At 46.0% G+C, this 72,089-nt stretch overlaps 2 protein-coding genes across 2 annotated transcripts; both read right to left on the reverse strand.

Moving 5' to 3' along the window:
- Positions 1-14,455: 14,455 nt before the first annotated feature.
- On the reverse strand, positions 14,456-16,485 carry LOC123150946 (ethylene-responsive transcription factor RAP2-13). Its single transcript, XM_044570743.1, has one exon. The coding sequence runs from the start codon at positions 15,878-15,880 to the stop codon at positions 14,792-14,794; it is 1,089 nt and encodes a 362-aa protein (XP_044426678.1). The 5' UTR covers positions 15,881-16,485; the 3' UTR covers positions 14,456-14,791.
- A 13,720-nt stretch (positions 16,486-30,205) lies between these two features.
- Positions 30,206-34,481, reverse strand: LOC123151497 (uncharacterized). Its single transcript, XM_044571190.1, has 2 exons — positions 33,830-34,481; positions 30,206-30,452 (listed from the first exon to the last, which is right to left on the reverse strand). Exons 1-2 carry the CDS (start codon positions 34,214-34,216, stop codon positions 30,417-30,419), a joined length of 423 nt encoding a protein of 140 aa, XP_044427125.1. The 5' UTR covers positions 34,217-34,481; the 3' UTR covers positions 30,206-30,416.
- Between the last annotated feature and the right edge of the window lie 37,608 nt (positions 34,482-72,089).

The following is a 72,089-nucleotide window of genomic DNA, read 5'->3' on the forward strand; positions in this document are numbered from 1 at the left end:
CGGGGACGAGCGATGGTCTTTTCCTACCAATCTATCCCCCTAGGAGCATGCGCGTAATACTTTGCTTTGATAACTTGTAGAATTTTGCAATAAGTATATGAGTTCTTTATGACTAATGTTGAGTCCATGGATTATATGCACTTTTCTTCCTTCCACCATTGCTAACCTCTCTAATACCGCGCACCTTTCGCCGGTATCATACACCCACCATATACCTTCCTCAAAACAGCCACCATACCTACCTATTATGACATTTCCATAGCCATTCCGAGATATATTGCCATGCAACTTTCCACTGTTCCGTTTATTATGACACACTCCATCATTGTCATATTTCTTAGCATGATCATGTAGTTGACATCGTATTTGTGGCAAAGCCACCATTCATAATTCTTTCATACATGTCACTCTTGATTCATTACATATCCCGGTATACCACCGGAGGCATTCATACAGAGTCATATTTTGTTCTAAGTATCGAGTTGTAATTGTTGAGTTGTAAGAAAATAAAAGTGTGATGATCATCATTATTAGAGCATTGTCCCAGTGAGGAAAGGATGATGGAGACTATGATTCCCCCACAAGTAGAGATGAGACTCCGGACGAAAAAAAGGGAAAAGAGGCCATAAAAAAAGAAAAGGCCCAAATAAAAAAATGAGAGAAAAAGAGAGAAGGGACAATGTTACTATCCTTTACCACACTTGTGCTTCAAAGTAGCACCATGATATTCATGATAGAGAGTCTCTCATTTTGTCACTTTCATATACTAGTGGGAATTTTTCATTATAGAACTTGGCTTGTATATTCCAATGATGGGCTTCCTCAATATGCCCTAGGTCTTCATGAGCAAGCAAGTTGGCTGCACACCCACTTAGTTTCTTTTGTTGAGCTTTCATATACTTATAGCTCTAGTGCATCCGTTGCATGGCAATCCCTACTCACTCACATTGATATCTATTGATGGGCATCTCCATAGCCCCTTGATACACCTAGTTGATGTGAGACTATCTTCTCCCTTTCGTCTTCTCCACAACCACCATTACATTCCACCATATAGTGCTATATCCATGGCTCACGCTCATATATTGCATGAAGATTGAAAAAGTTTGAGAATGTCAAAAGTATGAAACAATTGCTTGGCTTGTCATCGGGGTTGTGCATGATTTAAATATTTTGTGTGGTGAATATAGAGCATAGCCACACTATATGATTTTGTAGGGATAACTTTCTTTGGCCATGTTATTTTGAGAAGACATGATTGCTTTGTTAGTATGCTTGAAGTATTATTATTTTTATGTCAATATTAAACTTTTATCTTGAATCTTTCAGATCTGAATATTCATACCGCAATTAAGAAGAATTACATTAAAATTATGCCAAGTAGCACTTCACATCAAAAATTATCTTTTTTATCATTTACCTACTCGAGGACGAGCAGGAATTAAGCTTGGGGATGCTTGATACGTCTCCAACGTATCTATAATTTTTGATTGCTCCATGCTATAATATCTACTATTTTGGACATTATTGGGCTTTATTACCCACTTTTATATTATTTTTGGGACTAACCTATTAACCGGAGGCCCAACCCAGAATTGTTGTTTTTTTCCTATTTTAGGGTTTTGAAGAAAAGGAATATCAAACGGAGTCCAAACGGAATGAAACCTTCGGGAACGTGATTTTCTCACCGAACATGATTTAGGAGACTTGGACCCTACATCAAGAAACAAAGGAGGAGGCCACGAGGTAGGGGGGCGCGCCTATCCCCCCCCCAGGCGCACCCTCCACCCTCGTGCCCCCCCCCTGTTGCTCCACCAACGTACTTCTTCCTCCTATATATACCTACGTACCCCCAAACGATCAGATACGGAGCCAAAACCCTAATTCCACCACCGCGACTTTCTGTATCCACGAGATCCCATCTTGGGGCCTGTTCTGGAGCTCCGCCGGAGGGGGCATTCATCACGGAGGGCTTCTACATCAACACCATAGCCTCTTCGATGAAGTGTGAGTAGTTTACTTCAGACCTTCGGGTCCATAGTTATTAGCTAGATGGCTTCTTCTCTCTTTTTGGATCTTAATACAATGTTCTCCCCCTCTCTTGTGGAGATCTATTCGATGTAATCTTCTTTTTGTGGTGTGTTTGTTGAGAACGATGAATTGTGGGTTTATGATCAAGATTATCTATGAACAATATTTGAATCTCCTCTGAATTCTTTTATGTATGATTGGTTATCTTTGCAAGTCTCTTCGAATTATCAGTTTGGTTTGGCCTACTAGATTGATATTTCTTGCAATGGGAGAAGTGCTTAGCTTTGGGTTCAATCTTGCGGTGTCCTTTCCCAGTGACAGTAGGGGCAGCAAGGCACGTATTGTATTGTTGCCATCGAGGATAACAAGATGGGGTTTTTATCATATTGCATGAATTTATCCCTCTACATCATGTCATCTTGCTTAAGGCGTTACTCTGTTTTCATGAACTTAATACTCTAGATGCATGCTAGATAGCGGTCGATGAGTGGAGTAATAGTAGTAGATGCAGGCAGGAGTCGGTCTACTTGTCTCGGACGTGATGCCTATATACATGATCATACCTAGATATTCTCATAACTATGCTCAATTCTGTCTTTTGCTCAACAGTAATTCGTTCACCCACCGTAAAATACTTATGCTCTTGAGAGAAGCCACTAGTGAAACATATGGCCCCCGGGTCTATCTTCATCATATTAATCTTCCAATACTTGGTTATTTACTTTGCTTTTATTTTAATTTGCATCTTTATCACAAAAATACCAAAAATATTATCTTATCATATCTATCAGATCTCACTCTCGTAAGTGACCGTGAAGGGATTGACAACCCCTTATCGCGTTGGTTGCGAGGAGTTATTTGTTTTGTGCAGGTACGAGGGACTCGCGCATAGCCTCCTACTGGATTGATACCTTGGTTCTCAAAAACTGAGGGAAATACTTATGCTAATTTGCTGCATCTCCTTTCCTCTTCAAGGAAATCCAACACAGTGCTCAAGAGGTAGCAAGAAAAATTTCTGGCGCCGTTGCCGAGGAGTCTACACAAAAGTCAACATACCAAGTACCCATCACATACCCTTATCTCCCGCATTACATTATTTGCCATTTGCCTCTCGTTTTCCTCTCCCCCACTTCACCCTTGACCTTGAAGCTATGTACCTAGGGTAGGGTCATAGGCCTTACCTAGACACCCTCCCCTAGGACATCATCTTAAAACCAGAAACATTCAAGGGATAGCGTCATCCACTCGACTACAAGTCATTCCACTCGGAAGATTGAAGGTCACTCGACCCCAGCAATTATCACTCGATGGCAGAAGACCTAAAGTCACTCTGCACGGCAACGGTCGGACGTTTACTTCATAGACTTAATAGGCATTTATGTCACTTAATTGCTAGCGTTACCAGTAACACATCCTTCTTAATGTACTTTAAACCCTTTGTAATGTGAGTTGGCTGGGGTCCTGGCGCACTCTATATAAGCCACCCCCCTCCACTAGCGCAAGGGTTCGCACCCCCTGTAAACACATACATACATAATCCACTCGACCGCCTTCGGGCACCAAGACGTAGGGCTATTACTTCCTCCGCGAAGGACCTGAACTCGTAAAACTCGTGTGTACAACTTCTCCATAGCTAGGATCTTGCCTCCTCATACCTACCCCCCATTCTACTGTCAGTCTTAGATCCATGACAGACGGCACCAGCCCGAAGGCTGGTGCAGCACGGTGGTGGAGCCTCCTCTTCCTTATTCTTGATCTTGTCCATTCTTCTATGGAGGTGGTGTTGGAGCAACAATGGAGGTGATGTGATCTGATCTTGGATGAATGATGGGATGATTGTGGTGGCGGTTAGGGTTGTACGTGTATATATAAGGGCTCTCCCAAAGCCTCCTCTGAGATGTAAATTCTCTCCTTTGATCCAAGGGCTCTAGATGAGGAGAACCTTTCCCAATACCTCCCTTGAGAAGGAATAAATGGGACGAAATCCATGAAGAATCATGTTTGACTTGGGCAATTTTGGGCGTTTCTGGGGTGGTATCTGGGGGTGGTGCGACCTAGTGCGGTCTTACCGTGCGCCGTCTTTTGCTCTGGAGTCTTTAGTAAACCGGTCATTATTTCTTCATACAAACCCTGATTACGATGTTCTTGGGCTCATTAGAATCACGTGAAAGACGTCGATGCACCATGGTATTAGATCTTCATTTTAAGGACTTTGGAAAATGTCATTTTTGACACTCCAAATGCCAAAGTCTGGTGTCTAGAAGCCCTCCGTATTACACTCATTCTTGGTCTTTTCATCGTGCTTGACCCCTAGTTACTCCAAACACCTATAGACACAAGAAAACAAAGAGAAACAATAAAAACTTAATAAAACCAAGCTATGCATAATGGGCATGCACTTTGTTCAGTTGGGCATAATATAAGAAGATAATGTGGGGAAATACACAGGAGCATCTAGGTGCTCCACCCCCGTACGAAAATTAAATTCAAAAAATACTAGGAAAATTCAAAAAGATTTGAAATTTAGGGATCTCAAAGTTGGGTGCCCAATCTACTCCTGTATGAAGTTTCGTAGCAAAATACCAGGAAATGTATCTTCGTGTGTGTGCGGGCGCATATCTTCTGATACCATTAAATTTGTATATTTATGTGTCAATCATGTTGATAAAACAGGATTCTCATGCCTATTGTATAAATGCAATCCCTCCATCGGGAATAAATTGACACTCAAATGGATGCATCTACACATATTTAAGTGCTAGATACATATGTTTGATCATCAACTAATTCCGGACGAGAAGTATAAGTTATGGATTGTTCGGAGTTTCGCCAGCTACGCAAAATCCCTGGAGCTACAAAGCCAGGAAACAATAGCTCCACGATTTTCAACAGTAACTTCACCCGCTCCGGGAGTGGACTTGTGGAGCGGAGGTCCTATGAACAGGGCCTTAGTCAATGGTTGTATTAGTTTATTAATGCACATTTTGGACCAGCCTGGAAAGCTTTCCTACAGCAAATAGGGCTGCAAGAAAAGATCAATCACCATGAACCACTCAAGGTGTATTCTACAAGAATAAGTTGAGTATGAGTTAAAAGTGGGATGATACGTCTCCAACGTATCTATAATTTTTGATTGCTCCATGCTATATTATCTACTGTTTTGGACATTATTGGGCTTTATTATCCACTTTTATATTATTTTTTGGGACTAACCTATTAACCGGAGGCCCAGCCCAGAATTGTTGTTTTTTGCCTATTTTAGGGTTTCGAAAAAAAGGAATATCAAACGGAGTCCAAATGGAATGAAACCTTCGGGAACGTGATTTTCTCACCGAACATGATCTAGGAGACTTGGACCCTACGTCAAGCAACCAACAGGGAGGTCACGAGGTAGGCGGCGCGCCTACCCCCCCTGGCGCGCCCTCCACCCTCGTGGGCCCCCTGTTACTCCACCAACGTACTTCTTCCTCCTATATATACCTACATACCCCCAAACGATCAGATACGGAGCCAAAAACCTAATTCCACCACCGCAACTTTCTGTATCCACGAGATCCCATCTTGGGTCCTGTTCTGGAGCTCCGCCGGAGGGGGCATCCATCACGGAGGGCTTCTACATCAACACCATAGCCTCTCCGATGAAGTGTGAGTAGTTTACCTCAGACCTTCGGGTCCATAGTTATTAGCTAGATGGCTTCTTCTCTCTTTTTGGATCTCAATACAATGTTCTCCCCCTCTCTTGTGGAGATCTATTCGATGTAATCTTCCTTTTGCGGTGTGTTTGTTGAGACCGATGAATTATGGGTTTATGATCAAGATTATCTATGAACAATATTTGAATCTTCTTTGAATTTTTTTATGTATGGTTGGTTATCTTTGCAAGTCTCTTCGAATTATCAGTTTGGTTTGGCCTACTAGATTGACCTTTCTTGCAATGGGCTAAGTGCTTAGCTTTGGGTTCAATCTTGCGGTGTCCTTTCCCAGTGACAGTAGGGGCAGCAAGGCACGTATTGTATTGTTGCCATCGAGGATAACAAGATGGGGTTTTTATCATATTGCATGAATTTATCCCTCTACATCATGTCATCTTGCTTAAGGCGTTACTCTGTTTTCATGAACTTAATACTCTAGATGCATGTTGGATAGCGGTCGATGAGTGGAGTAATAGTAGTAGATGTAGGCAGGAGTCGGTCTACTTGTCTCGGATGTGATGCCTATATACATGATCATACCTAGATATTCTCATAACTATGCTCAATTCTGTGAATTGCTCAACAGTAATTCGTTCACCCACCGTAAAATACTTATGCTCTTGAGAGAAGCCACTAGTGAAACCTATGGCCCCCGGGTCTATCTTCATCATATTAATCTTCCAATACTTAGTTATTTTCTTTGCTTTTTTACTTTGCATCTTTATCGCAAAAAATACCAAAAATATTATTCTATCATATCTATCAGATCTCACTCTCGTAAGTGACCCTGAAGGGATTGACAACCCCTTATCGCGTTGGTTGCGAGGAGTTATTTGTTTTGTGCAGGTACGAGGGACTCGCGCGTAACCTCCTACTGGATTGATATCTTGGTTCTCAAAAACTGAGGAAAATACTTACGCTACTTTGCTGCATCATCCTTTCCTCTTCAAGGAAATCCAACGCAGTGCTCAATAGGTAGCATGGGACGAGCCGATTCGGTGCCCAAGCTTAGCTGCACCCGTGATAAATAGAAAATTTAGAAAAAAAATACTAGAAAATTTAAAAAAAATTAATTTTTTGCATGGAAGATAATTTGATGTGTGAGGTGCGCTTCAAAATTCAGATCATTTGGACATCTGAGTAGCTCTCGGCCAAAAAGACAAATTTTGGGTCTATGAAAAAGTTAACTGTCCATGTATTGTTCTAACCCAATTTGTCTTTTTTGCTGAGAGCTACTCATCATCAAATGATCTGAAATTTGGAGCGCACACAGCGCACCAAATTATCTTCCCTGCAAAAAATTGGATTTTCTTTTAGTGTTTTTTGTGATTTTTTCTTCATCGGGTGTAGATGAGTCTCGGCTCAGAAATGAGTATTCGTTAAAAGTGCTCTTTTGATCCCCGAGCTTGCTTTCCCCCTGATGAATAGTAAAATCCAAAAAATAGTAAAAAATTAAAAAATCTTGATAAACATTGATGAATGTTTTAACAACCTGCAAAATTGTGTGATGAAATGATATTCGGGAAGGTCTGGGAAAAAATAACAAACTCGATGCTCTGAAATGCTTACAACAGTAGTCTTTTTGGAGCATCAAAAAAATTTCCTTGACCTCCATGAATGTCATTTCATCACAAAAATTTGCACGCAATTGAAACATTCATCTTATCACTTAAAATTTGTAGATTTATTTGGATTTCACTGTTCATCGGGGAGCATGTGAGCTTGGTATAAAAAAACTCCATGTCCAGGTATGAGAGTCGTATTTCGGCCAAGACCAGCACTTTTTTGGGGGGCGGGGGGATGTAGCTTAATTAACATAGCAAAGCATCTTCCCACCAAGAAAACATAGCAAAACATGTACATGCTGGGTAAAAATGAAAAGGTTCAGACACGGGCGAGACGCCTAGCCAGCCATCGCCTACCCAAAAAAAGGGTTTCTCTCGCTCCCGCCGGCGCCGGCGTCGGTCCGCCCCGTCTACCGTGGCCTTAGGGCCATGTGGACAGAGTGGATCCGGGTCCTTGCTGGTGGGAGGGCTCCGTTTTAGATCTTTTTTCGATATTTGTTAGGGTTTGTGTCCTACTCAGGAAGGCGAGACGGTGACGACTCCTTGAAGATGGAATAAAGGTTTTCCTGACATTATGAGAAGCATGTGATTCAATGAAAAGTGGCTCAACTGGATTGCATGTATTTTCAACTCTGGCAAATCTGCTGTGCTCCTTAATGGAACCCCGGGACAACAATTTCTTTGTAAATGTGGAGTGCGGCAAGGTGATCCTCTCTCGCCTCTTATCTTTGTTCTTGCAGCGGATCTACTGCAAGCTGCCATTAATGATGCCTTTGCGAGGGACCTCATCAAACTACCTTTCCCATTCTCTCAACAAATGGATTATCCGGTGATACAGTATGCTGATGACACGATCTTGATTCTCTCGGCCTGCCCCTGATCAAGCTATGACCATCAGGAATATCCTAACTGATTTTGCAGATTCAATTGGTTTGAAAATTAATTTCCACAAGTCAACAATGGTACCAATCAACTGTGACGCAGAAAAATGTGAAAGCCTTGCAAGAATCTTTGGTTGTACCGTTGGCAAAATGCCTTTTACGTACCTTGGTCTCCCTCTTGGAACTACGGGACCCACTGTTCATGATTTGATGCCTATGGTATGTAGTGTTGAACAACGACTATCGGCCACACTGAATATGATCTCATATGGAGGCAAGCTATCCCTGCTTAACTCGGTGATCATGTCCCTTATAATATTTGCTCTATGCATGCTAAGACTCCCGGCAAAAATCATAGAACTATTGGATAAAATCAGAAGGAAATGCCTATGGATCAAGAAGACAGAGCAAGGAGACAAGTGTAATTCGCTCGCGGCTTCGGATTTGGTCTGTAGAGCTAAGGAATGTGGAGGACTAGGTGTTCTTAACCTAAAAGTTCAAAGTGATGCTCTACTACTCAAATACCTACACAAGTTCTACAACCATCATGATCTCCCATGGGTTCACTTGATTTGGTCCACATACTACAACTCGAAAATACCGCATGCTTCGAACACTTGTGGCTCTTTCTGATGGAGAGACGTCACGAAACTCATGCATGTTTATAGAGGGATTGCTCGAGCACAAGTCTCCAATGGGTCTGATGTTTTGTTCTGGAAGGACCAGTGGACAAGCAACATCCTGGCAGAATCCTTCCCACGTGCATTCTCCTACGCCATAAATGAAGATTTGTCGGTCCAAGGCTTCCTAACTGCAACATCCCTTGATCAGACGTTCCATCTCCCACTATCAAGCCAAGCATTCGATGAAGTGAAAGATCTACAACTGGAATTGGCAAACACTACATTAAATGAATTAGTGGATAGATGGACTTACACATGGGGCTCTACAGAATATTCTGCGCACATATTCTACACTTATTACTTTAGAGACATGCATGCCCAGGACACGTTCAGGTGGATTTGGAAATCAAGGGCCACTATGAAAATTAAAGTTTTCGGTTGGCTTATACTGGTTGACCGATTAAACACTCGCAATATGCTTAAAAGAAGGCACTATAATATCGAAGAGGATCATTGTTGTCTTCTATGTGACTCACCCGACGAAGAAACGCTGGAACATCTATTTTTTTAAGTGCCAATTCAGTTCTCAATGCTGGGCCGCCCTCCACATTTCTTGGGCAATGAGGGCGACAACATTTCAAAGAATATCAGAGGCCAAACTTAGTTGGAACTGACCCCTCTTCATGGAAACTTTTCTGCCGGCAGCTTGGAGTATTTGGAAGGAGAGAAATAACAAGCACTTTAGGAAAATTGTCCCCTCAAAGAAATCCTGGCTGAGAAGATTCAAGAAAGATTTGTCCCTCCTCACTCATAGGGTAAAGGAGAAGCATAAAAACTCTATCTCCTCTATCTTAGCCTCAATAGTCTAGTCCTCTATCTTACCCCACCTCATGGGGATGTAAAAAGACTTTGTACATTGTGACTCATTCTTTAATTTAATTCACAGTAGGAGGTTCTCCTATTGTTCAAGGTTCAAAAAAAAGTCTCCCCGCCTAGTCCCCGTTCTGGTGATGCGTCTAGCATCGTCGATGGGCGTGTGGAGATGTGTCTCTGGTGGATTCGCTCGGATCTGTTCGTCGTCCGTCTTTGTTCGTGTGGAGATGTGTCTTCATCGGCGGCGGTTGCTGTTCTGGTGCGTTGGTTCTACGGGGCCTTAGCATGACGACTTTCCGACTGTCTACTACAATAAGGTTTGCCCGGCTCCGGCGTGGGAGGGGCGATGACAGCAGCGTGCCTTCGGCTCGCTTCAGTGCTTGTAGTCGTCGCTAGGTGGTCTACGGATCTGGATGTAATTTGTATTATTTCTAATGTTCGTTGTACTACCATGATTGAAAATGAATAGATCCGAAGTTTATCCCGCAAAAAAATTTGAAAAGGTTCGGCTACTTTTAAGCCTTATAAGTACCTTCATCACTAGCGTGTTGTTTTAGATTTTGCACGGCCTGACAAGTTTTTTTTTTTGACAACTGCACGGCCTAACAAGTACGGAGTAACAAGCAGATACTACAAAAAGTCTTTCACACGGCTCGAAATCGGCTCCATATTCCAACCGAGCTAATGCCAAACCGAGCCCATTCCTTTGGCAGTGCAAACTGAGCCGAGCCCAGTTCCAATCACCCAGACTCAGGCCCTTGCACACGCCAAGGTCACGAAGTGGCCTTCTCGCTGAATTTTACTGCCAGTATTGTCCAAAACCCGGCGGATCCCAAGGCTGCACTGCACGAATCCGGAGAGCAGCACGACCCACGCATGCCCGGTCTGCAACTTCAGGTGCTCGATCCAGCAAACCTCGTCCACCTCCTCGGCGCTTTCTTCCGTCTTCTTCCTCTGCCGATCCGTCAAAGGTATCGTATGCTCTGCCATCAAATCCTCCCGTATCTCCTTTGATGGATTAAGTAACAAGGTCTTTTGGAACTGCCAGAGTTAAAAACCGGCGCGGGCATCTTTTCCGTCCTGGGTTTGTTTCTCCGAGTCACCAGATTCCCGGGCGATTCGTCGCGTGCCATGCCCATGCGTGCAGCTTCCGGCCTGCTTCCAGTCTATGGCCTCATCTAGTCATCTGGAGTGCGGCTGAATTGTAACGTCGCCGCAGGTTTGTTTAGGGGTGAACGGCGATCCCTGAATTGGTTGGATCCAATCACCGTCGAACAAACCCCTCAAGAAAAAAATCACCGTCGAACAAAATGTGGACGAGTTGTATGAGTATTGAGAATTTTGAAAGGCCTTCAACCATCATCCTAGAGCACTCGGCATAATTGTTTTGTTTTCTGAAACTGATCTCTGCATAAAATTGTTGGTTGTGCGCGTTCATGTAAACGAACCTGGGAGAAATAACTCTTCCACTGTCGAAGAAGACTACTTTGGGAAGAAAAAAATAGTTTTCTCCTAATTCTCCGATAAAGATTGATTTTATAGGCTTAAAATGAAGCATCAAAAGGATACAGATAGATGAACACACATCCGGACTCTCTATAGGTAGGGCGCACGCAATTAGCACTAACACACAAAAACATGGCGATATCTAGCAAAATCATATAACATCAAAGCTATGGATAGGCGAAGAAAAAGAAAAAAAAGATACACCAATACGATCAGTCGGCAAACTACATCAATGACCATATCTGCACCAGTCATCTCATGACACCATATGGACGGGAGAATATCTAGTGTGCCCAACCTTGTGGCGTTTCCTGTGCACCAAACTCGCCTAACATATTTTCAAATGTTTGAAGAATTCTGGAAAAAAAAGTTGGGCTTTCGATTTGACCCATTTTCACACTAATGTCAAATTTGTCATTTTTGTAACTCGAACAATGTTTCAAATTTTGATATGAAATTGTGTAACAACATACATCTATGTTGTGTCAGTGTGCTAATTTTTTTTCTAGATTTTTTCAGACATTCTACGACATCTGGTGCACCGGTAGCACCACAATGTTGGATGCACTACATACATCCCCTAAATGGACAACGAGATTCTTCAATAATAACACCTTTAGGTAAGGAGCGACACTCAAGCACCGTCGTCTATGAATCCAAACACGGCCATAATCTGGTGACGGGCGAGCACTGCAATGTCATGGATGCCAAGGTGTGGTCACGCACGAGCCGTGCCTTCCTGATCAGCTTCGGCAGCTGCCCGAGGTGGTGTCGCCACACGACACTGCACTAGAGAAGGAGGAGGCCTCGCGGAGGGTCGCGGGGGAGCCAGGCGTGTGGAATGGGGTGTTGCGGTACCGGAGAAAAGTGGAGGGAGGCGCGCGGTGTCATTCTTGCCTTACGCAAAACGCCTGAGAGAGAGAGAGAGAGAGAGAGAGAGAGAGAGAGAGAGAGAGAGAGAGAGAGAGAGAGAGAGAGAGAGAGAGAGAGAGAGAGAGATGGCCAACTAGTCCACTTGACCGCATGGCATTTTTGTGCGGGCCACATATGTCATTAAAATGCTTAATTGTATTGCAATCGGTCATCACTGTTTTTGAAACAAAACCAACTTGGTGGTAGGTACTCTATGAGCTAAAAAGGTAGTTCTATGGAACCTTTGCTTGAAAACAAGTAGTTTTATGCTATATATTTGAAGTTCTAGTTTTGGCCTAAGTCAAACTCTTCTACATTTGACCATGTCTATAGAAATCTATGCTAATGTCTACGCCACCAAAAAGTATATTAGTGCAAAGTATAGTTTTGAGGTATAGTATGATGAAACTAATGATGTTGTAGATGTCGATATAATTTACTACTAAGGATTTGCTGAAACTTAAAGTAATTTGACTTGGGATAATACCAACATTTCAAACAATTTGAAATGGTGGAAGTATAATCTTTCACACTTTTATGCAACCTGCTACGTTCTGTTTGGATGCCCGTATTGAAGAGCTCCGTATTGAATTGAACTGGAATTCCAATTCAATGAGAAAACCAAAACGTCACAAACATGAATTCACCTATTTGGTTGTTCATCGAATTGGCTCTTGAAATGTCTCTCTAAGGTCTCAATGCCAAATCCTGTTTGATTTCCAGTTGCCTGCTAAACAGTCAACCATTGCCATCAACGATCAACAGGTTCCTTTGCACTCATCTAATGCGCCCTAGCTGAAGACAAGTAGGATAGGAGTACCATACTGCATACAAAAAAATATGCTATTCCATTCCCAAGCTAAAATTCAGAAATTGCAAGCGCCGACGCTGGTCCGATCAATCCATGCAAGCCACTCCGGCTCACCAAGAAAACGACAGTCAGTTGCGCTTGCGTGCTTGAAGTGAACTGCCAATTCAGACAGAACCGGGCCAGCAACCGAGCGAAGCCGCCTGTCGAACCCGCCCCACTCTCGCATCCCGCCAGCTCGCAAGCCACCCCGAAATGCACAGACATCTCACGAGGAAGCCCGCAGGTGTGCCTGGCCGTTCAGAGCCTACGATCTCCACAGGGCCGTCGCCATCGCCGTTGCTCCAAGCAAACCAAATCAGTGTGAAAAAGCTAGCCCACGGAGAGGAGCAGAATTCTTAGCAGCCAAGGGAGAACAAGAACATATTCACCGGGCATATAGATAGCAGTGGTGCTCCTAGCTACACATGTAGTTAATTCCTCGCCTCTTTCTTTCCTCAAACGTTTCACACACCTCCGAAGGCCACTTGGATAAGCAGATCCGAATTGTTTCATCAAGATCAACAATTTGCCTCTCGTTGTGGACGATCCTGGGGTCCCTTTCGTGGAGGTGGGGACGATGCTTCTGAAAATTTTCAACTTGGAACGGAATATAAACACCTGGAAATAATGAAGCCTCCTTTCGTGGAGGTGTGATTCTCAAGTATTCATGCTTGCAACACCAATTTGAAAAACGTACTTTTTTGTGTGGAAGGTTGGATTGCAAGAGAAGGATGCTACTTTTGACCCAGCGTGCTTTCCCCCTAATTCTTCTTTCGTTACACTATTTCTTTTGCATTTCCAATGCATCAATGCTTAACAAGCTACCTGTAATAAAGTCCTTTGCGGCTAAGGCTGCGAACTGAAATGCATGATCCAAAGAATTCTTAAATCTGGTCAATGGAATAGCTTGGTCGCTGATGAGCTCATGAACAGATGTGCATTGCGTGAGGTCGATCGGGGTGCCGGCCAAGAGCCCATCTCCGGTGAAACACTCACAAGTCTCACGATGCACATGGTACTTGAGTCTCCCTTCCATAACTTACGCCATAACCAAAACCCTTTACAAAAGTTTTGATAAAAAGAAATCTTCAGAAAAGAATGTTAGGCTGGTCACAATGGGCAAGAACATAAGCTAGTAACTTACACACTTCCCTAGACTATGTTACTACCTCCATAGTGGATAGGAACATCTATGTAGTGTCATGCAACGATGCATTTATTAGGTTATAGACTCATTGTTTTTTGGAGTGTGTGATGTTCCGGTAACTTACCTAGTTACCACAAGCACCTCTCTCTTCATTAAATATGTGCCACATAAGCAAAGTTGTATTGGAGTGTGTGATGTTACTCCTAAGTTCCTCCCCATTGTGACCAGCCTTACTGTTCTCTCCATTCTACTTTAAATGTCGTTTTGTGATGTTTATAGTAAGGGTTCTTCAGAAATTTTAAGCATTGATCATTACTATAGAGAGAGAGAAGTTTCTGGAACAAGATAGATGACAACTGAAATATGCTCAAGATAGATCACAATGAGACTGGTAATAAAATTCAAATCCAGTACGTAGTAACGAAGAGTTACACACATTACACTCTCGACTGGCCTTGCTCGGAGAAAAAACAACCGGCGAAGCTACCAGGAGATCACTAATACAATGAAGTACGTACGTAGCTAAGTAATAAGTAAACTTAAGCTTAAACCCTTCTTGACGACTGCTACTACGACGACGATGGCGAACTCCTTAAACCCTAACCGCAGCGGCGGCGGCCGACGTCTAATATTCCATCGAGCCTTGGCCGCTGCAGGATTAATTACACTGCTTAATTAATTCATTCATGGAGCTTCCGTTTGCTCTGGCGATCACGAGAGGATGGAGTCCCAGTCGATCTCCCACGACGGGCACTTGTGGAGGTCCTGGTGGAGGTGGAAGGCGTCCGACTCGTCCCACGGCGCCTCCGAGAAGTCCAGCTTGGCCATCTCGTGGAGCGGCGCCGCGGGCTGCTGGTGCTGCGGCGGCGGAGGGAGCGGCGTCGAGCCGGCGGAGAGCACCGACCCGTCTCCCTCCGTCGACGACGTCGACGTGGAGGCCTTGGGCGAGTCCGGCGGAGCCGACTTGGACGACGGTGCGGCGGCGATGTTCTGGCAGATGGAGTCGAGCTTGGCGTTGACGGAGGCGTGGAGCGGGCCGGCGAGGTGCGCGCCGCCGCGGCGGAGGTTGGGGAAGTTGAGGCGCGCCGCGTCGCCGCGGAGGCGGAAGGCCGCCTTGTCGTAGGCGAGCGCCGCGTCCTCGGCGGTGTCGAAGGTGCCGAGCCACAGCCGCGTCCGGTTCTTGGGGAGGCGGATCTCCGCCACCCACTTGCCCCAGTGCCGCTGCCGCACGCCGCGGTACAGCTTCCCGGCGGCCGACGCCCCGGCCTGCTTCATGGGCTGCGCCCGCGGGCCGAGGAGCGACGCCGAGAACCCCCTCTGCTGCTGCTGCTGCTGCTGGAGGAAGAGCTGCGCCTGGATCTGATGGATCTGTTCTGGGCCCAGGCTGGCCAGCCCCACCGCGTCGCCCGCCGACGGGTACGCGGCCGCCGGCGAGGCGCTGTACTGCGAGGTCGGCGGCAGAGGCGGGAGCTGCGAGAAGGACGACGAGGTGGTGGCGGGGGCGGCGGGAGCAAACGGAGCTTGAAGCGTGGTGTAACTGTAAGAGGAGGATGCAGGGAAGTAGCAGGATTCTTGGGGCAGCGGAGAGGAATTGTAATACGAAAATGGCGACGAGGTGGAGGCGGAGGTAGAGGTGGCGTAGAATGAAAATGGCGAGGTGGAGGTGGAGGTGGAGGAGGTGGGCGAGGAAGCGCTCCTGATAAAAGGTTCGAGCGCTCTCATGAGCTCCTGGTCCGAGGAGGAGGACGACGAGGAGGAGCTGAACTGGTTCGCGGCGCCATACAGATCTATGGCCGCCATTGCCAACCAGAACAAGATAAAAAAACCGAACTAAAATCAAAGAGATAAAAAAAAAGCCCTGTTTTCTTCAATAAAAGCGAAGAAGAACAGGGGAGAGAGACCAACTGCTGGCGCGAGCAACCTGAAGGGGCTCTGTAAAAACAGCCCCGACGCCGGCTCGCGAGAAAGGCTAGAAAAGAAAGGCTAAAAAGAAGAAGACGGAGCGAGGATCCAGAGGAGTAAAAAGGTTCTCCGGATCTCCGCTCGTCCGATCAAGAAGAACAAGATCAAAAGCTTCGCATGCGAGCGAAGCGGAAGCGGAAGAAGAAGATGATGAAAAAATGGTGTCCAGGAACCCCTTCTCGCCTGATCTAATAGCAACCAAGAGAGGCCCCGGAGGAGGGGAGGTCGGGGAGGGAATCTTACCTGCGGTCGCCGCCGGGGTGGCGTGGGTGCTCCGTCGTGTTTGCTGTGTTTGGGTTTGGGGAAAGATCGCTCAGCCTCGCCGGGGGAGTGGGGTGCCTGGGTCGTGGGTCGTGGGTCGTGGATGGGATGGCCGTGGGTGTGCGTGCTTGGTGATGGTGTGGTGTGGTGTGGGGGCGGGTGGCGGGTCTCTCCTGGGGAGCAATGGCTTCCGGCGGGGGCTTTATATAGCGCCGGAGCGCGGGGAGGAGGATGGAGGAGGGTGTGAATGGATGAATGAACCGTGGACGACGACGACGAGACCTCGCGCCTTGAAAGGGTGGGGTTGTGGCTGACGTGCGGGGCCCGGGAAGGAGTGGTGCCACGCGTGTCAACCGTGGCGATGCATGGTTGACCTGGCCTTGTTGTGAGTTCATTCATTCATGCCCATCGCATGAGCCGCCGTTTGCTGGTGGAATCAATGCTTTGAGGTTGATATGATGAATCAACTTCTTTCCTTTTTGAATTTGAAAAAGGAGGATTACCACTGAGGTAGAAATGTTTTGAAGAATAAAATTTACGAAATATTTTCTGCCTTTATGAGTTTTTTTTTTGCTTTCTTTTCCGTTTTCTAGATTAGGGTTCCTCCCTTTCTTTCTCTTTGAGGGCAAGATATTATCTTAGACGTTTTTCTTTTGGCCGTCAAAAAGGGCAATGGAGTTGTCTTGGATGCTACACATAGCCCACTTGTCCCAAAGAAATGGATATGAACAGCTTCTTTCTTTTTGAATTTGAAAAGGGGGGAAATTTGAAAAGAGGAATAGTTTTGAGGTAGATATGTTCTGAAGTATAAAATTTAGTTAGCAGCAATCGTCCCCTCCTTCCTTCTCTAACTGCCCCAGAGCGAAAAAGGAGGCGACCCACGTTCCATCGTTCAGCCGCCGGCAAGACCGGCGGTTCCCTCCCTCTCCGTCGGCCGGTCCGGCGGCGGGAGAGTGAAGGAACCCCGAATCCGGGTCTCGGTGTGTTGAAAGTAGGGATAGTTTGACTGGGCGGCGTCGTCATGTTGGGGGGGATGGTGCCCATTTGGAATAATCGTGCCGGCGCTCATTCCCCTTTTCGGAGAGGCCTTGGGCGGAGCCAGTGAGTCGCTGGAGGTATGTGCTCTCAGGTATTTTGATCTGGTGGGCTTTGGTGCTCGGGGCGTGGTCACCGCGGCGATGGTGGTGACCCGTTGTTCGTGCTTTTGTCCCCCGTCTCTTTCTTCGTCGCGGCGAGATGGGGTCTGCTCTCGCCGTGGAGTGTCTAGGGGCCGTGCTTCGGCGGTGTACGACAGCCGGTGTTGCTGGCCGTGCAGGAGCCCGTGGCGTTCAGATCTATTGGAGACCTTGCCAGAGATGGTTATTTCGTCAGGGCGTTGGTCCTCAAGACCTAAGTTTGGAGACTTTCCGTCTGCTATGGAGATTCGTCGACGATCATGTGTAGCAGCGACGACGGTGGCGTGTCCTCGACTCATTCCGGCAGATGCGACGGTTCAGTGGCCCCTCAGTGACTTTGTTGTAATTCTTTGTTACCTTTGTGGGGTGCTATTTGTATCTTGCTGGGTTTATTTATAGATTGGTGGTCCTGTTCGCAAAAAAAAAAAATCGACACATTCGTGTGCATGACTACTTTGATTTTGCTGTTTCTTAAAAAAGGGCCTTTTCAGTATTAAAATTATTTGCTTCTTTTCCCTTTTCCAAATCTGGGTTCTTCCCTCTCTTTGTCTTTGAGGGCAAGATATTATCTTAGACGGTCTCTTCTTTTTTTTTGCGTGAGAAATGGCAATGGAGTTGTCTTAGATGCCACACATAACCCACTCCTCGCAAAGAAATGGTAAACTACGTGGTGGTGTTCGTGCATGCACTAACTAAATCCAAGTGCATGCACATCTCGAATCGCCCTTTCCATCCAAAAAAAAAGTAAATGGGAAAAGGAGGCGCGCGATTTTCTTGAGAAGCATGCGTTCCTCCATGGCACGCCACTAGTCCAGCACTTCATTCATTCTCCGAGAACAACGCATAAAGTGGAATTTTGGACAGTACCAGCCACCTGTTGAATTCAACTCAGACCAAAAAGCAGCAGCGCACGTCCATCGGCCCAGTTCATGCGCCACCTGCGCGACCAAACGAATCGTAGGGGCCGGGCACACGGTTTGGCCCCGGCCGCGAGCGTCACGTGGCGAAACTACTAGCTGCTCGGTGGTGCCTGGCTAGGTGTGTGTGTGGGTGTGGGTGAAATTTCGCGGCGTCGATCGTCCCGCCGCTGGGACCTCGGTGTAGAAACGGAATCGACTCGGCAAAGACAGGCCAACGCAAGGGTCCAGCGCTACTACGGAACGGATAGCGACGTTGGGGGTCACTGTGGGACGGACAGTGAAATCACGCGGAAACTGGACGGGGAGCGATCGGTGCTCGGAGAGGCGGGCGGAGACCCGATCAAAGGAGCCGGGCTCGCGTCGGCGTCGATCCAACAGTTGGTCAGTCACAAGAGAGCTGGAGGGTCGATGTGATTGATGTTGCTGCCGTCTGACCGAACGTGTGGCGCGGATGCGTGCCACCCGTTCCACGGCGATCGCTCCATCGATCGATCCACGCATGTGTATGCGTACGCGAGAGTATGCAGCGCGCGTGCGGTCGTGGTGCCTAATTTCGCGTCGATTCCACTGGATATTTCTCGCGGGTGGAGCGGCAAGTTGGCGTGCAAGTCGCGAGCCATGAGCAAGCACGATCAAGGTCTCAAAATTAATGGCTCCTTCTGGACCAACCCAAGCTCCGAAATAATCAGTTGTGCCATGCCATGCGCATATGGATGATGTATGGCCCGTGCATGGCCAAGCCGGAGCGCCTCGGCCGCGCCGTGGGGCGTGCTCGTGACGTTGACATGAGAATTGAGAAGAGATGCCTGATCGATCTTGTTTGATACGGCATGGTGGTGCTCCATGTGGGGCTTTAATTCGCCCCATCGTCGATCGGGCCATGCGATCGACATGTCAATGCCGATCCAGCGAGCAACTTGGTACCAATATAGGGACGTGCGTGCGTGCCGGGGAGGTTGGGTGCCGCGGCCGATAGGGCGTCCGGTCGTCCCGCGAGTCTGCCAACGGCCGGTGACGCCCGGGTGACGGCATGTACACGCAGCACACGGGTAACTTCCAAGCGTTTTTGGATCATCAGCACACGGGTAACCTCACCGTCCTCGTCTACGCACTAGTGCAGAACCGGTGCTAAAGAAAAATCACGTGGCACGAGCCAGCTCCGGAGGCCGGGAGCCCTTTAGTACCGGTTGGTAACACCAACCGGTATTAAATATTTGTGGGTTTTTGTTTTATTTTGTATTTTTCAATTAAATTTATGTTATCAATTTAATTTAGGATTGTTTTTACGTTATAATGAGTTGTAGTCGTCGTCATCATCATCATCATCATCGTATATTAATAAATAAATAAACTCTAGCTAGCTAAAAATCATCGTAGTCGTCTAATTACCACTATTTAATCATCATAGTCATTACCGCTAGCTATCTAATCATCACCAACACTGACTAGCTTAAAGAGGAAACATTCACTTTGTAACAGAAGCAAAGATATCATCGAGTTCAACATAATCATCACCAACATCGAAGTTCAGGACACGGACATGAGACACTAATTACGAGCATGAACTAGTGGTACTCCCTCTTAGGTAGAATAGCATAGAACATGTATAGCTCTCCTGATTCATCATACTGGAGCATGCAGATGAATCTGTCTCCTAATTTTGGGTTGCGCTTCTCCTTGTTGTCCCGTAATACTTCTCTACGATCGTTAACAATTTTGCTCCAATCTTTCACTATTAAGCATTCTTCGCTTTCAGAAATCCTGAATGCACTCATGTGCAATGTAGGATATCTTGGCCGTAAGCTAACCATTGACATGTCACCTTTAGTCTCGATCCACTGAGGCACAACTATCATCGGAAGTCCCTGTTGAAGAACATCGTATAGTAATTAATATACTAAGCAATGAAAGTTTAGCTTCAAAAATAATGTATGCAAAAGATGCACTAATTAAGGACAAATAGTTAAAATCTTACCATCTTTCGATTATAGATGTGACCGTAGTTCAATACGATCACCATTAGTCGCACGTTTTGAGTAGTAACATTTCTAAGTTCAGGAAAAAAAATTGTCTTGACAGTATTAAGATCCTCAAGCCATGAAACATAATGACTTATCTCCTCGCAATTTAGTTGAGCCCCGGGGCAGTAGTAGGTCCTGTCTACCAAGCGCCGGACATGTTTACTTGAACCGAAATAAGCTAACAATACAAATTAGTTGTCAACTATTTTTGAATAAACTGTATCAAAGACATAAACATATGCATGCATGGTTGGGAAAAACTCACATAATGGTAGAACTGGAGGCGTCTGCACATCGACCCAGATGTCTATATTACCTTCAATATCATCTTCCGGACGAATATCAAAGGTGACAACTATACCAGGCTCAAATGCATAAGCCTTGCATAGTGCTTGCCAAGTTTTGCATTCAAAATTGGTGTATGTGTCTCCATTATATAATTTGACTTTGAAAGTATACCCATGCTCTGTCTTCAAGTAAACTCTCTTTACCTTCATATCATCTATAGCACTAAAACCTATCTTATCCAAGACAAAAAATTCTTGCATGGCAGGGGATGCGCTAGTAGAATAGTGAAAATTTAAAATTATAAGTTGAAGCAAATAAAGCATAAGTTTTGCATTTAAATAATAATTGACAAAGTGACTTACTGTATCAACTTTGAATGTCTCATCCAGTTTGATGCTGAAGCGCTTACCCATGAAGCAAATGAAGCATAAGTAAAAAAATATGTGTGTGTATGTGTGTGTGTAGTGTGTACGTATATATATGTGTGTATGTGTGCGGCCCCGTACGCCGCCGCCCCGTACGTACGAGCAGGGGCGGCGGCGTACGTACGGGCGGGGGCGCCGCCGTACGAGCCGGGTGCGACGACGACGGACGATGGCGCGGCGGGTATATGCGAGAGCGAGAGACGTACGGGACCGCGGCGGGACGACGACGAACGGCGGCACGCGGCGTTCGGGGCGGCGGCGCGAGACGGCGACGACGACGGGCGGCGGCGGGGACAGCGACGACGACGACGGACGACGGGCGACGGGCGGCGAGGACGGGTTCGAGCGGCGCGCGAGAGGTTGGAGACGAAAGAAGTGGGGAGATCTAACTGAATTTTCGTAAGTGTTGTATATATAGGAGAGGCCTTTAGTACCGGTTGGAGCCACCAACCGGTACTAAAGGCCAACTTTGGCCAGGCCAAGAGGCGGGAAGAGCAGGCCTTTAGTATCGGTTGGTGGCTCCAACCGGTACTAAAGGGTGGTCTTTAGTACCGGTTGGAGCCACCAACCGATACTAAAGGCTTCGCGCTGCCACCCCAAAGTTTAGTCCTACCTCGCCGGACGAAGGGCAGCCGCACTGGTTTATAAACCCAGCCGCGGCTACCTCTTCAAACTCCTCTATATAGCAGGCTTGTGGGCCTAAACTCTGCGCGCTGCTCTGTGAGTCTGCTGGGCCTTTAAGGCCTGTAATTGCACGCCTGTGGCCTAGCAGGCCCACAGGCCAGCGCCCCAATTTTTTTGTATAGTTTTTAATTTTCTGTTATATTTATTTTCTTCTATTTATTTGTGAGTAGTTTTATTCATCTAGTTTGCCAAAATTCAACATTTTCAGAGTTCATTTTGTAATGATTTTCAATTTCACGGTCATTTTGTGAACGATTGAAAAATAGCAAATATAATTTTTTTTCTTTTCTGCTTTATTTTTTCTTCTATTTATTTCTGAGTAGTTTTTTTTCTGCTATATTTATTTTCTTCTATTTATTTTTGAGTAGTTTTTTTATATACTTTTTTTCTTTTCAGCTATAGTTTTTTTTCTTTTCTGCTATTTTTTCTTTTCTGCAAAACTTGATGGTCAAAGTCTGGAGTTATAACCAAAGTTTTAAAAAAAGAAATGCTGACGTGCAATTAGTTTTTGCCATAACAGAAGAAGTCCGGAGTTGTAATAAGTTATTAAAAATAAAAAAGAGGTGCAATGGTCGTTAATTTGCTTCAAGCCTTTCGGAATAGTGTAAACTGCACTGCGCGTAGTTTCGTGCAATCTATCATATTCCTGAAGGCTTGAAGCTAAGCAACATGAGCATTGAGCCTTTTCTTCATCGTCTCTGCACTCAGGGCTTATAAACCGCTCCTAGTCCCTCTCTCTTGGCGAGGTGGGACTAAAAACAGCTTGCCATAAGCTCATTAGTACCGGTCCGTGGTACGAACCGGCACTAAATAGTGATGGTGGGGCCATAGCCTGACCGCAGGCTGACACAGCCTCTTTAGTACCGGTTCGTGGCATGAACCGATACTAAAGGTTCGCCACGAACCGGTGCTATTAATCGCTGCCACGAACCGGTGCTATTGTACACATTAATGCCGGCTGAAATTCAAACCGGCACTATTGTGCTTCACGTTTAATCCTTTTTCTACTAGTGACGTCTACGCTCCCTTCTGGTCTACATATATCACCCGGCCGGACGGGCTACAATTTGCAGCAGTGGTTGCTTTCACCGACGGCGCATTCAGTTGGGCTCGCTGGTATTAATGGAAGGCGACCAAAACTGTACTATTCCCTTGCACCCAAGGAATATGGAGGAATTGTTGTAGGCCTCTAGTCCGAAGTCATGCATGCAGCACCAAAGTTGCACCGCAGTCCGTAGATGTGACCTTCGTTAAAACTTCCACTCATGTTCCTGCAAGATGAGGGAGGGCAAAACGAAACCGACCGGCCGGAGCCTCCAGACCCAGAGACCAGACTACCGGAGCCTCAGATTCAACCGAACTGATGCCCTAGTACAATTTAGCTCACCAACACCATATCTCCCACTCATTATTGCCAACTAGTTAGCCAAGAACTTCGTCCTTGCAAGCATGATTTTTTAGTTAATTATAAGGAGATAGGGATGGAGCACTGAAGATTGTGTCATCTCATCTCCTCTGTTCATGCCAAATCAGAAGGCACCCTAGCTGCACGTTTCTTCTCCATTCGTATGGCTGAGGTAATCTTGTTGTACAAGGTACAGTTAGGCATGACTAAACGGATGGCCCTGAACGCTCTCTGAGCTATGGGTCACATCATGGTTGACATGATACGTTTGAAACAGCATATCTCCCCAATATACAACAGTGATCAGATAAAATAAATTCCCTAGCTTTCTTCTGTTCTTTCTCACACCACATGATATAGCATGCACCCTGGCCTGGCAGTTTTCCTCAAGCAACAACCACCCAAACTTGCAGGTGCAACGGCAAGAATCATTCTACACACATATTTTTCTATATAAAAGGTCAATTGCCCCATGTACAGGTTATCTGTTGATTCTTTTTTACTTGATCGATGTTATCTCCTATAAATAAGTTGCCAATAATGTGATCTGTTCGTTTTGACACTAATATAAAATCTCACCCTTTAAAAAAATTAAGTTCGTTTTTGTTTTATATAAAATTTCACCCTAACACTTGATTACTAGAGTTTCCTGATTAGTTTGAGAGAACAAGAAGAATATGTGCACATTGATTCGGCCAGACCCGGTTAGGCCATGTACAACGTACGTGAGAGAATTTGATAATTGGATGCTTGTAGGAAAATGGTGGTCAACACATGCCATCATGGATGGAGCTGACAGTTTGATGCATCACACCTAATGTTTATTTATTTATTTATTTTCCCTGCGTTTTTCCACGGCACGGAGGTTGCCAATTATACAAGAACTCTAAACTCTTGGCACGAGCAGCTTAATATGAACTCTATCTACGTGATAAAGCTTTGAGTTGGGTACTATGAATAGTTTATATGGGCTAATAATTTGAGTGTTAAATTACTATTGTCTATTATCTATACCCCTATATGGTGTAGGAATAACTTTGAATATGGGCCGTCGGACGAACTAGATCCGACGGCAGGGTGGTGGAAAATCCAAACGTCGATGACCGTCCGAGTTCCTACTCATTACATCAGACTGTGACATGTATACTATCTAGAAGTTTCCAATGAATGAATAGGAAATCTGATGTACACCCATTCTAATGTGTGATGTAATTGCCCCTTTTACTATCTGCTGACACTTATCCTCTATTCTAGACACTTAATGCATTTTCTTGCTCCAATAGTTTTACTTCCTTTCACATAAAAGTGTTGTCATTTATGAGATTACCTTGTGAAACTTTGTTCAAGGTGGAAGACTTATTATGAACCACTTCTTGAAGTCTATGTAACTTTTCAGATAGTTTCTACTCCCTCCCTTCCTAAATATAAGCCTTTTTAGAGATTTCAATAATGACTACATATGGATGTATGTAGATATATTTTAGAGTGTAGATTCATTCATTTTGCTCTGTATGTAGTCGGCATTGGAATATCTAAAAAGACTTATGTTTAGGAACGGAGGAAGTACCAAATGTCGCAACAATAGCTATTTTATGGGGCATCCTATGAAATTGTGTCCTTAAGACAATGTATATTAAACCCATTAAGGAGCACTAGAAGGGCGGCCAGCCAGCTATGCTATATGGCGCATGCTAGTTGGCCGCTATAAGGAAGTTTTTAAAGTTTTTTGGAGATTTTTTTAGAAGATGGAAGTGAGACTTTTTCCCTTTCTCTTTTTGGGAAAAGTTTTTCTAGGTTTTCCCTTTTCCTTTTTGAGATGAATGTTATGTCCACGTGATGCGAGAAACTTTTCTTTATATTTTTGGGAGGAAGGTGGATTTTTTCTTCTTCTTTAAGTTGGAGAAACGCATGCACAGGTTCCTCAACCACTAGTTAGTATGTAATGTGGTGCGCACAGAGACATTACACCGAGACCCACATACTTGGCTGGTGCAAACATTTTAGCTCATGTACAAAATGACCTAAATGGTGTGATTTTGAATAGAACCATGTAAATTATTTTAGTACCAGGGGACTTTCCATAGAAAAACGGGTGATTTGGACTGGCTCAGGGTGATTTTGATGATTTTGAACCCGAAGGACATGCTTAAGGACTAGTCCATTTCATTTCACAAGTTCATGGAATAAAATCTTCCCACCCATAAGGCTCCCGGTGCCATTGCCTCTTGTAATACATAATTTGCGAGTAGATGCATATGGCGTGTTAGTGCTGCCATATTGTTTTAGAAACTTCACACCACTTTCCGAACACTCGTGGTACAGCCTCATTTCCCTGATTCCACCTAAACAATTTAGTGTGCATGCACCCAAATCGTCCGCAACATCAAGTTGTGAAATTCTTTGCAACGTCGCGATCGCATCAACTAAGTTCAGAGATTCCCTTTGCGATTTGGGTTGCACAGATCTGGCCGGGCTCCAACGTACGAGCTGTTGAGACAGTACTAAGAAGCTAGGTGGTAGAACATAAATTATCACCTTGTCGCCGCATGCATGCATGTGCCTAACCCTAACAAGTAACTAAACAAGCTCATCGTTGACTCTCTTAGCAGCTCTTCCACACCAAATTAACCGAAACCAAAACATGGTTAGGTCCACTGAACCTTCTTTATTCTTATTACCGCGCGGGAAAGGTCCACTAAACCTGGCTGATAATTAAGCAGTCCCGCGATCGGTAGCACCGGAGCTCGGGAACCGCGGCTGCGCCGCAACTTGCAATCGGATTGGGATCGATCGATACAGTTGTTGAATTGCCATGCACGGCGCGCGCACTGGCTGCTAGTGCTAGGATCGGTTAAGTTACCACCCGCACCCGCGTGCAAATGATTCCAATCTGGCGACAGTATCTGACATGAAATCCCGCGTAATCCGCGCCCCTAATCACTTTCAGTTGAAGCAATGGGTTGTTTAAACGCAAGTGAGCTAGCTTAGTTGTGGATTAATGGCGTAATGCATCATCATTGGAAGCTAGGGCCGATCGCTAGCATGATAAGCGTGATAATATTGTCAACGAGCAGCTAGCGGATGCTCTCCGAGGGTCAGAGCTCTGATCAATTGGTTGTTAGCTCGTGCCTCGGGGTCAAGACTAGCTCAAGACTCAACACATGAGAGATGCAACTCTATTGAAATAGTATGTGCAACTAGGCACGGGATGTCTGCTATCGATGCTTGTAATGTCAGCCCGTACTGACTGTCACATTAGTTATCTATACCTACGTTGGGTACTTCATACATTCCTAAACATTAGACGTATTTAGTTTCGCTAATACAAGTCTAAGTCTTTGATCAACAATTACTCCGTCAATACATTGTTTATATATTATGTAAAAACCACATTCTGAATATGAATCTAATTCTAACAATTACAGTATATGTCACATGAAATACACATTAATGAAGTTACTATTGAAACATTTGTCTTAGAACTAAATATGTCTTATGTTTTGAAATAAAGGGAGTAACGATTTCTTGTGAAGTTTTGTCATCACAATAGGAAAGTCGTGAGGAATTTTATTTATTTATTTATTTTGGAATCTTTGTAGTTGTGTTGTGCGATTCTGATTGGTGGTTGCAATGAGTTGCAGTACATAAATTAGCTGGTGGGGCAAACAAAAAAGTCTGACGAATTCCAACAATGCTTTGTATCCAAAATAAAAGGAATTTTTTAGTCCCTCAAATATTACCAAACTCTATGACTAGTCCCTCAACTGTAACACTAAACACTCTTGGTGCCTCAAGTCTCAAATCCATTTTGATTCGGACATTTGGCGCATTGAAAGTGGTTTGATAATGAATTGGCAACAATCTCATCTCACACATGTGGCAGCCAACTCATCAGAAAAATAATAGGAATTAGAAGAAGAAAACATGTCAAAAAAGTATGTTTTTTAAGAAACTAAATTCTCTAGAAAACATCAGAAAAATATTCCTCCATTTGGAAATACTAGACATATTCAGTTTCGTTAATACATGTTTTTGATCAACAATTACTCTGTCAATTCATCATATTCAGCATTAGACGTATTTAGTTTTCCAACACTCCCTCCATTCCTAAATATAAGTCCTTTTAGAGATTCCAATGTGGACTACATACGGAGCAACATGAATGAATCTACACTCTAAAATATTTCTATATACATCTGTATGTAGTTTGTATTGAAATCTCTAAAAAGGCTAATATTTAGAAATGAAGGGAGTACAAGTCTTTGATCAACAATTACTCTGTCAATACATTGTTTATATATTATGTAAAAACCACATTCCGAATATGAATCTAATTCTAACAATTCCAGTATATGTCACATGCATAAAATACACTTTAGTGAAGTTACTATTGAAACATTTGTCTTAGAACTAAATATGGCTTATGTTTTTAAATAAAGGGAGTAACGATTTCTTGTGAAGTTTTGTCATTATACAATAGCAAAGTCGTGGTGAATTTTGAGTTTTTTTTGAATCTTTGGAGTTGTGTTGTGCGATTCTGTTTGGTGGTTGCGATGAGTTGTGGTGCATAAATTAGCTAGTGGGGCAAACAAAAAAGTCGACGAATTCCAACAGTGCTATGTATCCAAAATAAAATGAATTATTGTATTCCCTCAAATATTACCAAACTCTATGACTAGTCCCTCAACTGTAACACTAAACACTCTTGGTGCCTCAGGTCTCTAATCCATTTTGATTCGGACATTTGGCCCATTGAAAGTCGTTTCGATGATGAATTGACAATAATCTCATCTCACACATGTGGTAGCCAACTCATCAGAAAAATAATAGGAATTAGAAGAAGAAAACATGTCAAAAAAATAAGTTTTTTTAAGAAACTAAATTCTCTAGAAAACATCAGAAAAATATCCCTCCATTTCGAAATACTAGACATATTCAGTTTCGTTAATACATGTCTTTGATCAACAATTACTCTGTCAATTCATTGTTTATATTGTGAATGTGAATCTGATTTTAACAATTATAGTATATGCTTCACATAAAATACATATTAATGAAGTTATTATTGAAACATTTGTCCTAGCAAACTATATATGTTTTATATTTTGAAATAAATGATTAACAATTTCTTGTGAAGTTTTGTGGTTACACAAACAATTAATAGGAAAGTCGTGCGGAATTTTTGGAGTTGTGTTGTGTGATTCTGGTTGGTGGTCGCGATGAGTTGCAATGCATAAATATGAACAGCTTGAGGAAAACCGATTTTAAAAAGAAACATTAGAAATTCTAAGGAAGTCTACATTAGAGTTTAATAGTTTAGGGTAGAATTATAATTGAGCGAGTGATCAAATCTAGACTTTGGTACTCCCTCTGTGAGCTTTAGTAGTGTAAACCGGAGATCTGGTTTCAGCTGAGACGTACTCTCTCCGTTTCAAATTACTCGTCGCAGAAATGGATGTATCTAGAACTAAAATACATCTAGATACATCCATACATGCGACAAGTAATTCGGAACGGAGGGAGTAGTTTCTTTACTACCGCGTTCAGGCAGGTGCGGGATGAGCACATCCGGGTCTTGAAGATGAAGCAGCAGTAACATGGATGATCGAGCGCTGCTCCCTGCCTCTCTCAGCCAGACCAACTCGTTGCCGTCAAACAAACGCAGCGTCGCATCGCATCGCACGCAGCTGCCTCCCTCCCTGGCCGGCCGTCGGTGCGCGTCTCGACGGCACCCCGTGCTAGCCAAGCGCAGCGCCGTAAAATTAACCTAACCTGACCTGATGCCCCGATACGCGATCTGACAGATCGAGATACGGTGTACAGTACCTGCGTACATACATACAGTACATGCGCGCATCGTGCCAAGCCTGCAGCGGTGCGCGATGGCCAGTCATCCTACCTACGACAACTGCGCAGGGGCTCCCCGCAAAAAAAAAACAAAAAAGCGCACGGGCTCTGAACTGAATCTCTTTTTTTTTTTGGTTTTATATGGCGTGGTGGGTCTCTGCTTTTAATCGCGGCGGCTGGGAACGGCGTGGTGCCGTGGTACTACGAGCGATCGGAAGAGTGTGGTGTGGTGTGGCCTCGGCAAGTCAGAGGAACCCAGCTGCGGCTCCAGTTCTGACTTTGCCGTGGTTTAAGAAAGGCATCGAGATCGGCTAGACCCCACTTCTTTTTCTCTTATTCAAGGATACGTCACGCTTCGGGGGTACTGGCAGGCGTAGCACACCGTTTTGCCAGGTCGGAACAAGATCAGCACGACGACGAAACGCTGCAAGATCCCGGCTGCTTTCCCTTCCCTCCATCCAGCTGAAATCTTTTCTGTTTTGTTTTTGAAACAGAGGCAAAAGATATACTACTTCACCACGCCAAGATCCAGCTGAAATATTTGACACTCGAACAGCTTTCGCCTTCGGAACACTCTTGGGTTCACCGCGGAAAAACAGAGCGCCGCACCGTAGATATACTTCACGCACGCGGCACGCCGATAGGATAACCTTGTCCCCCTCTTGGTCTTGCTCTCCGCGGAATGGAATATGTGTAAACCTGTCTTGATCCAATGGCATTTGATCTTGGCAAGGAAACGGAACCTGACAAGCGTCGAATGGAAGATAAGCTAGCTAGCGACCGAACAATCATGAAAGTTGTTGGATAACAACCCATTACGTGAGGGAAATTAACCGCGTCTTTGCAGCCAAGCCAAGTCTTCTCCCCTTTTGCCTGCAACAAACAAGCAAGGATTCCACTTGCACCAACACAGAACAGCAAATCCACGGCTAATGGCTCGGCGATTTTGTCACCATCAGGCGACACTGTAATCTTTTTATTTATTTTTAAACGGAGGCGACACTGTATTTTGACCGCGAAAGCATGGCGCGCTTGGGCTCGCTAATGCGACGGCCCTACTCGACCCGCCTCGTTAATGTGTTTGGGGCAGAAGCAGATGATTTTCCCCGAGAACAGATCCAAAAATATCTTAGGTGGTACGACGTCTAATCGTGGCAACTAGCCAACTTGTTCCCTCTCGTTCAGATAACCATCAGACCGAATGTACAACTAGTCTTAGACAAGTTCAAAAAATGCGGCAAGTTTTCTTTGGTGACATGATGGTACATTTTATGGGAGAGCATTTATGGGAGAACACATGTTCTGCTAGTTCTGTTAACCACAAGAGACTGAAAGAGCCCTGCCTGGATCAGGCAGCCTGCGGCTTCTCCTCGGCCTTCTTTGGCTGCAAAGAAGAACAGACAACAAGAATTTCATCAAGAATTCACAAGAGGGGCAAAAACCCATACTACCAGGTACTGAACAATAGCAGGCCTGGTCCCGAATTGAAAATTAAAGCATGCAATCCAAATTACCAGCAGCACATATATTTCAGCCCCAAACAGAAACCCGCTCTGCGATCCTACCAATTTCCGATCCACTACCGAGAAGTGAGACTGAGATGGGATGCTCTCAACCTACTTAAATGCGTGTAGCAAAAACACCACGATCTACCATGAATGGCGTGGATATGCCAGCAAACGCCTCAATTCAGTGAAGTAGCTGATCTTGTAAATATGCAACATGTTTTTTCTTAATCCACAGCAACATGTGGGTTTCTTGGTAGCAGTACGAAGAAAATCGTTTCCTACAATAATAGGTGATGCCTGTAAAGAAAGAAAATAAATCTACCACGGATGTCCAAGGTATCATTAGAGATTAAACAAAACTAGAAATAACACCCGCACTTTGAAACCCGTAATTCTCTAGGAGCAACATGGCTCCTAAATTTTATTTCTAAATGACTCTCCAGCACATCAGTGGCATACTATGGCCCAGGAGACAAATATGCTTCTCGAAACATGAAAATGGGCATGACAGCAATCAGAGATGAGTATGTGGAGAATATCATTCAATCATAAGGACAAAAGGAATTAAAAGGTTGAAAACAAAAATATCATTCTTTTTAACGAAAATAACTTTTAGGGCGCAAAACACATCTGGCATTAACAGAAAATCAAATGCTGTGCTACTGTGAAGAATAAAGGGTTCACAAGCAGAAAAAAATATAGGGTCGTACACAACATACAGAAGTATGTATGTACTGTATACAGGTATGTCAAAGTACGGACAATTAGAAACTATATGATGTCCAAGAACTATTAGAGCATGCAACGTGCAGTTCATTATTTGAGTTCTTTGGTGAAAAACTTGTGCCCAAGAGAAATGTACGGCTGCGTCTAGTTTGGGTTTGAAATAGTTATATGTCAGGTAACAGTACATACGATTAATAGAAAATAAATTTTACCCAGGAACTACTGGAGTGTGCAATGTGAAGTTGATTATCCGAGTATTACAGTGGAAATCTTGTGGGCAAGAGAACCATATGGAAGTTCAATCCAATTTATTAGTAAACTTCTTTAAGCATAACTGCACAAGTACACGTTACATATAGCACTGTCTTCTTCTACTAATGACAGTTTCTACAAAAGTTATTAAGTTATGACAATTGGAACTATGTTCAGGTTCTACTAGTGCAGATTGGAAATTCTTTAGAAACTACTCCCTCTGTCCCATAGTATAAGATGTTTTTTGACACTACACTAGTGTCAAAAAACATCTTACATTATGGGACAGAGGGAGTAAAATTTATCTGCATGAAGGAACACAAAGCACTCTTTGTTATTTAAATTAAATGAATTTGTTCATAAAAGGGTAAGAAGCCTATGTACAAGGTTGGCTGAGGAGGCGCCTAAAATGGCCACTCAAATATGCTTCTTCAATTTATTTTTTCGACAGAACAGACAGGATGACTGCCTACTGCACTAATAAAACAAGGATGTGTTTATCGTCTTATTACAAAGGTATTGAGCCAATGCAGCATTCTTGAATGAAAATAGGTAAGCACTAGTGTAATACATTAAGCATTTCTTTCCTACAAGGACCCAGGCATAAATTTCTGTAGGAGTGAAAAACATCAGAAAGTCTAGGCAAATCATGGAAGGATGACAAATGGAGTAGAAATTAAACACTGAGAGAGCTCAAGTAAACAATAGATTAAACCAACCATCAAATAGGTGAAAAAACAAGAAAAGAAGTCAAAATGATGTATCGGTGTTTGCTTGACTGCCCTAAGAACAACCAGGAGTAACAGTACTGCTAAGATTAGTAGACATCTTTCGAAATTAAGAAGATTTTTTAATAACTCATACTACGCCAGCTAAAGAAAAGGATGATGCCGTAAAATGCATGCGGCCAAACCATATCAATGCTGGTCAGAGAGATCTAATAATATGCAATCAAATTTAATAGTCAACATAATATTTTATTGACTTTACGATTCAAAACCCATTTTTTTAATGTTATGAATGACTAAAAAAGAGTATGTTCCATGAGCCAGCGTTAAATGCATAGTACCAGCCTATGGGCTGGCAGTAGTGATCATGATTCCCCTTATCAAACTGGATTATAAATGGCAAAACCAGTTGTGATCCTAACCAGTGGCGGAGCTACGTTGGGGCCAACCCATGCTCTGGCCCGCACATCTCAGGTGTAACACTGCCTAATTAGCCTGCCAACTGACCTGGACCATCTCTTTTCTAGGCCTTTTTCTTTGGGCTGGCCTGCCCAACTAATCCAATGAAGCTCTGCCACTGATCCTAACTCCCTTTTATAGAATGTCAAATAAATTTCAAATACTACCTCCGTCTCAAAATGTAAGATGTTAGCTAGTGGAGGTAGTATTATTTATAAAGTTGCACACAAATGGTACACCTTGACGGTTTCTCAAAAAAAAGTACACCTTGACACAGTATACAGGAACTTGAACTTTATGCAGCAGCTCGAAGGGATCATGCATTCAAATGTCATTTTGAATGGTTTTGCTCAGTACATGCACAGAATCAATGATGGTGAAATAATTGATGGCCACAAAAAATAAGTATGCATGCACGGTATGACATGAAAAGTAATTATCGACAGATCATATAATTACTCAACATACAAAATGTTGGAGTATCACCAAAGAGCTAGCTATGGACAGGGGTGCGTGGAAGCTTGCTATCCATGTGCCAGAGCCATGAGTTGGTTGCGAGATCTTATGGGTTTCACCTCTAGCCTACCCCAACTTGTTTGGGACTAAAGGCTTTGTTGTTGTTGTTGTTGTTGTTGTTGTAATGTTAGCAATGTTTGACGAAAAGAAAGGAAGGTAAATGAGGTTACATCAAACCCGGCAATAGCAATACAACTGAAATTAAGCATCAAGCAAAATAAGACAAGTATGCACAACACAGGTGATATATGTGAAACATAGTACAGGGCCACAAGCAAAAGCAAAGCACAGCACAGGCTACATCGTTATTAATCTACATTTTTTTGCAAAATCCTACTTATTCCATTCTACATATGGATAATAGCATAACACTCGGGTGCACCTAAGATGTTTGATACAGCGAGCCATTGTCAAAGAGGTTCCATGACCACATATAGAAGTTGAATGAGCGACAATGTACACAGCAAATATCTGAATTCAACAAGAGATGTCAGCGCAACTTAGTAAGATACACCCACGCACGTAAGGTGTTCGACAGAAAGTGAAACGACGAAACAGAGCAGAAGAGGCACCTTGATCCCAGGGAATGACATGCCGAGCTCCTCCTCGGGGATGACGACGGGCCACTTCTCCCCGGCCTCGCGGAAGAGCTGCTCGGTCTCGAGGAGGCGGCCGCGGGCGAGGATCTGCTCGCGCATGCCCTGCGCGGTGGCGCCGTCGGCGGCGACGAAGGCCTCCTCGGCGCCGTTGAGGTAGGTGACGAGGACGCGCGGCGGCGGCTGGGCCTTGGGGTCGTCGGCCGCGGCCGGGGAGGGCAGGCGCCGCAGCTCGACGGAGCAGGTGGGGTTGGAGTCCTTGGCCTTGCGGCCGTTGCACTGCGCGAGGAGCTCCACGGCAGCCGCCTTCCGCGGGTCCAGAGGGTTGTACTCCACCACCACCCTCGACAGGAACTTGAGCATCTCCTCCGGCCGCCGCTTTCCCCCGCTCGTTCGCCGGCTTCGATCCGCTTCCAGAGGACAGGCCGCGGTTCCCGCGAGGGAATCCTCTGGAGATGGGTATGATGAGCAGGGGTAGCAGGGCCGGCAGCGTAGGGTGGGGGCGGATGGGAGAGCGGCGGTGGCGCGCGACGGCGAGGAAACCAGTGCGGTGGCGCTCGATGGGACGTTTAGTTGTTAACGGAGAGGGGGCGGCGCCGTTTTTTCCTGCGGAGCAGATCTCGCAAGGTTAGGTACTTAGGTGGGCTTTGCTCCGGCCATTTGCAGCTGAAAAAGGATGGGTCTGGGCTTTGGTTGGCACAGCCTGCTAACATGAGAAGCTCAGAGCAATACAGCCGGATGGCCCAAACGCGTGGAGGATGGCCCACTGACCGATCAAAAATATCTCTCCACATTTTTGTTGGCTAGCTTTTTTTCGTCCCACCTCCACCTCCCTTCTTCATGCTGATTTTTCTTATCCACCGGCTTATTTTTCTCTCCACTCTTCTATCGCAAATCAACAATTTCCTAACGTACAAAAGATCACAAATCTAACTTTCCTAACATATCCAAATCAACCGATCTCTTTCATTAACGCAATTTATTTTAGGAAACGAATAGCAGATTTTCAAGAAACAAATCCTGATTTTTAATAAAATGTTCACTCTTTTTCATGCGTTTTTTCGTCCCATCTGGCGCATCACCCCTCCACTTTTTTTTGCCGTTGCCCCGCTCCACCGGTTTATTTTTTATGTTTCCTATTCAGCCCGCACACACGAGCATGGACATCATATTTTTGTTTTGGGGCAGTGAACAACATTCAACTATATGTTACAACGTGGCAATGGCTCAAAAGACATGGATTTGCCTTCTTGGCTCTGGCGTCATGGGCAGAGCACGCCTCCTCCCTCTTGATGGCGGTGGTGGAATGACACGAACACGGAGGAGATGATCAGGGTGGTTGGCGGGGGTCTGCTCCTCGGCGGTCCATGGGAAATACTACGTGAAGGAGAGAGGACGCGCATGGCAAAGGTGAGGTGGGCTTCATCATCTTTAGTGGAGAGGGCTTTGGTGAGAAATGTCCCGTTACGGCGGGAAACCGAGCGGGAAGGGGCGGGTCCGACGGGAAAAGGGAAGGGTGCATCGTCGGGTGGATTTTTGTGTTGGGATTGCGTGTTGGAGATAACATCGCGGATAGTCCGGATAACCGCATTTATCCCCTACATATGACTGGATTTGGGGAAGCCCGGACTGTTCAGACGGTTGAATTTTGGGTAGCCCCTTGAGCACCCGTTTGATGTTCGGACACGCTTGGATGTATGAAGGAGAAATAAGTTCCAACCTTGGACACGACCTTAAGCATTTGTCTAATTCAGTTATAGGCATTGTAGCCCGTAGCAATGCATGGGCGTTCTACTAATCTCATTCAGAAGGGATCTCAAATCGGCCTCAACCATTTGGGGTTGTCCATCATCCCTCATCTTCATCCCAAATTTGAGATAGATATGAGGCCTGGGCATGACCAAGCGCATTCGTCATGTCGAATTCCGCTCATGCTGGCTAACCCGACCCCGCATATATTCATCCCCATTTGTTTGTAGGACCAAACCCTAGCCAGTCCACTCCACCCCAAGCTCACGTCGGGCAATTTTCGGCCTTCAACGGCATGGCGGGCAACGGATCTGACTTGACCACTTCGGATCCATAGACTGGGGTGTCGTCATTGATACGTCTCAAGGTATTTATAATTTTTAATTGTTTCATGCTATTATATTATCACTTTTGAATACTTTTTTTATAGAATCTTATATTATTTTTCTGGAATAACCTATTAATTCAGTGTCTAGTGCAAGTTCCTAATTTTTGTATGCCTTTTGGTTTTACAGCAAATCAGTATCTACAACGGTCAAAAACATTGATGATTTAATACGATTTTTTTGGGCAACAAAAACCCAGGAAGCTTTGGGGAAGATCGAGAGGAGCCACAGCCTGGGGGCACACCCTAGGTCCTGGGCGCGCCAGGTGGTTGTGTGGGGCCCACCTGCACCACCTTTCGTCCATTCCACCGCCATAAATTTCTATAAATACCAAAACCCTTCGTCATATTTTTAGAAGACTTTTCTGCCGCTACAAGTTTCTGTTTCATGAAGATCCAATCCAGAGGCTTGTTCTGGTGTTCTGCCAAGTGGGAAACCATTGCCAAAGGCTTCTTCATCAACCTTGCCGCCTTAATGACCATGTGTGAGTAATTCCCTAAGAACCTTAAGGTTCATAGTAGTAGCTAGATGACTCTTTCTCTCTCTTTGGATCTTCAATGCCATGTTTCCATGAGCTGCTTCACATGATCGGGATCAATTCGATGTAAATCAGCGATGTGTTTACTAGGATATGATGAATTGTCACTTTATGATCAGAATATTCATTGAATACAATCGAATATTTTGAGGTTTTCTTGGCATGCTCTCCAATTTATCTGTCTTCTCTAGCCAAGAGTCATGGGTTTTTCTTCAGAGAGTGTGGTACTTTATAGTGTGTTCAATCTTGTGGTGCTCTAACTCAGTGTTAATAGGGGCCAAGACACATATTGCATTATTGCCACCAAGGGTAAAATGACGGTGACTCGCCATATTGATTGATGTTTTACTGTCTATACATTATGTCATCTTATTGCAATGCTCTGTTTCTTGTAAAACTTAATACTTTGGGGTGTATGATGGATAGTGGTCTTTGAGTGGAGCATTAGTAGTAGATGTAGTTGGATTAATGGTCTATTTATCATAGTCGTAATGCTTGTATGATATGATATCATGAATGGTCATAGTCATAAATATAAATATTAAAATTTAATGGCTGCCCAAGTGTAATTTGTTCACCATGCCACTGCTTGTTCGAGAGAGATGTCACTAGTGAACCTATGGCCCCATGGGTCTATTCTCCTTCACTAGAAAAATATTCTCTACTGCCCTATTGCCTTTTAATTTACTTTATTACCAACTATCTTTATCACTTACGTTTAATCTTGTAACTAGTAGGACAAGGGTCTTGACAACCCTCTTGTCGTGTTGGGACAAGTGTGTTTTGCGTTTTATGTCCAGGTACTGATGAGGCTATGTACCTAGGGTAGGGTCATGGATCTGTCCAACATACCCTCCCCAAGGACATCTCTACAAAGAATCAGAAGCAGTCGAAGAGAAACCATCATCCACTCGACCATGAAGATGTGCTCACTCGACCACCTTGAAGACACTCGACCACCAGAAGATGAGAAACCCTCCACTCTGCAACGGTCAAGACTTAAACCATAGCTTTATGTGCATTTACAACACTTTATTGCAGACATTACCAGTAACGCCCCTCCTTTATGAGCATTGAACCTTGTGTAACGGAGGGGAGCTGGGGTCCTGGCGCACTCTATATAAGCCACCCCCTCCTCTGGGACAAGGGTTTACACTTTCTATAATTCACACACATATATTCAGTCGACCGCCTCCGGGCTCCGAGACGTAGGGCTGTTACTTCCTTCGAGAAGGGCCTGAACTCGTAAAACTCGTGTGTACAACTCCTCCATAGCTAGGATCTTGCCTCTACATTCCTACCCTCTTATTCTACTGTCAGTCTTAGAACCACGACAGTTGGCGCCCACCGTGGGGCAGGTGTCTTAGCGACTTGTTGGAGAAGTTGCAATTTTTTCGATCCCCTTCATCACGGTTTCAGGCGGAGGTTTGGCTGAGGGCCGCGAGATCCGTCTCGGCGCGCTCGTGTTTGTCGCCGACGACTCCGCTTGGCTTTAGGAGGCTCCACTCGACGTGAACGCACTCCCCGCTCGCGGGGCGACGCACTTTCGCGCGTGCGTCCGCGGCGTCCTCCTGCGGCAACCGTCGACCCAGTATCAGTCGACTCCATCAGCTTTGCCCCTCCCTGCGGCTCGCCGGAGCAAACGCTCCGGTCAGTCGAGGCTTCAGCGGTGGGTGAGGCATGCGGTGGCCCGCCAGTCGGCCACCCCTCAAGTCGCGGCGATCGAGCCCGACGAAACTCTCTACGGACTGTTCGATCTGTCGATTGGCTCCGTAGAGACCGCATCTGAGTGCGACAGCAGTGACCCAGCGGCTGAAGTTCTGATGGTCAATGGACCACGAAGCCCTCCTGGCTTCAACCGTGAAGACGGAGGTGACGGGAACGGCGATCCATCGCGCGTTCACGAGGAGTACCGCCCCGAACCCCTCTCCTCGCAGCAGAGGGAGGAGCTTCGCCGCCGGAACATGGATGCATTGCATACTCCTATAGTTGGAGAAACCCCTGAGGCCCAGGCCTTGGAGTAGGCGCGCTTGGCCAACCTGGCTGAGCGCACTCGACTGGAGAACCTCCAGCGTGCACTTGACGATTGCGCTCGGCAGCGTGCTCCCGAATCCAGTCGACGCCAGCTTTTTCCTCCTCCGACTCAGGTATACCGAACCCCGATCCAGAATCTGGCTGCTGCTGCCCGGATAGCGGAGTCGATCCAACCCTCCCAGTCAGAAGCTGGTCGAGGTCTGGTGCAGATCCGAGCCTTGCTCCGGGCGGTGGGAGAACATAATACAGTTGTATCTCAGTCGCGGGATAGGATCCACAGCAGATCCGTGATGGCAGACACAGTTCAGTCGGCCCATAGCCCAAGGTCGCCTCCGAGGCGTGAGGGACGTGGGGATCGACGAGATCAGTACAGAAACCGAGAGCATTATGATCCCCGAGTCGATCGTGATGATCGCCGTCGAGTGCCCACGCCTCCCCCAAGGAGCGGGTCGTACGTGCCTCGGTAGCATGAAGACAGACGCCCTCACAGTGTTGGGCGAGGTGTTCCAATCGACCCCAGGGAGCCAGGCTTTGATGCGAGATCTATTCTCGTACAGGGCTTGGTCGACAGAAATAGAGCTCACCGAGAGGGCCATGATAGAGATCCACAAACCAGCAACAGGGTGCATGTCTCTGGTCCAGAGTGCTTCAGCAGAGCTATCAGAGCTGTGGTGATTCCCCCCAACTTCAGGTTGGCGTCTGGAGTTAGTAAGTTCACCGGAGAGTCCAAGCCTGACACTTGGCTTGAAGACTACCGAGTGGCTGTCCAGATTGGTGGAGGCAATGATGAAGTGGCCATGAAACACCTTCCTCTGATGTTGGAGGTCTTAGCTAGAGCATGGCTGAATCAGTTAGCGCCTGGCAGCATCTATACTTGGGAAGATCTCGCCCAAGTGTTTGTCAGAACGTTCGAGGGCACTTGCAAACGGCCGGTAGGTTTGACAGAATTACAGTGTTGTGTTCAGAAGCCGAATGAAACTTTGAGGGATTATATCCAGAGATGGATCACCCTACACCACACGGTAGAAGATGTGTCGGATCATCAGGCAATTTGTGCCTTTAAGGAAGGCATCAGGTATCGAGAGTTGAATATGAAGTTCGGCCAGACAGGGAATATGACTCTGGCTCGGATGATGGAAATTGCCACCAAGTATGCCAATGGTGAAGAAGAAGAGCGACTCCGGAGTGGCAAGCACAAAGTAGTCGCCCACGAAGCCGGAGGAGGAAACTCCGGTCGGAAACAGAAGCGCAAGGCCGAGCCAGCTGCTCCGGGTGAAGCCTTGGTTGTGGTTCAAGGAAAGTTTAAGGGGAAGCCCAAAGGGCCGTGGAACCCCAAGAAAGTAAAAGATCAAGATGGGAATGACGTGTTGGATCTGCCGTGCCATATCCACACCAAAAAAGATGAAGAAGGTAATTTCATTTACCCGAAGCACACCACTCGGCAGTGTCGGCTCCTAATCCAGCAGTTCCGAGAGAAACAACCCAAGGAAAAGGAGAAAGAAGCAGACAAGGCTGAGGATGAGGAAGAGGATGATGATGGTTATCCCAACGTGAATTCCACTCTGATGATTTTTGCTGACGTTGAGAGCAAAAGTCGATTGAAAGTCATCAACAGAGAAGTGAACATGGTCGCTCCGGTGACACCCAGTTACTTGAAGTGGTCACAGACTGCCATTACATTCGACCAGTCTGGCCATCCAGCGCACATAGCCACCCCTGGGAGGCAAGCACTGGTGGTCGACCCGGTGGTCGAAGGCACTTGACTGATAAAGGTCCTGATGGACGGTGGCAGTGTCCTGAACATACTGTATGTAGAGACGTTGAAGGGAATGGGCATCCCGATGTCCAGACTCAGCGGAAGCCATATGAGTTTCCATGGGGTCATTCCAGGCAAGAAGGCTGCATCCCACGGTCAGATTGCACTCGACGTGGTTTTCGGTGATTCCAAAAATTACCGCAAAGAAAAGTTGATATTTGAAGTTGTGGATTTCCAGAGTTCTTATCATGCAATTCTGGGCAGGCCAGCTTATGCACGGTTTATGGCTCGACCATGTTACGTGTACCTCAAACTGAAGATGCCTAGTCCCAGAGGGGTGATCACTATCTCTGGTAATCGGAAGAAGGCAGAAGAGTGCTTCCAGAAGGGCTCAAAGATCTCCGATGCCCAGATGGCTGTGGTAGAATTGCAAGAATACCAGAACAATGCAGATCCGAGTGACTTGCTGCGAGCCAAGAAGCCAGCCACAGATTCAGCACTCCAGTCGTCTAGTGAAACAAAGTCGATTCACATTCACCCGACAGATCCCAACGCAGCTCCAACCCACATTTCAACTACACTCGACTCCTAATAGGAAGAAGCGCTCATCCAGTTCCTCCGTGAGAACTGGGACATCTTTGCATGGAAGCCTTCTAACATGCCGGGTGTTCCTAGGGGACTGGCTGAGCATCGATTGCGAGTCGACCCGAAGGTGAAACCAGTCAAAGAGCATCTTCGACGGTCCGCCGTCCAGAAAAGAAAGGCAATCGGCGAAGAGGTGGCTTGGCTTTTGGCAGCTGAGTTTATCCGAGAGATTTACCACTCCGAGTGGTTAGCCAATGTTGTCATGGTCCCAAAGAAAGACGACTCACTTTGCATGTGTATTGATTTCAAGCATATCAATCAGGCCTACCCGAAAGATCACTTCCCTCTCCCTCGCATCGATCAGATAGTCGACTCGACTGTAGGGTGCGAGCGTTTGTCCTTTTTGGATGCCTACTCCAGGTACCACCAGATCCGTCTGTACGGACCCGACGAAATAAAAACAACTTTTATCACCCCGTTTGGGTGCTTCTATTATGTCACAATGCCATTCGGTTTGAAGAACGCCGGAGCCACATTCATGCGGATGATTCAGAAGTGCCTGCTCACTCAGATCAGTCGGAATGTGGAAGCATATGTGGATGACATTGTGGTCAAGTCACGTAAAGATTCTGACCTACTGACTTACCTTGCTGAAACCTTTGCCAACCTCAGAAGGAATGATATCAAGCTCAATCCGTCAAAGTGCACGTTTGGAGTTCCAGGCGGAAAGTTACTCGGTTTTCTGGTTTCCGAACGAGGAATCGATGCTAACCCAGAGAAAGTAGGTGCTATACTCCGAATGAAACGCCCTGTGCGTGTGCATGATGTCCAGAAGCTTACTGGTTGCTTGGCCGCCCTAAGTCGATTCATTTCTCGACTCGGTTTAAAGGCGCTGCCTCTTTACCGACTGATGAAGAAATCAGACAAGTTTGAGTGGACCCCATAAGCTGATGCAGCGTTTGCAGAGCTAAAAGCCCTGCTTTCCACCCAGCCGGTGCTTGCTACTCCAATCAGCAAAGAGCCTCTACTGCTTTATATCGCAGCCACTGGACAAGTCGTCAGTACAGTACTTACAGTCGAGCGGGAAGAAGAAGGAAAAGCTTATAAGGTTCAACGCCCAGTTTATTATATTTCTGAAGTCCTGACCCTGTCAAAGTAGAGATATCCTCATTATCAGAAGCTTGTCTATGGGATTTACATGACCACGAAGAAGGTTGCACACTATTTCTCGGATCACTCTGTTACAGTCGTCAGCGACGCTCCATTGTCAAAGATTCTGCATAACAGAGATGCAACTGGTCGAGTGGCCAAATGGGCGATTGAACTCCTTCCCTTGGATATCAAGTTTGAGGCAAAGAAAGCTATCAAGTCCCAAGCAATAACAGATTTCCTCGCTGAGTGGATCAAATAGCAACTGCCGACTCAAGTTCACTCTGAGCACTGGACCATGTTCTTTGACGGATCCAAGATACTGAACGGTTCTGGTGCTGGAGTAGTTCCGGTATCCCCCCGAGGAGACAGGCTCAGATATGTCCTCCAGATTCACTTTGATTCCTCCAACAATGAAGCAGAATATGAAGCACTCATGTATGGGTTGCGCATGGCCATCTCACTCGGCGTCCGTCGCCTAATGGTCTATGGCGACTCAAATTTGGTAGTTAATCAAGTGATGAAGGAGTGGGACGTCAGAAGCCCAGCCATGACTAGTTACTGTAACGCGGTGAGAAAGGTTGAGAAGAAGTTTGAGGGGTTAGAACTCCACCACATACCCCGACTGAAAAATCAAGTAGCCGACGATTTGGCAAAGATAGGTTCCAAGAGAGAAGCCATTCCCAGCAATGTGTTTTTGGAGCATATTCACTTGCCGACAGTTCAGGAAGATCCTTTTACTGAAGAGCCCCCGCAACCTAAGAGTGCCACAGATCCGACTGAAGTCGAGGTCCCAGCCGTGGTCGACCTGATCATGGAGGTTATGGCCATTACTCTCGACTGGACGGTGCCCTACATTGCGTACATCCTCAGGAAAGTACTCCCAGAGGATGAAGAAGAGGCTCGACAGATCGTCCGTCGATCCAAGGCCTTTACTGTGATAAGAGGGCAGCTGTTCAGGGAAAGCGTGACTGGAGTCGGTCAGAAATGCATAACACCAGAAGAAGGTCGAATGATCCTCAATGACATCCACTCGGGGACCTATGGTCATCATGCGTCCTCTCGGGCCATCGTGGCTAAAGCATACTGAGCTGGATTCTATTGGCCATGAGCAAATGAAATGGCGAAAGATATAGTCGACAGATGTGAAGGCTGCCAGTTTTACTCCAACATGTCTCACAAGCCAGCGTCAGCCCTGAAGACCACCCCCCTCGTCTGGCCCTTTGCTGTTTGGGGACTGGATATGGTTGGACCACTGAGAACTGGCAGGAGCGGTTTCACTCATGTGCTCATTGCAGTCGACAAGTTTACCAAATGGATCGAAGCTAAACCTATCAAGAACCTTGATGCTAGCACCGCTGTCAGTTTTATCAGAGAATTGACATTCAGATATGGAGTCCCACACAACATCATCACAGACAACGGATCGAACTTCGATTCCGATGAGTTCAGAGCTTTCTGCGCCTCTCAGGGCACTTGAGTCGACTATGCTTCTATCGCTCACCCGCAGTCGAACGGACAAGCAGAAAGAGCCAATGGCCTAATTCTCAAAGGACTGAAACCCCGACTGATGCGTGATCTCAAACACGCAGCAGGCGCTTGGGTTGATGAACTTCCGTCAGTTCTGTGGGGATTAAGGACAACTCCTAATCGGTCGATCGGACGAACTCCTTTCTTCTTAGTCTATGGAGCCGAAGCTGTCCTGCCAAGTGACCTGCTCCACAATGCACCCCGAGTTGAGCTCTTCTCCGAAGGGGAAGCAGAGCAGTCCTGGCAAGATTCAGTCGATCTCTTAGAGGAGGAAAGAGAGATGGCCTTGATCCGCCCGACCATTTATCAGCAAGACTTGCATCGATTCCACGCAAAAAATGTGAGGGGTCAAGCCTTTCAAGAAGGAGACATGGTTCTTCGAGTGGATCAACAGAAACCACACAAGCTTGCCCCGACTTGGGAGGGCCCCTTCATCATCACCAAAGTTCTCCACAATAGAGCATACCATCTTTACAGTATTGAGCATCAGAAAGACGAGCCACGGGCTTGGAACGCGGAGCTGCTCCGCCCCTTTTATACTTAAGCACTCGTTCGAATAAAATGTAATAAGAAACACCTTTGTAATTTCTTTATCAAAGACAAGAGCTTATGGTCCTATCATTCGATTGTTGCATTCTTATTTACTTCTGAAATCCCCCAGTGGGTGGGCTTAGTCGCGAATCCGTTTCGCCTAAGTTCGAAAGAAAATCCTACCGAGTGGAGAGCAACCCTCCCACTCGGGGGCTTAGCTGCAGTCCAGGAGTCACCTAAATTCTCTCACTAGGAGACTTAGTTGCAGTCCAGTACTCGCCTAAGTTTGAAAAAATCCTACCGAGTGGAGAGCAACCCTCCCACTCGGGGGCTTAGCTGCAGTCCAGCACTCGCCTAAGTTCTCTCACTAGGAGACTTAGTTGCAGTCCAGTACTCTCCTAAGTTTGAAAAAATCCTACCGAGTGGAGAGCAATCCTCCCACTCGGGGGCTTAGCTGCAGTCCAGCACTCGCCTAAATTCTCTCACTAGGAGACTTAGCTACAGTCCAGTACTCGCCTAAGTTTGAAAAAATCCTACCGAGTGGAGAGCAATCCTCCCACTCAGGGGCTTAGCTGCAGTCCAGGACTCGCCTAAGTTCTCTCACTAGGAGACTTAGCTGCAGTCCAGTACTCACGTAAGTTTGAAAAAATCCTACCGAGCGGAGAGCAACCCTCCCACTCGGGGCTTAGCTGCAGTCCAGAACCCACCTAAGTTCTCTCACTAGGAGACTTAGCTGCAGTCCAGTACTCGCCTAAGTTTGAAAAAATCCTACCGAGTGGAGAGCAACCCTCCCACTCGGGGGCTTAGCTGCAGTCCAGTACTCGCCTAAGTTTGAAAAAATCCTACCGAGTGGAGAGCAACCCTCCCACTCGGGGGCTTAGCCGCAGTCCAGCACTCGCCTAAGTTCTCTCACTAGGAGACTTAGCTGCAGTCCAGTACTCGCCTAAGTTTGAAAACATCCTACCGAGTGGAGAGCAACCCTCCCACTCGGGGGCTTACCTGCAGTCCAGCACTCACCTAAGTTCTCTCACTAGGAGACTTAGCTGCAGTCCAGTACTCGCCTAAGTTTGAAAAATCCTACCGAGTGGAGAGCAACCCTCCCACTCGAGGGCTTAGCTGCAGTCCAGTACTCGCCTAAAGTTCTCTCACTAGGAGACTCAGCTGTAGTCCAGTACTCGCCTAAGTCTAAAAAAATCCTACCGAGTGGAGAGCAGCCCTCTAACTCGGGGGTCTTAGCTGCAGTCCAGTACTCGCCTAAGTCCGAAACATATCCCTATCCACGAGGACGATGAAGTGCAGGTCGACTGCAACCTTCTCCTTTGGAGCTACGACACAAGTACAACGTCCGTTCCATCCCTATCCGTAAGGACGACGAGGTGCAGGTCGACTGCAACCTTCTCCTTTGGAGTTACGGCACAAGTACAACGTCCGCTCCATCCCTATCCGCAAGGACGACGAGGTGTAGGTCGACTGCAACCTTCCCCTTCGAAGCTACGACACAAGTACAACGTCCGCTCCATCCCTATCCATAAGGACGACGAGGTGCAGGTCGACTGCAACCTTCTCCTTCGGAGCTATGACACAAGTACAATGTCCGCTCCATCCCTATCCGCGAGGATGACAAAGCGCAGGTTGACTGGAGCTGCCCCCTCAGAGCTACGTCTCCAGTACAAAAGACTATTCCAAGTAGTGAGCAAAGTCCATTCGAAGGCAAATGCAAGCACATTCGGAGATAAACCAAATTCAGATAAATCCTAAAAGTTCCAAGCAGCAAATCAAAAGTGCTCGGGCATCAAGCCCGAAGGAGTTCAACGGTTACAACAATCACTTGGCATTCCAAGGAAAATTTAAAGCAGATTCAAGTTTCATAAGTTTGTTCACTCGGCCGGAGGAGGGCTGGCAGGCTCCACAAATGAGTCCAGGTCGATCCCATCAGCGATCCGAGTGGCGGCAGCAATGAATGTCTCCATGAAGGACTGGAAGTCATGCTTTTTGGTGTTAGCGGCTTTGATCGCAGTCAGCTTGTCTTCACGAGCTTCCTTGCAATGGACTCGCACCAAGGACATCGCCACATCAGCACCACACCGGGCAGATGATTTCTTCCATTCTTGCACTCGGTCAGGGACCTCGTTCAGTCGAGTCATCAGGTATTCCAGGTCATTCTGAAGCGTCGCCCCCGGCCAAAGCGATGAGTCAATTCAGGAGACTACCTCCTTCAGGCGCGCGAGGTAGCTTGTGGCGCTGGCGATACGGGACTCCAGTCGGAGCACGTTCATTGCAGTTTCGTCGCAGACTGGAGAAGCGATAGGGTCTAGACCTGTCTCGACCCTTCCAGTTTCCTCGTCGAAGTCTTGACAGAATTCTGCAGCAAAAAATTAGTCAATCGACCGAGCAAGATCCGATCGCAAGCATCAACACAGTCGGATTAAAAGAAATATCTTCCAGCGTGAGATAAAGCTTCTTGGCAAGATTCCTCATATAAGCTTCCGTGTCATTCCTCTTGCGGATCGCAGACTCCAGCTTTTCATTCAGGGCGACCTTTTCCTTCTTCAGACTGGTCACTTTGCGGTTAGCTTCATTAAGACAAGATTTCAGTTTGGCCACCTCTCCTTCCAGCGTTCCGATTGAAGCAAGCTTCTGGTCTGCGAGAGCAGTTTTATCTTGGGATGCATTTTGCACGGCGGCGATGTCCGAGTCCTTCTTCTCCAGAGCCAACTTCATTTTCTCTGCAAAAGAAGCAATTGAATCAAAGAAGAGATCAAAGAAATGTATTGGAAGTCAGTCGACAGTCAGTTACCTTCCATACGAGCGGCTTCATCTTGAGCTTTCTTCAGATTCTGCTGGGCTAATTCCAAGTCGAGGTTGAGTTGCCTTTGCTTCTCCTCAAGTTCAGCAAACTTAGAAATGAGAGTGCAAGACTTCTGCAGAAGGCAAAAGACAGATCAGTCGATAAGATCAAAAGTTGTTTACTTCCGAGTGAATAAAACCTAAAGAAGTTTGCTTAGACCCTAGCCGACTACACACAGTCGACTGTGGTCTCAGGGGCTACACCCAGCAGGTGCACTTGGCGTGCCCCCGCTGACTAAGACTCAACTCGACCGGTCCACCCGGCCCAAAAAAAACCTTGCTCAGACCCCAGCGGACTGCCAGTAGTCGACTGTGGTCTCGGGGACTACACCCAGTGGGTGCACTTGGCGTGCCCCCACCGGTTCAGATCCCACTCGCCCAGACCGAGTGGAAGAACGAAACTACTCGACCGGTCCACCTGAGTCGAGTGTAAGGAGTACAAAAGAAAGGAAAGAAGAACTCAGACCCCAGTCGACTGCCAGCAGTCGACCGCGGTCTCGGGGACTACACCTAGTGGGTGCACTTAGCGTGCCCCCACCGGTTCAGATCCCACTCGCCCAGACCAAGTGGAAGAACGAAACTACCAAAAACAACAAAACACCCAGTGGGTGCTCTAATTCGATGCAAACAACAGCAGACTGGGTAGAAGAAGATTTTTTCGAGTAACATTTCCTCACAGAGCAAAAACAGTCGGAAAGTCTACTCACCTGGACATTGGCCCGAAAGGCAGCACTGGCGTCGTAGGCAGCCTGGCTATTCTCATGCACCGTCTTCACCCGCTCCATCATCATGTCAGCCTGTCGGATGGCTTCCGCAGCCGCTCCGACTGGTTGTCCGGGACGGGATAACTGGTGAAAAAGTGAGCAGACGACCCAGGTGCGGCGGCTTGGAGCTCCGTGGTGTGGAGTTGGATGACTGAAGGAATCACAGGCGCAGTTAGCAGTGTGGGGTGTTCACTCGACAAGGGCGCAGCAAAGGTCACAGAGGCCCTGCCCGCGTCTTCAGGTTGACGGACGGGAGGTGTCGTAGTGGGTTCTTGCCGAGACATCCTACCAGCTGCTACCTTCTTGCTCTTCCTGGGCTTAAGAGCCACATCTTCATCGTCATCTGGAAGATCGATGATGTTGGGTGGAGCTGCAAGGCAGATCATTCGATCCCAAGTGAACCACTCGAATGCAATCGACCAAAGAATCAAGAACAAGATCACAAGAGTTTATACCTGGGTTGGAGGTTACCGCATCTTCCATTTCCTCATCCCGGTACTGGAAAGAAGAGGTTCCTGACGTAGTAGCACTGCAAAGACCCGCATTCAATCGGTTACGTCTGGTTAATCAAGTCGACAAAAAAGACAAGTCAGATGGTTACCCGGAGATAGTAGGAACAGTCACTTTGATCCTGGGCAAAGCTTTTGGCAGTTTGGAGGAGGTGGCTTTCGGTGCTTTCGGCGCTGGAGGCGGCACAACTTTGGACTGCTTTGGAGCCTTCTTAGTCGGTGTTGGGGAAGACGTCCTGGGACGCTTCGAAGACTGTCCAGTCAGTGCAGCCACCAAGTTCGGAGGGCTCGCCGGGTCGTGAGCGTGTTTGCATCTCCTCTCCCTACGAGGAGGCGAGTCGACTTCTTCATCATCAGTCGATTCATCGCTCTCCTCGTCCTCCTCGGCATCCGAGTGCTCCTTGCCGCTCTCGCCCCCGCTCGCTTCTTCCTCGACGTCTTGGTCCTGCACTCCGTTGGGCATTGAGTACATGTCGATGAGGGCCTGAAAAGACAACGATCAAAGGAAATTCACTCGACCATAAACAAGATATCACAAGGTGAATCAGAAAGATACTTGATAAAACAGAATTATACCTGCTCCGGCTGGTGCGAGTTGTCGAATGGAATCACCCTCCTAGACCCTCGAGGGTTGTCTTTGTTGCTGGTGATCCCCATCAACCACTTCTCCAAGGTATCCTCACTGACATCCTCCGGGTGGATCCGAATGGAATCCTCGAGCCCAGAGTACATCCACATCGGATGATCACACGCCTGAAGCGGTTGGATGTGTCGACCGAGGAAGACCTCCAGCGGGTCCATCCCCGTCACCCCATCGCGGACGAGTTGGACGACCCGCTCGACCAACACTTTGACTTGCGCCTTCTCTTCTGGAACTACCTTCAGGGGGGCGGGCTTCTCAACTCGAGCCAAGGAAAAGGGAGGAAGTCCAGTCGACTGACCCGGGGTCGGCTGATCCTTGCAGGAGAACCAAGTCGACTACCAGCCCCGGACCGAGTCAGGAAGAATCATGGCTAGGAAAGTACTCTTGCTTCTCATCTGGATCCCCAGACCCCCGCACATCTGGATCACTTGTGTCTTTTCATCACTCGACTTGGCCTTTTTGACCGACTGGGAGCGGCAGGTGCAGATTTGTTTGAAAAGATGTGACACTCCAAAATTTTTAATTTGGTTTTCATCAAAAACTTTGTTGGATTTTTAAAAGAGGGCATTTAAAATTTCTTTTCCAGAAATCCTTCCTCTTAAAAACTTCCTTTGCCTTGGCAAGGATTTTATTTTCTTCAAACTTTGGTGTTTGATCTTTTGAAACTTCTTCTCTGTTGGTTCCCTCTCAAATTTATTTTGGGAGTTTAATCTTTTTCTTTAAAAAAAAGTAACTCTATGAAAACTTGGGATTTTCATATCTTGAAAACCACCCATGACTTTGTATTTTTGCCCATGTGGTAAAACCCCTCCAAAACCTCCCCTCCTCCTTGTAATCAACCTAAGTTCTCTGTCCCAACTAATCCAAGCAAGTTTTGGATTTTATTCTAATTATTTTTTCCCCTCAAATCATTTCTGAAAATTATTTTGAGCCTAAGTGATTTTCAAAGCAAGTACCACTTAGCCTTTGAGTTTTTATCCCAAACCAACTCTCCTGGATAGTCCTTTGTACCCACAACCCAGAACCATCTTGATCCACTCCTCCTCTTTTCAAATTTTTCAAAATTCAGTCTCTGCAAGTTTGGACCAGATTTGAGAAATTTGGTGAAATTCATACCTACACTTCTCCAAAAATTTCACCAAAAATCAGGCAGCCTACTGGAGCAATGAGAAGCCACTCCACCAAAAATCAACTCAAGGAAAAATCCCCAGAGGCCAAATTCATTCTGTCGACCACCTGAGCTGCACTGTTCCTTTGCAAGTTCAGAAAGTTCAGAGATTCAGTCGTTTTTCCTTCGTCAGACTTGGTCACGCGGCCACAGTGCGCCCTGGCGCGTTGCACGCAGCCTCTTCTCCCTGGCCAGCACCCTGCACGCACGCTTGGCCGATTCCTGGCGTCGGTAGCAACAAGCCTCGCCGGTGTTGGAAGCTTCTGCGGTGGTTGCACCTTCCGTGGCGGCCAACAAGGGCCCGAGCCCTCTCGCCACGCCACCCGGCGCCGCCCAACGCCCCCTGGCTCTCCGCGTGTCCCTGCCATGCCAGCGCACGCCCGTGGCACCGTCGCCGTGGCCCGGCAAGCACGGAACGTGCTCCCTGCCGCCGACGGGCCACGCCACCCCCATTCCGTCGAGCTCGCCCATAGCACCAAATCCCAGCCCGATTAGCACCTAAATGGAACCGGTGGACCTCAACGGCGTTGCCCAAGCCCCTAATCCCACTGCCCAACCACAGCGCCGCCGTAATCACTCGCTGGACTTATCCCGTTCGCGGCAACTGCCTCGGGCCGGCTATATATAGCGCCCCTAAGCTCCCTCTCGCCCCCGCACACCTCCACCACCTCACTGGACCCCGACCAGCAACTAGAAGAGCCTCGAGGGGCCCTTCTTCCTCGACTCCGGCCGCCTCGCTCCGCCTCGGCCACCAGCTCGATTCGCTCCGGTGAGGCCGTCCCCGGCGCCCAAACCTCGTCTATAGCTTCCTCTATCACCCAGTAAGCTAACCCCAGTGTCAAATTGGCCTTCGCAACTCTCTCCGACGAAGTCCGCAACCACCCGAACCGCCGTCCGCCGGAGCAAAGCTCGCCGTCGACGTGGTACTCACCGGCGACCACCACCACCACCAACCGACGCGGGAAGGTGCCCTGAACACGGAGGTACCCTCCGATCCCCCTGCCTCGCCGTGGATCGCCGCCGGCGACCACCGCGGCTCTCGGGCACCGGCGAACTCTGCCACCCCGTTCAAATTTTCAAACCTGACGGGTGGGACCTGCCCGTCAGCCCCTCTGTCCTTTTCTAAATGAATCGTTTTCTGAAAGCGTATTCTGCCAAATGCGTTTTCCACTCTGGGCCAGCGTATTCTCAGCCGAAGCGTTTTCTGTTTTTATAAGCTAGCCCCTGGGAACTTTTTGTTTCATTACAGATGAGTCCCTAGGCAAAAACCTTTATAACTTTTAAACAGAAAGGTATTTTTGATTGATTCTTTTTCTGTTCTCTTTAAAAGTTTGTCTAGTTTTTTATTAGATTTATTTGAAAAATATTTGGAATACTTTTTGTGCACCCCTTGGTATTTACGATAGCGCATATATTTTCTTTATACCGTAGATACCGAAGGAGGTGACGGAGCCGCGAACTTCACCGAGCTAGGCTCCGACTACTCTGAACTAGGCAAGCATGTTTGAACTTTTGATATGATGAGTGTCTTGGCATGTTTTGCATTTAGTTAGTTTCATGGCATGTTGATGAGCATATCGATGAACGTTATTTTATGCAATGTTGAGGTAAGTGAGTTCGATGATCCATAAGTGGATGGATGTGAGTATGAATGGCCATGTGTTGGCATGAGGATGGGTAAGATGGCAGTGTCGTAGCATGCCAGTCTTATGCCAGACTATGTGACTTCAGTATCAAACCGTATCGGTCCAGTTCCTCTCATTTCCTTCCCTGTACTACCACATGTTTTCCGCAAGGAATATGGTTTAGTAAGTTGTAAACCGCTTTCCTGGTACACACCAAAAAGGAGAGGCCGTGATGATGGTTCCATGGCCCTGGATTAAAGCCAGTCATTCGGTCAGGGGGCATGGGTGTTTCCGGTTGGGACCGAGAGGGGGCACCCCTTAGAGCGCGCGTATATAAATTTGATCCCATGCTATTCGAGATTGTGATCTCCCCGTCTCAAAAGTTTTTCTTGGACGATGTCTAGGGTGATTCCTAGCATCGAGAGGTAGGATGGGTGTGTACTGGTTAGTTGTGTTTTCTTCTAAAATACCATAAACGGAATTAGTCCTTCGTGACTACGGAAATCCGTTGGCTGTGGGAAAAATTTTGTACAAACTCTGCAGAGTCATATATTCCTCAAAATCATCTATTCCATGTCCAAGATCGATATTATCTTATTCTGATCAAATGTCAGTTTTGATGACAGAGACTCCGGTGATTCGCATGAGTGCTAAGTCCGGTTAAATGATTATTCCTGTGGATGGACTAACCCATTTATTCTCATGAATTAAATGTTTATTATGAGTATTATTTACTTGTGAATAAAAGCCCTTTTTGCGATGTCGCTCAGACGTCCGACTGTGGCATTGTTGTATTTTACTTTCTTTTCAAGCCCTTTATGTGGTGTCGCCCCGACGCCCGACTGTGGCATTTCTTTTAAAGCCCTTTCTGTGATGTCGCCCCGACGTCCGACTGTGACATTTCTTTTAAAGCCCTTTCTGTGATGTCGCCCCGACGTCCGACTGTGGCATTTCTTTTAAAGCCCTTTCTGTGATGTCGCCCCGACGTCCGACTGTGGCATTTCTTTTAAAGCCCTTTATGTGGTTTCTCTAAGACGCCCGACTGTGGCATCATTTCCTGATATTTATTTGTTCACCTTTCGAGGCGTCGCTTCAGACACCCGATCGGTCTTCCTTTATGTTTTGTGGGATTTCAGGTGGACTACCGCCGTTTCCCTTTTACTTACCTTGTTATGCTAATTTTTGAATGTACATTGGTGAATTAATCATGATGCATTCATGCATGCATTTGTTATATCTTACGTCCGAACTGTCTTGCGAGTACTTTCAAAGTACTCACTGGCTTGTTGATTTGGCCAGATGCTGACGAAGGCGATCTCATGGATGAAGAATTTGATAGCGAGTCCGACACCTAGAGGAGTCCCAGTCAGTCTCGTGCGACCCTGGATTCGGTCACTGTATTATATCCGCTTCCGCCACCAAATAAATTCATCGAGCCTCACCTCGATGCTCGATGAGATGACAGACGTAGAGTCTTGTATCTCTCTCCCCGCTGTGTTTCTCCACCACCGCCCTATCCTCGAGTCAGTAGTATGCCTGCACACCACTGTGTCATGTCCGCCATTATGTATAATTATTGGCATGCTTGTAATAATTTGGTTGAGCAACCGTAGTTCGACCCTGTAATATATTTTATGCTACTGGCTTATTGTATCAAGAATTTGTCTACCAGTGAGGAGGATTTCTCTCATACTGGACTCAAAAGATTGGTTTCTCAATAAATATTTTTATTGGAAAACCGGTCGTGACAAGCTTGGTACTAGAGCCAGGCTGACTGTAGGAAGCCCCTAGGTGCGATCGCTAATTGGTTATTAGCATGATTGAGCCTTTCCATATTTTTTTTGATTGTAGTCATTTTCTGTCAGTCAGCATAAATTTATGATCTGACCATGCAGAATTTTTGCCTACTTTTGTAGATGGCCGACAATAGCTGCGAGTCTCAGACCTTCGCCAACGTGCCCGATGGGTTCGTCAAGCTTCTTTCCTTCATCGTTCAGGTCGCGATGGGGCCATCTGTGCGCCCAGTCTTCACACTCTGCCAGCACCGAGTCAACGACAGTCTGACCATGCACCAGGCCGCGGTGCAATTCAAGGGAGGGCGTGGTGAGTTACGCCGCTTCCGGTTCTTGGGAAGAGCCATGCCTACGGAGAGGCATGCTATGCAGATGGCAGCCCGCGAGGCGATAGCTCGTCTCAGGGATGTCCTCCCCGTGATGAAGACTCGTCGTTACCGTTATCTTCCATGCCATGTGCCTTACACCTGTCACTATGCATTCTCCTGCCCCAGAGGAGAACGAGACGAGGCTTTTGAGATGCTCATTGAGTATCTCCGGGCCCTGGAGGCAGCCTTCGACAACCTGGTGGACGACTTCGTAGCTACCCGCATGGACTCAGTTCATGGCTGTGCTGCCAACAGGAGGGAGCTCCTACCCATCGCACCGCCACTGACTTTTGTCTCATCATCAGCATCTTATACGCCTACTCATCGCCTACCTTCTACCGAAGAATTCAACCAAGTCATTGCACCCACTCCAGCGCGCACCACACCACCCTTCGCGCCCACTCCTGTACGTGTTGCTCCGCCCCTGGCAACCGTTCCGTCCACTCTGCGCAACACTACACGTATGGAGCCCATTAGCAAGGAGGAAGTCGAGTCCCCAACCTCGCTACGCCTCGCCCTCGGCAGGGCAAAGGAGGTCGTCAACATCTCCGCCTGAGTACGCTTAGCCGCCATGTAAGGTACCGCTTTGTAAGATATGTGCATAGGTTGTGAGAAGTAGCCTGTTTGCGCATCATGTAGGGTCTGGAGAAGTGCACTAGCCTAAATAACATGTCAGGATTATGTACGCATATCCTGAGTGATGTATTGTATAATTATCGCCCACGTGTAAGATATGTAATGAGCAGTCCTTCTCCGTGCGCAATTCGATTTGTTTTCTTAAGTGGTCTTGGTCATTTAAATTATTTGCCATCCTTGTGCATTTATGGATTTATTTTTGTGACCATCTTCGCTTTTCTTATGGGTCTTACAAAATATATCCCCAGAGTGAAAAATGTCTCCTCCTTGGACTCGCTCCATGCCTACTCCGCCAGAGGAAGATTATGACACTCAACCAGGCAACAATTTCACTCAGGGACAGTCAAGCCAACAGGGCAGTGAATCGGCACTTTCACGAATGTGCCGCCTTTATGAGCAGAGTCAGGAACAACATCGGGAAATAATGAACCAAGTCATCAACATGGGAAATCACCATGGACAGTATCAGCAGCATTCCAAGTTATCTGAGCTACAGAAGACACGTCCCCAAACATTTTCTCATACTGACAAGCCTCTTGAAGCCGAGGATTGGCTTCGATATATGGAGAGGAAATTAATTATTGTAAAATGTTCAGACCCCGAAAAGGTATTGTATGCTCCGCACTATCTCACAGGAGTAGCCGCATCGTGGTGGGAGAATTTTCTGCACATGCACCCCAACGAAAATGATATAACCTGGGATGATTTCAAGGAAGGTTTCCGTGGTGCACACATTCCCAAGAGTATTATGAAAATTAAGAAGAGAGAGTTCGATGACCTCAAACAAAGGAACATGACAGTGTCAGATTACAACAGTCAATTTACTCTATTGTCCCGCTACGCCAATGAAGAGCGTATGACTGAAATCAAGAAGATGGAGAAATTCCTTGACGGTCTGGCGCCTGCGCTTAAATGCCAACTGGTCGTGCACACTTTTCCTGATTTTAAAACACTGGTGGACAAAGCTATTACTCTGGAGAATGAGAGACGCAGTCTGGAAGATATCCGCAAGCGAAAAAGGGACCAGACTAACCATGCTCGCAATCACCGAAGCAAGACAGATTTTCAAAAGGGTGGGACACACAAATCCTCATCCAATGTCTCACGCCCAATCAAGAATTTTCATGCAAGGGACAAGGAATTCACCTATCTCCCCGGTGTTACATGTTACGCTTGTGGAGAAGAAGGGCACTATGCCAAACAGTGCCCCAAGCCAAGGAACTCAACCCCAAAGCCGAACAACGGCGGCAATAATTCAGCGCCCAAGCGAAACAATTTCAATCCCAACAATAACCACAGGAAGGGTCATCTGAACCACATAACCAAAGAGGAGGCACAAAATGCTCCGGATATCATACTCGGTACGTTTCCTGTCAACACGATACCTGCAATGGTTTTGTTTGATTCTGGAGCTTCTCACTCTTTCATTTCGAAAAGTTTTGCTTTGCAAAATAATTTTTCGATGCTTCCCTTGGAGAAATCCATGATCATCAAGTCCCCTGGGATTCAGCAAGTTACTCAGAATTACTGTTAGAATGTGGTCATTGAGTTCGAAGGATTGGAGTTTCACGCAAATCTTATTGTGTTGGAAAATAAAGGACTGGATGTCATCCTAGGGATGGATTGGCTAACCACCAACAAGGGGTTTATCGACTGTTTCAACAGGACCGAAATTCTCACACACCACCAAGGGAAGACAATAAGAGTATCAGCCAAGGAAGGAAAAATACCCCGGCAACCGAGATTAAATAAGGTGGACGTTTCTGAGCTAAACAAGGTTCCAGTAGTGTGTGAATTTCCAGATGTATTCCCTAAAGAGCTACCAGGCATGCCACCAGACCGAGAGATAGAATTCAGCATTGAGCTCGCACCAGGGACCACCCCCATATACAAGAAACCGTACCGAATGGCACCATCCGAATTAGTTGAGTTGAAGAAACAAATAAAGGAATTGCTAGACAAAGGATACATTCGAGCCAGCTCCTCACCTTGGGGATCACCAATTTTATTTGCCAAAAAGAAGGATGGAACGCTGAGATTGTGTATTGACTATCGAGCACTTAACATGGTCACAGTCAAAAACAAATACCCGATGCCAAGGATAAACGATTTGTTTGATCAACTCGCTCAGGCCAAGGTATTCTCAAAAATTGACTTAAGGTCAGGATACCATCAATTGAAGGTACGAACGGAAGATATCCCCAAAACAGCCTTCACCTCCAGATATGGACTGTACGAGTTCACAGTGATGCCATTTGGATTAACTAACGCCCCAGCATATGTTGTTCACCTCATGAACAAAGTATTTATGAAGTTTATGGACAAGTTCGTCGTGGTATTCATCGACGATATTCTGGTATACTCCAAGACACCAGAAGAGCATGCAAAACATCTCAGGATTGTGCTAGGAGAGCTTAGAAAACACCAATTGTATGCCAAGTTCAGCAAGTGCGAATTTTGGCTAAGACAAGTAGGCTTTCTAGGCCACGTACTGACCCAAGACAGTATCGCAGTGGACCCAGAGAAAGTCAAGACCGTACTCGGCTGGAAGTCACCAGCCAGCGTAACAAACATACGGAGTTTCTTGGGAATGGAAGGATATTACCGCAGATTTATTGAAGGATTTTCCACCATAGCCAAGCCTATGACGCAGTTACTCAAGAAAGATAAGAAGTTTGAATGGACAGAAGCCTGCGAGAAAAGTTTCCAAGAACTAAAGCGGAAGTTAACAACAACACCGGTATTAATTGTACCCGACATACACAAGAATTTTGAAGTATATTGTGACGCGTCCAGAAAGGGTCTCGGATGTGTGTTGATGCAGGAAGGCAAGGTTGTCGCCTACGCTTCAAGGCAACTTCGCAAGCATGAGGAAAATTATCCCACTCATGACTTAGAAATGGCAGCAGTTATTCATGCACTCAAGGAATGGAGGCATTTCTTACTTGGGAATTGATGTGAAATATATACGGATCACAAAAGTCTCAAATATATTTTCACGCAGCCAGAACTAAATTTACGGCAACGACGTTGGTTGGAGTTGGTAAAGGATTATGATGTTGGTATCCATTACCATCCAGGGAAAGCAAATGTAGTGGACGATGCTCTTAGTCGGAACCCCAGCTCCGACGAAAACAATCTGCACAGCTTGAGGCCCGAATTCCAACAAGAATTTGCCAAGCTCAACTTGATAATGGTAGCAGAAGGCACCATATCAAACTTGGAAATACAACCCGACCTTGTGGGGAAAATTAAAGAAGCTCAGCCTGGTCACCCCAGCATTGAAGGAATTAAAAGAAAGGTGAGTATGGGCAAGGCCTCGGAATTCGTCATAGACAATGAAGGAATATTGTGGTACGGAGAAAGGCTCTGCGTGCCAAACATAGAAGACCTTAAACAGCAAATTTTAGCTGAAGCCCACACCGCCCCGTACTCGATCCACCCTGGAGGAACCAAAATGTATAAAGATATTCAGGAAAGATTTTGGTGGCACGGTATGAAGAGGGACATAGCCACCTTCATTGCATGTTGCGACTCATGTCAACGCATAAAAGCTGAGCATCAGAGACCAGCCGGACTACTGCAACCGAACAAAATACCTGAGTGGAAATGGGATGAAATAGGGATGGATTTCATTATCGGACTACCTCGGTCGCGACACGGGAATGATGCCATATGGGTCATCACTGACAGGTTAACCAAAGTGCCACACTTTATTCCAATAAAGACGACCCACACCACTCAGAGGCTTGCCCGGATTTATCTTTCCCGCATAGTTTGTCTGCACGGTGTCCCGAAGACTATAATATCCGACAGAGGCACTCAGTTCGTCTCAAGATTTTGGGAGCATTTACAACAGGCTCTGGGAACCCAACTAGCCTTCAGTACCGCATACCACCCACAGACTGATGGACAAACAGAACGCGTAAACCATGTTTTAGAAGACATGCTGAGAGCATGTGTCCTCACATATGGAACCAGTTGGGAAGAAAGCCTGCCATACGCCGAGTTCGTGTACAACAATAGCTACCAGGCCAGCCTACAAATGGCACCATTTGAGGCTTTATACGGACGAAGATGTCGTACCCCGTTAAATTGGTCAGAGACCGGAGACAGCCGCATCTTCGGACCAGACATGCTCAAAGAAGCCGAGGAAAAAGTCAAGCTAATCAGGGACCGACTCAAGACCGCTCAAAGCCGACAGAAGAGTTATTATGATCAGAAACATCGTGGGGTAAATTTTGAACCCGGTGAATTCGTGTACCTACGGGTATCACCTATGAGGGGACTGCAACGGTGATTAAAGGAAAGTTAGCACCAAGATTCATTGGACCATTCTGCATAGTGGCACGAAGAGGCACTGTAGCCTACCAGCTAGACTTACCCGAAGACTTGTCCGACATTCACGACGTGTTCCACGTCTCTCAATTAAGGAAGTGCGTAAGCAAACCAGAGAAGCAAGTATCCCATGAGAACATTGACGTACAGCCAGACCTCACTTATCGGGAACGCCCAGTAAAAATATTAGAGGAGTCTGAAAGGAGGACCCGACAGAAGACCATCAAGTTTTTCAGAGTTCAGTGGAGCAACCACACCGAAAGCGAAGCAACTTGGGAAAGAGAGGATTTTCTTCGGACAGAGCATCCACACTTATTTGAGGAACAGTTGAAATCTCGGGGACGAGATTTTTCCTAAGGGGGTAGGTGTTGTGACACTCCAAAATTTTTAATTTGGTTTTCATCAAAAACTTTGTTGGATTTTTAAAAGAGGGCATTTAAAATTTCTTTTCCAGAAATCCTTCCTCTTAAAAACTTCCTTTGCCTTGGCAAGGATTTTATTTTTCTTCAAACTTTGGTGTTTGATCTTTTGAAACTTCTTCTCTGTTGGTTCCCTCTCAAATTTATTTTGGGAGTTTAATCTTTTTCTTTTAAAAAAAAGTAACTCTATGAAAACTTGGGATTTTCATATCTTGAAAACCACCCATGACTTTGTATTTTTGCTCATGTGGTAAAACCCCTCCAAAACCTCCCCTCCTCCTTGTAATCAACCTAAGTTCTCTGTCCCAACTAATCCAAGCAAGTTTTGGATTTTATTCTAATTATTTTTTCCCTCAAATCATTTCTGAAAATTATTTTGAGCCTAAGTGATTTTCAAAGCAAGTACCACTTAGCCTTTGAGTTTTTATCCCAAACCAACTCTCCTGGATAGTCCTTTGTACCCACAACCCAGAACCATCTTGATCCACTCCTCCTCTTTTCAAATTTTTCAAAATTCAGTCTCTGCAAGTTTGCACCAGATTTGAGAAATTTGGTGAAATTCATACCTACACTTCTCCAAAAATTTCACAAAAAATCAGGCAGCCTACTGGAGCAATGAGAAGCCACTCCACCAAAAATCAACTCAAAGAAAAATCCCCAGAGGCCAAATTCATTTTGTCGAACACCTGAGCTGCACTGTTCCTTTGCAAGTTCAGAAAGTTCAGAGATTCAGTCGTTTTTCCTTCGTCAGACTCGGTCATGCGGCCACAGTGCGCCCTGGCGCGTTGCACGCAGCCTCTTCTCCCTGGCCAGCACTCCGCACGCACGCTTGGCCGATTCCTAGCATCGGTAGCAACGAGCCTCGCCGGCGTTGGAAGCTTCTGCGGTGGCTGCACCTTCCGTGGCGGCCAACAAGGGCCCGAGCCCTCTCGCCACGCCACCCGGCGCCGCCCAACGCCCCCTGGCTCTCCGCGTGTCCCTGTCATGCCAGCGCACGCCCGTGGCACCGTCGCTGTGGCCCGGCAAGCACGGAACGTGCTCCCTGCCTCCGACGGGCCGCGCCACCCCCGTTCCGTCGAGCTCGCCCATAGCACCAAATCCCAGCCCGATTAGCACCTAAATGGAACCGGTGGACCTCAACGGCGTTGCCCAAGCCCCTAATCCCACTGCCCAACCACAGCGCCGCCGTAATCACTCGCCGGACTTATCCCGTTCGCGGCAACCGCCTCGGGCCAGCTATATATAGCGCCCCTAAGCTCCCTCTCGCCCCCGCACACCTCCACCACCTCACTGGACCCCGACCAGCAACTAGAAGAGCCTCGAGGGGCCCTTCTTCCTCGACTCCGGCCGCCTCGCTCCGCCTCGGCCACCAGCTCGATTCGCTCCGGTGAGGCCGTCCCCGGCGCCCAAACCTCGTCTATAGCTTCCTCTATCACCCAGTAAGCTAACCCCAGCGTCAATTTGGCCTTCGCAGCTCTCTCCGACGAAGTCCGCAACCACCCGAACCGCCGTCCGCCGGAGCAAAGCTCGCCGTCGACGTGGTACTCGCCGGCGACCACCACCACCACCAACCGACGCGGTAAGGTGCCCTGAACACGGAGGTACCCTCCGATCCCCCTGCCTCGCCGTGGATCGCCGCCGGCGACCACCGCGGCTCTCGGGCACCGGCGAACTCTGCTGCCCCGTTCAAATTTTCAAACCTGACGGGTGGGACCTGCCCGTCAGCCCCTCTGTCCTTTTCTAAACGAATCGTTTTCTGAAAGCGTATTCTGCCAAATGCGTTTTCCACTCTGGGCCAGCATATTCTCAGCCGAAGCGTTTTCTGTTTTTATAAGCTAGCCCCTGGGAACTTTCTGTTTCATTACAGATGAGTCCCTGGGCAAAAACCTTTATAACTTTTAAACAGAAAGGTATTTTTGATTATTTCTTTTTCTGTTCTCTTTAAAAGTTTGTCTAGTTTTTTATCAGATTTATTTGAAAAATATTTGGAATACTTTTTGTGCACCCCTTGGTATTTACGATAGCGCATATATTTTCTTTATACTGTAGATACCGAAGGAGGTGACGGAGCCGCGAACTTCACCGAGCTAGGCTCCGACTACTCTGAACCAGGCAAGCATGTTTGAACTTTTGATATGATGAGTGTCTTTGCATTTAGTTAGTTTCATGGCATGTTGATGAGCATATCGATGAACGTTATTTTATGCAATGTTGAGGTAAGTGAGTTCGATGATCCATAAGTGGATGGATGTGAGTATGAATGGCCATGTGTTGGCATGAGGATGGGTAAGATGGCAGTGTCGTAGCATGCCAGTCTTATGCCAGACTATGTGACTTCAGTATCAAACCGTATCGGTCCAGTTCCTCTCATTTCCTTCCCTGTACTACCACATGTTTTCCGCAAGGAATATGGTTTAGTAAGTTGTAAACCGCTTTCCTGGTACACACCAAAAAGGAGAGGCCGTGATGATGGTTCCATGGCCCTGGATTAAAGCCAGTCATCCGGTCAGGGGGCATGGGTGTTTCCGGTTGGGACCGAGAGGGGGGCACCCCTTAGAGCGCGCGTATATAAATTTGATCCCATGCTATTCGAGATTGTGATCTCCCTGTCTCAAAAGTTTTTCTTGGACGATGTCTAGGGTGATTCCTAGCATCGAGAGGTAGGATGGGTGTGTACTGGTTAGTTGTGTTTTCTTCCGAAATACCGTAAACGGAATTAGTCCTTCGTGACTACGGAAATCCGTTGGCTGTGGGAAAAATTTTGTACAAACTCTACAGAGTCATATATTCCTCAAAATCATCTATTCCATGTCCAAGATCGATATTATCTTATCCTGATCAAATGTCAGTTTTGATGACAGAGACTCCGGTGATTCGCATGAGTGCTAAGTCCGGTTAAATGATTATTCCTGTGGATGGACTAACCCATTTATTCTCATGAATTAAATGTTTATTATGAGTATTATTTACTTGTGAATAAAAGCCCTTTCTGCGATGTCGCTCAGACGTCCGACCGTGGCATTGTTGTATTTTACTTTCTTTTCAAGCCCTTTATGTGGTGTCGCCCCGACGCCCGACTGTGGCATTTCTTTTAAAGCCCTTTCTGTGATGTCGCCCCGACGTCCGACTGTGGCATTTCTTTTAAAGCCCTTTCTGTGATGTCGCCCTGACGTCCGACTGTGGCATTTATTTTAAAGCCCTTTCTGTTATGTCGGCCCGACGTCCGACTGTGGCATTTCTTTTAAAGCCCTTTATGTGGTGTCTCTAAGACGCCCGACTGTGGCATCATTTCCTGATATTTATTTGTTCACCTTTCGAGGCGTCGCTTCAGACACCCGATCGGTCTTCCTTTATGTTTTATGGGATTTCAGGCGGACTACTGCCGTTTCCCTTTTACTTACCTTGTTAGGCTAATTTTTGAATGTACATTGGTGAATTAATCATGATGCATTCATGCATGCATTTGTTATATCTTACGTCCGAACTGTCTTGCGAGTACTTTCAAAGTACTCACTGGCTTGTTGATTTGGCCAGATGCTGACGAAGGCGATCTCATGGATGAAGAATTTGATAGCGAGTCCGACACCTAGAGGAGTCCCAGTCAGTCTCGTGCGACCCTGGATTTGGTCACTGTATTATATCCGCTTCCGCCACCAAATAAATTCATCGAGCCTCACCTCGATGCTCGATGAGATGACAGACGTAGAGTCTTGTATCTCTCTCCCCACTGTGTTTCTCCACCACCGCCCTATCCTCGAGTCAGTAGTATGCCTCCACACCACTGTGTCATGTCCGCCATTATGTATAATTATTGGTGTGCTTGTAATAATTTGGTTGAGCAACCGTAGTTCGACCCTGTAATATATTTTATGCTACTGGCTTATTGTATCAAGAATTTGTCTACCAGTAAGGAGGATTTCTCTCATAGTGGACTCAAAAGATTGGTTTCTCAATAAATATTTTTATTGGAAAACCGGTCGTGACAAAAGACCCCAGTGCGGTCGACAGCCCAAGAAGTTTTCACGCATCGACACGAAAGCGGCCAGATAGACTATGGTGTTTGGAGTGAAATGGTGGAGTTGGGCCCCAAAGAAGTTCAAAATGTTGGGTTTCGTAGTAATTTTAAAAAAAATTCCTACGCACACGCAAGATCATTGTGATGCATAGCAATGAGAGGGGGAGAGTGTGATCTACGTACCCTTGTAGATCGACAACGGAAGCGTTAACTTGGTTGATGTAGTCGTACGTCTCCACGACCCGACCGATCAAGCACCGAAACTATGGCACCTCCGAGTTCTAGCACACGTTCAGCTCGATGACGATCCCCGGACTCTGATCCAGCAAAGTGTCGGGGAAGAGTTCCGTCAGCATGACGGCGTGGTGACGATCTTGGTGTACTACCGTCACAGGGCTTCGCCTAAGCACCGCTACAATATTATCGAGGACTATGGTGGAAGGGGGCACCGCACACGGCTAAGAATATGATCACGTGGATCAACTTGTGTCTATGGGGTGCCTCTTGCCTCCGTATATAAAGGATCCAAGGGGGGTGCGGCCGGCCCTAGTAGGAGGTGCGCAGGAGGAGTCCTACTCCTACCGGGAGTAGGACTCCCCTCCCTTTCCTTGTCCAATTAGAAGAGGGGGTAGGAAGGGAGAGAGAAGAGGGGGGCGCCGCCCCTCCCTCCTTGTCCAATCCGGACTAGGGGGAGAGGGGGCGCGCGGCCTTCCCTGGCAGCCCCTCCTCTTCTCCACTTTAGGCCCATGAGGCCCATTAACCCCCCGGGGGGTTCCGGTAACCCCCCGGTGCTCCGGTTTTATCCGAAACTTCCCCGGAAAACTTCCAGTGTCCGAATATAGCCGTCCAATATATCAATCTTTATGTCTCGACCATTTCGAGACTCCTCATTATGTCCGTGATCACATTCGGGACTCCGAACTAACTTCAGTACATCAAAACTCATAAACTCATAATATAACTGTCATCGAAACCTTAAGCGTGCGGACCCTACGGGTTCGAGAACAATGTAGACATGACCGAGACACGTCTCCGGTCAATAACCAATAGCGGAACCTGGATGCTCATATTGGCTCCTACATATTCTACGAAGGTCTTTATCGGCCAGACCGCATAACAACATACGTTGTTCCCTTTGTCATCGGTATGTTACTTGCCCGAGATTCGATCGTCGATATCCCATACCTAGTTCAATCTCGTTACCGGCAAGTCTCTTTACTCGTTCCGTAATATATCATCTCACAACTAACTCATTAGTTGCAATGCTTGCAAGTCTTATGTGATGTGTATTACCGAGAGGGCCTAGAGATACCTCTCCGACAATCGGAGTGACAAATCCGAATCTCGAAATACGCCAACCCAACATGTACCTTTGGAGACACCTGTAGAGCTCCTTTATAATCACCCAGTTACGTTGTGACGTTTGGTAGCACACAAAGTGTTCCTCCGGCAGATGGGAGTTGCATAATCTCATAGTCATAGGAACTTGTATAAGTCATGAAGAAAGCAATAGCAACATACTAAATGATCGAGTGCTAAGCTAATGGAAAGGGTCATGTCAATCACATCATTCTTCTAATGATGTGATCTCGTTAATCAAATAACAACTCTTTTGTTCATGGTTAGGAAACATAACCATCTTCGATTAACGAGCTAGTCAAGTAGAGGCATACTAGTGACACTCTGTTTGTCTATGTATTCACACATGTATTATGTTTCCGGTTAATACAATTCTAGCATGAATAATAAACATTTATCATGATATAAGGAAATAAATAATAACTTTATTATTGCCTCTAGGGCATATTTCCTTCAGTCTCCCACTTGCACTAGAGTCAATAATCTAGTTCACATCGCCATGTGATTCAACACTAATAGTTCACATCACCATGTGATTAACACCCATAGTTCACATCGTCATGTGACCTATACCCAAAGGGTTTACTAGAGTCAATAATCTAGTTCACATTGTTTATGTGATTAACACCCAAAGAGTACTAAGGTGTGATCATGTTTTGCTTGTGAGATAATATTAGTCAACGGGTCTGTCACATACAGATCCATAAGTATTTTGCAAATTCTATGTCTACAATGCTCTGCATGGAGCTACTCTAGCTAATTGCTCCCACTTTCAATATGTATCTAGATCGAGACTTAGAGTCATCCAGATCTGTGTCAAAACTTGCATCGACGTAACTTTTTACGACGAACCTTTTTGTCACCTCCATAATTGAGAAATATTTCCTTATTCCACTAAGGATAATTTTGACCGTTGTCCAGTAATCTACTCTTAGATCACTATTGTACTCCCTTGCTTAACACAGTGTAGGGTATACAATAGATCTGGTACACAGCATGGCATACTTTATAGAACCTATGTCTGAGGCATAGGGAATGACTTTCATTCTCTTTCTATCTTCTGCCGTGGTCGGGCTTTGAGTCTTACTCAATTTCATACCTTGTAACACAGCCAAGAACTCTTTCTTTGACTATTCCATTTTTGAACTACTTCAAAATATTGTCAAGGTATGTACTCATTGAAAAAACTTATCAAGCGTCTTGATCTATCTCTATAGATTTTGATGCTTAATATGTAAGCAACTTCACCGAGGTTTTCTTTGAAAAAAAATCCTTTTAAACACTCCTTTATGCTTTGCAGAATAATTCTACATTATTTCCAATCAAGAATATGTCATACACATATACTTATCAGAAATGCTGTAGTGCTCCCACTCACTTTCTTGTAAATACAGGCTTCACCGCAAGTCTGTATAAAACTATATGCTTTGATCAACTTATCAAAGCGTATATTCCAACTCCGAGATGCTTGCACCTGTCCATAGATGGATCGCTGGAGCTTGCATATTTTGTTAGCACCTTTAGGATTTACAAAAACCTTCTGGTTGCATCATATACAACTCTTCTTTAAATCCATTAAGGAATGTAGTTTTTGTTTATCCATTTGCCAGATTTCATAAAAATGCGGCAATTTCTAACATGATTTGGACAGACTTAAGCATCGCTACGAGTGAGAAAATTTCATCGTAGTCAACACCTTGAACTTTGTCAAAACCTTTTTCGACAAGTCTAGCTTTGTAGATAGTAACACTACTATCAACGTCCGTCTTCCTCTTGAAGATCCATTTATTTTCGCCGATCATCGGGCAAATCCATCAAAGTCCATACTTTGTTCTCATACATGGATCATATCTCAGATTTCATGGCCTCAAACCATTTCGCGGAATCTGGGCTCATCATCGCTTCCTCATAGTTCGCAAGTTCGTCATGGTCCAGTAACATTACTTCCAGAACAGGATTACTGTACCACTCTGGTGCGGATCTCACTCTAGTTTACCTACGAGATTCGGTAGTAACTTGATCTGAAGTTACATGATCATCATCATTAGTTTCCTCACTAATTGGTGTAGTAGTCACAAGAATAGATTTCTGTGATGAACTACTTCCGAATAAGGGAGAAGGTACAATTACCTTATCAAGTTTTCTACTTTCCTCCTACTCACTTCTTTCGAGAGAAACTCCTTCTCTAGAAAGTTTCCGAATTTAGCAACAAAAAGTCTTGCCTTCGGATCTGTGATAGAAGGTGTATCCAATAGTTTACTTTGGATATCCTATGAAGACGCACTTCTCCGATTTAGGTTTGAGCTTATCAAGTTGAAACTTTTTCACATAAGCATTGCAACCTCAAACTTTAAGAAACGACAGCTTAGGTTTCTTGCTAAACCATAGTTCATACGGTGTCATCTCAAACGGATTTAGATTGTGCCCTATTTAACGTGAATGTAGCTGTCTCTAATGCATAACCCCAAAACAATAGCGGTAAATCTGTAAGAGACATCATAGATCACACCATATCAAATAAAGTACGATTACGACGTTCGAACACACCATTACACTGTGGTGTTCCAGGTGGCGTGAGTAGTGAAACTATTTCACATTGTTTTAACTGAAGACCAAACTCGTAATTCAAATACTCTTCTCCATGATCAGATCGTAGAAACTTTATTTTCTTTTTACGATGATTTTCCACTTCACTCTGAAATTCTTTGAACTTTTCAAATGTTTCAGACTTATGTTTCATCAAGTAGATATACTCACATCTGCTCAAATTATTTGTGAAGAATAGAAAATAATGATACCTGTCGCGAGCCTCAATATTCATCGGACCACATACATCAGTATGTATGATTTCCAACAAATTTGTTGCTCGCTCCATTGTTCCGAAGAACGGAGTCTCAGTCATCTTGCCCATGAGGCATGGTTCGCAAGCATCAACTGATTCATAATCAAGTGATTCCAAAAGCCCATCAGCATGGAGTTTCTTCATGCGCTTTACACCAATATGACCTAAACGGCAGTGCCACAAATAAGTTGCACTATCATTATTAATTTTGCATCTTTTGCTTTCAATATTATGATTATGTGTATCACTATGATCGAGATCCAATGAACTATTTTCATTGGGTGTGTAACCATATAAGGTTTTATTCCTGTAAACAGAACAACAATTTATTCTCTTACTTAAATGAATAACTGTATTACAATAAACATGATCAAATCATATTCATGCTCAACGCAAACACCAAATAACACTTATTTAGGTTCAACACTAATCCCGAAATTATAGGGAGTGTGCGATGATGATCATATCAATCTTGGAGCCACTTCCAACAAACATCGTCACTTCACCCTTAACTAGTCTCTGTTTATTCTGCAACTCCCGTTTCGAGTTACTAATCTTAGCAACTGAACTAGTATCAAATACTGAGGGGTTGCTATAAACACTAGTAAAGTACACATCAATAACATATATATCAAATATACTTATGTTCACTTTGCCATCCTTCTTATCCGCCAATCACTTGGGGTAGTTCCGCTTCCAGTGACCAGTCCCTTTGTAGTAGAAGCACTTAGTCTCAGGCTTAGGACCAGACTTAGGCTTCTTCACTTGAGCAGCAACTTGCTTGCTGTTCTTCTTGAAGTTCCCCTTCTTCCCTCTGCCCTTTTCTTGAAACTAGTGGTCTTGTCTACCATCAACACTTGATGTTTTTCTCGATTTCTACCTTCATCAATTTCCGCATTATGAAGAGCTTGGGAATCGTTTCCGTTATCCCTTGCAGATCATAGTTCATCACGAAGTTCTACTAACTTGGTGATGGTGACTAGAGAATTCTGTCAATCACTATCTTATTTGGAAGATTAACTCCCACTTGATTCAAGCGATTGTAGTACTCAAACAATCTGAGCACATGCTCACTAGTTGAGCGATTCTCCTCCATCTTTTAGCTATAGAACTTGTTGGAGACTTCATATCTCTCAACTCGGGTATTTGCTTGAAATATTAACTTCAATTCCTGGAACATCTCATATGCTCCATGACGTTCAAAACGTCTTTGCAGTCCCGATTCTAAGACATTAAGCATGGTGCACTAAACTATCAAGTAGTCATCATATTGAGCTAGCCAAACGTTCATAACGTCTGCATCTGCTCCTGCAATAGGTCCGTCACCTAGCGGTGCATCAAGGACATAATTCTTCTGTGCAGCAATGAGGATAAACCTCAGATCACGGATCCAATCCGCATCATTGCTACTAACATCTTTCAACACAATTTTCTCTAGGAACATATCAAAATAAACACAGGGAAGCAACAACGCGAGCTATTGATCTACAACATAATTTGCAAAATACTACCAGGACTAAGTTCATGATAAATTTAAGTTCAATTTAATCATATTACTTAAGAACTCCCACTTAGATAGACATCCCTCTAATCCTCTAAGTGATCACGTGATCCAAATCAACTAAACCATGTCCGATCATCATGTGAGATGGAGTAGTTTCATTGGTGAACATCACTATGTTGATCATATCTACTATATGATTCACGCTCGACCTTTCGGTCTCCGTGTTCCGAGGCCATATCTGTATATGCTTGGCTCGTCAAGTATAACCTGAGTATTCTGCGTGTGCAACTGTTTTGCACCCGTTGTATTTGAACGTAGAGCCTATCACACCCGATCATCACGTGGTGTCTCAGCATGAAGAACTTTCGCAATGGTGCATACTCAGGGAGAACACTTCTTGATAATTAGTGAGAGATCATCTTAAAATGCTACCGTCAATCAAAGCAAGATAAGATGCATAAAAGATAAACATCACATGCAATCAATATAAGTGATATGATATGGCCATCATCATCTTGTGCTTGTGATCTCCATCTTCGAAGCACCATCGTGATCACCATCGTCACCGGCGCGACACCTTGATCACCATCGTAGCATCATTGTCGTCTCGCCAATCTTATGCTTCCACGACTATCGCTACCGCTTAGTGATAAAGTAAAGCATTACAACGCAATTGCATTGCATACAATAAAGCGACAACCATATGGCTCCTGCCAGTTGCCGATAACTTGGTTACAAAACATGATCATCTAATACAATAAAATTTAGCATCATGTCTTGACCATATCACATCACAACATGCCCTGCAAAAACAAGTTAGACGTCCTCTACTTTGTTGTTGCAAGTTTTACGTGGCTGCTACGGGCTTAAGCAAGAACCAATCTTACCTACGCATCAAAACCACAACGATAGTTTGTCAAGTTGGTGTTGTTTTAACCTTCGCAAGGACCGGGCGTAGCCACACTCGGTTCAACTAAAGTTAGAGAAAATGTCACCCGCAAGCCACCTATGTGCAAAGCACGTTGGGAGAACCGGTCTCGCGTAAGCACACGCGTAATGTCGGTCCGGGCCGCTTCGTCCAACAATACCGCCGAATCAAAGTATGACATGCTGGTAAGCAGTATGACTTATATCGCCCACAACTCACTTGTGTTCTACTCGTGCATATAACATCAACATATAAAACCTAGGCTCGGATGCCACTGTTGGGTTTCGTAGTAATTTCAAAAAAAATTCCTACGCACAGGCAAGATCATTGTGATGCATAGCAACGAGAGGGGGAGAGTGTGATCTACGTACCCTTGTAGTTCGACAACGGAAGCGTTAACTTGGTTGATGTAGTCGTACGTCTCCACGGCCCGACCGATCAAGCACCGAAACTACGGCACCTCCGAGTTCTAGCACACGTTCAGCTCAATGACGATCCCCGGACTTCGATCCAGCAAAGTGTCGGGGAAGAGTTCCGTCAGCACGACGGCGTGGTGACGATCTTGATGTACTACCGTCGCAGGGCTTCGCCTAAGCACCACTACAATATTATCGAGGACTATGGTGGAAGGGGGCACCGCACATGGCTAAGAATATGATCACGTGGATCAACTTGTGTCTATGGGGTGCCTCTTGCCTCCGTATATAAAGGATCCAAGGGGGGGGTGCGGCCGGCCCTAGTAGGAGGCGCGCAGGAGGAGTCCTACTCCTACCGGGAGTAGGACTCCCCTCCCTTTCCTTGTCCAATTAGGAGAGGGGGTAGGAAGGGAGAGAGGAGAGGGGGGCGCCGCCCCTCCCTCCTTGTCCAATTCGGACTAGGGGGAGAGGGGGCGTGCGGCCTTCCCTGGCAGCCCCTCCTCTTCTCCACTTTAGGCCCATGAGGCCCATTAACCCCCCGGGGGGTTCCGGTAACCCCCCGGTGCTCCGGTTTTATCCGAAACTTCCCCGGAACACTTCCGGTGTCCGAATATAGCCGCCCAATATATCAATCTTTATGTCTCGACCATTTCGAGACTCCTCGTTATGTCCGTGATTACATCCGGGACTCCGAACTAACTTTGGTACATCAAAACTCATAAACTCATAATATAACTGTCATCGAAACCTTAAGCGTGCGGACCCTACGGGTTCGAGAACAATGTAGACATGACCGAGACACGTCTCCGGTCAATAACCAATAGCGGAACCTGGATGCTCATATTGGCTCCTACATATTCTACGAAGATCTTTATCGGTCAGACCGCATAACAACATACGTTGTTCCCTTTGTCATCGGTATGTTACTTGCCCGAGATTCGATCGTCGGTATCCCATACCTAGTTCAATCTCGTTACCGGTAAGTCTCTTTACTCGTTCCGTAATACATCATCTCACAACTAACTCATTAGTTGCAATGCTTGCAAGTCTTATGTGATGTGTATTACCGAGAGGGCCCAGAGATACCTCTCCGACAATCGGAGTGACAAATCCTAATCTCGAAATACGCCAACCCAACATGTACCTTTGGAGACACCTGTAGAGCTCCTTTATAATCACCCAGTTATGTTGTGATGTTTGGTAGCACACAAAGTGTTCCTCCAGCAAACGGGAGTTGCATAATCTCATAGTCATAGGAACATGTATAAGTCATGAAGAAAGCAATAGCAATATACTAAACGATCGGGTGCTAAGCTAATGGAATGGGTCATGTCAATCACATCATTCTTCTAATGATGTGATCCCGTTAATCAAATAACAACTCTTTTGTTCATGGTTAGGAAACATAACCATCTTCGATTAACGAGCTAGTCAAGTAGAGGCATACTAGTGACACTCTGTTTGTCTATGTATTCACACATGTATTATGTTTCCGGTTAATACAATTCTAGCATGAATAATAAACATTTATCATGATATAAGGAAATAAATAATAACTTTATTATTGCCTCTAGGGCATATTTCCTTCACAAAAAACCCCGGAAGAAAGGATGGGGAGCAGTGAGAATCCGTGATCTACGTGGGTGGCGAGGATAACACACTCACCCTCCCTTGGCCGCGGCTCGGTTTCGTTCCCCGGGAGTCATGCCGACTTGTGGGGGATCAGTCCCCCCTCCACCAGGTCGTCGAGGTCGTCCTGGGTGATTGTCGAGTGGATCCAGTCACCCTGGATCCAGCCCGGCGG

This window comes from Triticum aestivum, chromosome 7A, assembly GCF_018294505.1.
Source record: "Triticum aestivum cultivar Chinese Spring chromosome 7A, IWGSC CS RefSeq v2.1, whole genome shotgun sequence".
NCBI classification, from domain to species: Eukaryota; Viridiplantae; Streptophyta; class Magnoliopsida; order Poales; family Poaceae; genus Triticum; species Triticum aestivum.

Bases quoted from the DNA above. Each gene is read 5' to 3' on its own strand.
- LOC123150946 (XM_044570743.1), bottom strand. From the start codon at position 15,880: ATGGCGGCCATAGATCTGTATGGCGCCGCGAACCAGTTCAGCTCCTCC.
- LOC123151497 (XM_044571190.1), bottom strand. From the start codon at position 34,216: ATGCTCAAGTTCCTGTCGAGGGTGGTGGTGGAGTACAACCCTCTGGAC. The intron at 30,453-33,829 runs GTGCCTCTTCTG...TCTTCTTTGCAG, and splicing joins TGTCATTCCCTGGGATCAAG to CCAAAGAAGGCCGAGGAGAA.